Source organism: Fringilla coelebs (assembly GCF_963513975.1).
Source record: "Fringilla coelebs genome assembly, chromosome: 2".
Classification (NCBI taxonomy): Eukaryota; Metazoa; Chordata; class Aves; order Passeriformes; family Fringillidae; genus Fringilla; species Fringilla coelebs.
In genome coordinates, this window is record NC_140029.1 from 105,344,118 (window position 1) to 105,416,206 (window position 72,089).

Here is a 72,089-nt window from a genome sequence, read left to right on the forward strand (position 1 = left end):
CATGGAATTTTACCCTGATTAATTACTTGCCAGATTCACCCAGAGACAAGTTTAGGCAGCGTGGAGTCAAAAGAGAGAATGAGGAATGAAATATTTTGGCACAAAAACAAGTGCTTCTTAAAGGCAAAGTATCTTTTTTGTGATTACAACATTGAACTTAGATTTGGAACTTTTTTTTTTTTAATTGGCTACTTGAGCCTATGATATTTAGAAACCTTACACACTTCCATTTTTCTCAAGAAGTTATTCCTGTTTCTTAGACAATTTTAGTTGACTGCATGTGCAGTGACAAAACTCATTAAATGGAACATTTGCTTGACAGCATCTGAGTTTATTCTAGAATTAGCTGTGCTCCTCTCAAAAACAGAAGCAAAAATAATTTAATAACTTTTCAACATTATAACCACCAGTTTCACAATGGATTAGGTGGTTGCCCTCAGATCACAGTGTAACACATGCCCGTAGATTAATGTTTAAATTAATAACTATGTATTTAGAATAGTTAGAAACCAGCACCAGTATTTCTCAAGAGCACAGACAGATGTAGTTAAAGGCAGGCTTGAGTCTGCATATGCTCACTGCTACTGCCTAAATTCTGTGTGTCCTTCAGTGTGCTCTGATTTATGTGGACTGTGACAGGTAATGAGTTACCAAAAATGCCCAAGTACCAGCAGGATACCAGGCTCCAAAATTCACTCAGTAAATTCCAGTCCATTAGATCAGATTACAGTGATCTCATCTTTACATGGTTAAGTAAATTAATATTTTCATGATGAAATCAATGCCCAAAGTCTCCACAGTGCAGGAGGCAATAGGGACCCCATAACCAGACTGGTTTAAAGATCATACTCATCTTCCCTCTGGACTCCTGCATGGTAAATTGGGGAGCAGGAGGAATATGGAAGTGCACAGACAGGAATTACCACACCACCTGCGTTAACAAATTATGCTGAAGCACGTGTTAACTGTAACATTCAAGTATGTTTTATTAAGTGTTACAAAATATATACAATCTCAAAACACAGCACGTTTTGCACACAGTTTGTCAGCCCTCATGGGTATCACTACAGCATTCAATAGATGACACGCTTCCTTATGAAATCAGCAGACCAGAAAGCTAGGAAAACCCAAAACTACTCTATTTCAGATCACAATCTTTTTAACACCCCACTGGTTAAGGCTCTATTTCTGCTACCTGAGTTGATTTTGTTAAATTCACAATTTTTTGCATCTCCAGGAATGGGGTGGGGGAAGCAGAGAGGAGGGATGGTACACGGTTTTCAAAACACAAAAGTAGTAAGAAAAACGTCAGGAGTGGCTTTGTAAACTTTGCATTAAAAATATGAAAAAGAAAAAATTTGGTACTTACAAAACTGAATACAGCCTACTTAAAAATCTTGAATCTAAAGTGAGATCAAGTAAAAAAAAAAAACAGCACTTCATTTCATAATGTACTTCAGTTTCACCATACTGGAAAGTCATGCAAAAACTGATGCCTGTTTCTTCATGTTTATACCACTGTTATGTCACCAATCTTGTGTGCGATGTCATACTACAAAAAGAAAGAATATCATTAATCTATAGCAGCAAGAGGCCAGGTACTGTAACATACAGTAATCAAATGCACTATTCAGATCATCATGGTCATTCAGATTCAGGGTTTATACCAGTGTCTGATAGCAAAAAAGGTGAAGTGGTGCAGCAAATGAAAACTGCATTTATCAGTGGACTACAAATAACTGTATATTTAACTTGACAGGAAATTTTCAGTCAGTTTCTCATGGATTTTTGCCAGTGCATACCTATTGCATTGCACTTTTAAAGTACCTGCCAAAATCCACTAAATGCCTCTTTTCTAAGTTTCATGGCAGCAACTTGCATTGTCAAAGAATCACACAGTTCTGTTGCTTACTGCCATGAACACTCGGTTTTCTCAAAGTGCCTCATCCCTACCTGCACACCTGCTCATTTCACCATTTCTTTAGAAATCACTTCTAGTTCCTTGACTGTTGTAACTGACTTTTCTGGGGATAAAATTTGTACAAAGATGGTAAATAATTTTTTGTTGCAGTTACAGTTCTCTATCAGCTCTATATTCTTTGAGTTCATATTCTAGGACTGGTATTGTAAGAAAAATAACTCATCATTTTTGCCACATCTCCATGCTGCAAAATGCACTTTCTATACGCTGCCTTTACCTAAATGCTGCTGACAATCACCAATATTAAATCTGCAAACATGATAATACACCAGAAAACAACTCTTCCTAACTAATAATCCACAAATGTATATGGATTGTATTGTGTTTACTGGAAACAGCTCATTTTCTTACTGAATTTCAGCTTATTACAGGCCTTTGTATAATAACACCCATCCTCACAGATTTTTAGGACGTGCCTCAATGACACAATAATTTCTCCATAAAAGCAGTAATTAAAACAACTGACTCAGGCTATTTCTGCAACAGCCCACTTTCTTCCTTGCACACTGTCACACTGCAATTAGAATTACACATCAAATGGAATCTTCCAGTTGCATGTGACAGTAAAAGGAACCGAGTGCCTTCCCAACACTTTGCTTGGAAGAGTAACTCAAAGCAGCACCAAGTTCTGCTTGGCTGGAAATCACGACCTTTGGCGTCTTTCTATTTCAAGCTATCACCTGGCATGAGAACCTGCTGTTCTCTGAACTTCATTCTGCTATTGTTCACATAATTATTGTTGAAGGGACTATTAAAGAAACTCACTAATTGGGACTGAACACTGAGGCCAGAAACATCCTTTCTGTATTCCTGTCTTTGCACCATGGATTGCATAATGCTTCTATTTCCTACCTCTTTCATTTATAGTTCTCAAGTTAATAATTAGCAAACATATGCCTTCTAAATAAAGTTTAGCTGCTCCACACATAGTTCATCCTATCACATTCTACTGGAAGAGCCTGAAGAAACAGTGCTCTTACACTCCAAAACATGTATAAATCCAGCTTTTCTCAGGGGTGCAAGCAGGGATTCATGTAATGGTGTCTCTCCATCAAACTCCTCTTTGCTCCATTTTATGAACAAGGCAAGAGAAAATTAGCATACCCTGCTTATGGAGAAAATTCTGCTACGTGGCACACAGAGATGAGCTGGGACTGGGGAATAGTTCTTGATACCCCTGTTGTTTGGAAAAGCAAATGTTTTCTAAATCTGATGCTTAAATGAGCTAGAAAGGCAAACACAATCCGTTCTCCCTTGCTGCACTGCCCTGATACTTTCAGTCTTGATTTTCTTTTCCTTTCCTTCTCATCCAAGCAAATCTCTAGCAATAAAAAAAAAAAAAAATTAAAATAAAGAAAAATGCAGTCTGGCAAGTGAACCTTAGCATGCAGCTAGAGGCTGTTTGTGCAGCTGTGATAAAGAATAAATAAATAATAATAATAAAAAAAATTGAAAACATCCACCCCCCCAGTGTTGGAGCTTATAAACAAGATGTGCTAAGTCCTTTGGATCGTGCAAGAAAAACTATCAGTTAATAAGAAACTACTGTCTGCCCAGGTACTTGCAACCATAACCCCATTAAGTTTAAGCTGGAAAACCAGGGGCCAGTTTGAAATCCACTGTGTAAATGTAGTTTAAAGAGCCTAATGCCTAAAGCAGTGACAAGGAAAACTGGCTGGGAACAGAAAATATGACAGAAAGTGACAGTAAAAACAATGACCCTACACAAAAGCCTGATCAAAAGCAACATACCACATTCAGAAAAAAAGGAAAACCTGCCTAAAACTCTGTCCTGCTCCAGTAGTGAAATCCATACCACAGTCAGGAATAAAAAGGCAGCATGTGATAGAAAGAGGAAGGCCAGGCTGTAGGCAAAGTGTATGAAACACCAAACACCAGGGCCAGTGATGCTAAGGAGCTTTCCACCTCTCTTGTTGTACCTCAGCCTGTCACACACAGGGTTAGGCACCTCCAGTGTCAGTAATGGTGAAGGGAGTACTCAAAACAATAAATACATCTGTATTTCCATTATCTCACTTAGAGAATACCTTCCAAGATACCTGCAGAGAGCAGCAGGGAAAAGGTGCTGAGAGAGTATCAAATGGAGTGATGAAGACACTTCCCCATGCACTGGCAATGCTTTGGGGGATCTTTCACCCTCAGGAAGCCCCATAATGGGATCTGCTCAACTATTATTTTTCCTTCAACCTGAAATACTCAAGGAGCAGCAGAAGTACTGGAAGAGTGACTGCTGTCAGGTCAGAATTAAAAAACTGGAAGCAGCAGGGGACAGAGATGACCGCAGATGGTCTCATCAAGATAACAATCTTTAAATACATCTATTTCAAAATCTCCTAAGATTATGAAAGAAATGGAAAGAAAGTACTAGAGGGGCATCTGGTGAAGACTGAAAAGCATAGCAAAAAGACTTGCCAAGGACAGCTTTAAAAACAAATGACAGTGCAATGGGAAACCCTAGTTCCAAAAGTCACCAAGAGTCAACAGAATGCTCCATTCTAACAGCTGTTAGAGATTATGAACAAAGAGGATATGTCAATAGAAAATAAATAAATAAAGAAAGAAAAACACCTCTCAGCTAAGTCATGACAGAGCCAGGACATCAACCGCTAATTCTCCAGCTTGTTAATCAGTCCCCTGCCTTTGGACTCTTTGTTACTGTTTTTATTGCTAGTGAGTGAGCTTCTGTCAGCCATGCCAGGCATTAAGGATGTCCCCAGCCTCCTTGCATCTTCAGCAATTTCCCCTCCATGTACAAACCATAAAGCCAGCAGCAAATGCACTAGCTCATATGGCTGGCACAGACATGAGATGTTGACAGAATTAAATTCACGTGTAGAATGTAACGACCCAATTGTCACTGTCAGTTGAAATCCCAGCTTGCTCAGGTAACACCAGGGGCAGGGAAATTATGTTAATTTCTAATAGGCAACAAAAGGGACTGTTGAGCATAAAGGCTGCAACCCTTCTTCCAGCCCTTTAATCTAGGAATAAAGGATTTTAGTGGTTGGTTGAGATTCCTGCCTGCCCACCCAGTTCAGATGTGCAAAGATCATACTTAAAATAACGAACTTAAAATACTTCAAGTAGTAACACAACCTTGATTTTAAAACCATAAAATTGCTGTCTAGAACTTTGATGCCTTTCAAGTATGCAAATCTAGCAAGATCACAACTGTAGGTCATCTGCACAAGAATCACAATTTTCATTGTGTTGCTGCTAAATGAAAACCAACAGACACATTGATGGTCGAGCTGAGGACTTTTTTTCCCTAAATGAGCTGCAAATGAAGAACCATCATTGGTGACTTTAATTTCAGTCTGAAAAATATTGACATTTTAATGAGTAGCTCTAAGGTCTGCTTCATACTAGGCAATTGGGCAACAGTTGCACCTATTTTTTTGGTAAATAAAAGGGATGTAGAAGTATGTACTTCAATCCTAGCAACAGTGTGTGTACAGACGATATAAATACAGTGTTTCTCATCACAACTGTTAAAACCTATCAAAAATCACATTCATAACTCAACTGTACATTTCTAGAGCTTTTTGTTAGAACTTATTAAAAAAAAAGGTTTAAGTGATGGAGATTTCTCAATTATTTTCCTGAGTAAACAATAAGAAAATAACCATCTGGCACCTTAGAAGGTTCCTCAACTTTTTCAGTTGGAAAACACTCTTGGAAAGTCACTGCAGAGCACCAAACAATCACATTTAGGCACAGAGAGATGGGGACAGAGGATGCTAAAGCATCAGCTGTGGGGGGGACACTCATCATTCCCAAACACAACATTTATTACTCTGTTTCCATACAAAACACTTATAATCAGCTATATTTTTTTTTCCAAATGGGCTGGAGACAATATGGGAATCCACAGCAAATTTTTGTTTTTTGAAGTCCTGTGTTTTAAACACAGTGAGTTTTCTCATCTTAAACAGGAATACAAGATCATTAAATTTAAATAGGTTACCTAAAGAGGTCACCCAAACCACAGCTCAAGTCAGAAGCAAAAGGTATTGCAATGCCTAAGCAACTTCTTTTTGAATTACAGAGTACAAGGATGAAACCAGGGCAAGACCAAACAGTTCATTTCAAGCTGTGTCCTTTTAGTAATGCTGAATTTTTCTCATGTACCAACAAGAAAGAGGGAAGAATATGTGAAAATAAACTAATTGCAAGCTTTATTTTGTATTTTACAGATGAGATGAACGGTTTCTGGTCTTGACAGTTACAGGATTGGAAGTGACGTGGAAGGGCATTTTATTTATCTGGAGGAGAAGAAGTGCAGTGCTAGCAGCCACAACATAAGCTCTTTGACATGTTTCACAAACCACCAGCTGTGCCCCAGAATTGGCATCTCCTCTAGCAGGCAAAACAATTCAGTAGTGTTATGTATTCCCACCAGTTGCCTTTATTCCTAGTCTAAGGTATCGGCTTCCCTCCCACCTGAGCTATTGTACCGGGAAACAGAAATCCTGAATTAATTTTATCTTGATCTCCTACTGCTAAGTAAGGCATAGCATAAGTGTTTTGACTTCAGCAAATAGTTTCTTCGAAACACCACCCACTCAGCTGCCTGAGGAGTCATCTGTGAGTGGCTGGGACTGCAATCAGAGCCCTTAAACATTGGGAACAAATGCTCTGCTGCACAATTTAACTTCCTTGAAATCTGACTAATCCCAACTACTGTCTCACATAGAAAATATTACCTAGTGACACAAAATAGGGAGAGTCAGATCCCTGGATGGGATAAGAGTTTCAATTACAAATCACTGACCAGGACAAGTCACAAGTTGTAGAGAGGTGTTGTTTCACTTGTACAGCAGTAACTGGCCACAAGAAACAAAAGCTCAAGTTGCTTTCCTACTCACACAGAGCCTGACATAACTGGAAGCTATTTAGTAATGGCACTAAATTACTTTTATGGCTTTTCTCCATCTGATTCAGTACTCCTTCACAGCAAATTCTAACCCAAGTGACCACTGCACCCCTGGAGATGTTTGTGCCCAGAGCACCAAAAAGCTGAGCTGTCGCCATTTGCCCTGTTTGGAAGGTTCAGGAGAATCTTTCTTCTGCTTCCTTACAAAGTACTGTTGGTAATAATATAACCAGTCATCACCTGCAGAAATGATGGATGCTAGGCACTGCAATTTAAGCAGTGAAGGTATACTGGCTACAGAAACAACTCTGAATGCAAAAATGTTTTGTCTTAAGACCCCTTAAGCCAGATGTAGCTACAAACCAGAGTAGGGAAAGGTTTCAAGAAGTTAGAAAGTTCATGCACGCTTCCGGAATTCCCATTCCACAGAAACTGATCAGACTCACTCCTTTGCTCTCCCCAGTTTGCAATTAGGAAAAATTCTCTAGGAAGGAGAGTACAATACCCTTCAGGTACAGCACTCAGCTTCTGCCCTGCCTGCAGCTCCCCCGAGCCACAGCATCCAGCCCTGGAAGTGGGACAACTGTCAAGGCATCACGCAGCTCCCTGCGCTTCCCAGCGAACACACTGCCTCCAGAGGTTTTCCCCCTAAGAAAAAATTAGATTAACATCTGAAAGCACATCATTTTATCTTTGCTAATGTCTCTTCTAATATTGCCACTTTTTAAAACTGTTACATAATCAAGTTGTGTAATCAACAAGCTCAACTTCTTTACAAAGCTGCTCACCCTCCCTCCCTCTATCCATCTACCCTGGCGTCATAGAGGTTCCTGTATGAATTGCAGTGCTTTGCTTCCCAAATTATATGGTACAATTGCCCTTCATCTGTTTCTCTAGACAGCATTTCTCTAGACATTGACCAAAAGAAGCTTTACTAAAAATGACAACCCAAATAGTAACTGCTACCACTAAATACTACTGATTTTGCATATCCAAAGCAACCTGACCAATGCTTCGACAGCTGAAAGCTGAAGTCTTCAAAACACCAACTTAGGACAGTGACACTGACTTTGATTTCCAACGATCTAAAAATCAAAAGATACTTAAAGGCTCCCTGTTTCCAGAAACTTGACTTTGAATGGAAATCAGAAGCAGAGACAACAATCCTCCAGGCCAGTTTTCTGCCACAGTGGCTATTTTATAAAATTAAAGGTTCATACTCTTCTCCTGTAGCTGTGCCTGCACCATTCCATAAAAAGCCTAAAGCAAATCAGGAAGAGCAACAGAATCATCATAACTCAAGTACACACATTATTTTTATATTAAGATGCAAGTTTTCATGTCTTGAGAAATCACCTATGGTCATACACAAGCTAAAAGTAGTTTTAGAATAAGCTGACATTTGGAAAGGTATAAAACATTCACAGCTTTGTTTCATCCTATTCTTCTTCTACTTAATCAGCTATTTTCTTTACAAACTATTCTGCTTTATGAATTTTACAGAGAGGAAACAAGGCTAAGTTGCTTTTTAAAAGAGCCTAGCAATTAATTGCCTATCAGTATTATCATAGAGCTTTGAAACAACTCAACATCAGGGAAACAAGAGACAGTAAGCTCAAAAGACATACAAGATGTTCAGAGAAACAAACCAACAGCTTTATCCAAGGCATTGTCTAACACACACATAAAGGACCACAAAGGTTCTGTAGAGCTACCAGGTGCTGAGTGCCCTCTGTTCTATCAGGACACTCAGGAAATTTCTAGCTGTTTTGCTGGAATTCCACAGACATGCTGGAGGTAGTACTCAGCTTCTGGTTCATGGTCACCTATTCTCCACATAAAAGACCTGAGAAGCAGCTGAGGCATGCAAGAGCCATCTGTGACAAAACTGCCACCCTAAGTTCAACACTTCCATCCTTTCCCAAGTCTTGACACGAATGTTAAAAAGAGTGTAAGAAAGGTTTCTTAGAACTCTATAAATAGAGACAAATCTGAACTTCCATTTCTATTAGGTTTCTTTTGGTATTTAAGCATGATTCTTAATATGAAATTTAAAAAAAATCCTAGATGTTTATCCTCCAGTACTCCATTTAACTTCACATGCATGTGCACACATATATCGGGTTTTTCATATATATAAAGAAGATGTTCACTGGAACATCTGGCCTGGCCCAGAACACATTAATATATCAAGATAGGTATGCATTATAACATATGAACATGCATATATTATGAGCAAATGTAAGTTAATTATGCCTCCAATTATATGAGCTTAATACATAACATTATTGCAAACAGAGCCCATGCCAGACTTTGGATCTCCACCCAAGATGACACTGGAGAAATCACATCAATCTCAGGTAAAATAACAAGGACAATAATCAGTTGGCTTGCAAGGCCAAGCAGTGCAGCGTATCCCGAGTCAGCTTCATCGAAATTGAAAGAGATGCAAATTAACACATTAACAATAGAACCCCCGAGCATTTTATCAACATACTTTGAGTGCTGTCAGCCTGCTTGTTTGAACTTTAAAGGACAAAGATTAATCAGTTTCAGGAATTTTTGGTTCTACCTAAAATAAAGAGGGATGAAATCTAATCTAAAGTTCGTTTCCAGGCTTATGTTTCAGAATAACTATACCTACAATTAAAAACCCCACCTAAAAGTGCATATTTTAAAATACCTAAAGTTTTGTTTGCCTTGGAAGGGGGTGGGGGGGTGGGGGGGAAAGCAATAAATAAAATTATTCGTACCAGCATGGTATACACAGCCATATTTATTAGTTCACTTCCAATTACATAAAGAAAAAGCTGAAGACATATACAAGTGCTGCTTTAAAATAAAGACAGACTACTGTTTGCTCCAACAGTTTTATTTCAAAAAGTACACAAGTCTGTCATGGAATTATAGCATTTTAAAATTTTGGATTTTTTTTTTTTTTTACAAATTCACTCACAATACCTGTATTTTAAAATACCATTCCCCCAGAAGTGTGAATATAAAAACCTCATACTGAAATTCATATCAATGTTCAAAGTCCATGCTTTGTGCATGAGAAATGTAATGTAACATTGTAACATTTTGGATCCCAGGAAGTTGTTATTGCTCTGATTTCAGCTGAGCTATGCCTCAGTGCTAGGGGATTATTCATCAAAGGGCCCCAAAAAGCACCTATCAAGTGTATAAAACAAGGTTTAAGTGACACAAATAGCATAATATCTTTAGACTGAACAAAGACCTAGAGTGATCCAGAATATATACACCGCTCAGAACAAAACTAAAAGCTTGTCATGGAAACCAGCAATATACAATATTCAGCATTACGTAAAAACTTGCAATTCAGAAGTCTTACTTGCACTATTAAACAGGAAGCATACATCTAATATGAATGAGACTATTAAGAGCTGAGAAAGACGTATGCGTTGTACATTTCTTTCAAAAGTCATGTTTTACCCCTCCAACAAGGCATTTCTGTGCACCACACAGTTCTGGAAGAAGTATTTGCTCTTAGGGAAGGAAGTTTCACACAAGTATCTTTAAATACCCACTGCAGAAAGTTGATGAAAACTCTTGTAATGTATGGACAAGTGTTACGTAACCTCTACAGTATTACAAGTCTAACACTTTATTCACACCATGCTAAAATTGAGGGGTTTCTTTCTATATATAGTAGTCCTCAACAGGCAAGTTTACAGTCATGACATTTACTAGAGGTTTCTTGAGTTCACTTAGAGTATTTACACAATGGTACCACCCTCCCTCCCCTTTCCCCCCCTTTTTTCTATAACAAAATGAGACTTTAAAAATGCCACCTCCTAACTGGTATATCAGCTGCCATTTCTTCCTAAAACTGTTCTGTCAGCAGAGCTCTCTGGCACATCGGGCACATCATATGTTTAACCAGTTCATCTCCCACACAGCTAGAAATTGTTAAAGTATAGTAGCTGCTTTTGAGAATCATAATCCAGTGTAAGTGAACAACTTAGTGACAAAAGAAATAATTTATAGTAGCAGTATTATGTTTTCATAGTAGTGTTGCATCCACCCAAGAAGGCATGATGATAGCAACTTGAGGCAGAGTTTACCCCAAGTCAGAGGTTCTGTATTTCAGATAAGGACTGTGTCAGATTCCATTTCTTTCATTTTTCCATGCAATTACATAAATAGACAGACACTGTCAAGGCTGCTAAGCCTAACAGCCAAGCTCTGAGGGCACATCAGGCTGTCCTTCTGCCCATTTATCATTTTGCACAAGCTGACAGAGCATCAAGCATGTGTAAACTCTGCTCCGTGTGCTTTACTGAGACAGGTTTCTGAGTTCGAGTGTTCTAGGGCTTACCTGACTGTAAGTTACAGGGTCTCAGGCCAAACCAAAAACAAACAAAAAATTAATTTTAAAAAACCCTCATAAAACACATAGGTCCACAGACGGCTTAGAACCAAATTTAGTAGGTTTGCTGCCTGGTTCCTTAGGTTTATAGCTCTCTCTCAGTCTGTGATTCACTTTAGTCTTGCACTCAACTTGTATTTGTAGTAACTATACCCTTTTCATTAAGAAAGGCCTTAGTTTCAAGGTAAACAATCAGTGTATGATTAACATCTTGGAAGTCTCTTCTATCACAATAATTGGATGCAAAAACATGTCTCCTCATCTATAGTTCTTCAGAAACTATGTTTGGCACATTTACTAAGCCTATTATTTACCACATAAATGAAAGTCAATCATCTCCCTCATTGGTACAACAACTAAAGAGCTTACAGGAACACAAACACTTGAATCATAATTAGCAATTGAAGGAGTTAAGTGACATTTTGAAATACAGAACAATACAGAGAGAGAGACACTGAAGTTCACATCCAAAAATAGGCATGAAGAGGTATAAATAGTACATAAGAATCAAGAAATCAGATCACAGTGTCATGTTTTAAGAACTGTACCATCATCTAAGCACCTGTTCATACAGTATTTTTAGGCACCAGAAATTTAAGAAAAACTGAAGTTACAATCAGGCAAATTTTATTGACAAGGCACACATGAAAGATAAAAAATCTGATCTCTAACAGTATCAGTTTACAATCTAAAAAAGTCCCAAATGTGTAAAACTAACTCTATATTACTTAATAGCCATTCAAGTTTCTAAATTCAGTATGAAGGGTATGTTAAAATCATGAAATTGTTTGGGTTGTAAGGAGCTTAAAGATGACCTTGTACCAACCACTGCCATGGGCAGGGAAATTTCTTTACATTAATAGTGCCAGGCAAAAATTGTGCACCTATTTACAGATAAGACAAACATTTAGTAGTTAGCCAAAGAATTCATCACAGATGTATAGGAAGCTACAGATAAGCAGATACTAAACCTAGAAGTCTGGGCTAATTTTGTTTTCTCTCACTGTTGCTACACACAAATAATCCCAACATCTTTCAACAGACTATTCGGATATTTCCTTCATCAACATCAGTGAACATACTGTAATGAACTTAGTTTTCCAAAATACCTTGTAGCTCAACAACTCTAGCTAGAGTCAGTTAAAAGAACTCTCCCCCACCTGCTCCCCAGCACAAGACAAAGAAGGTAGAAAACAGGAAGAAAGGAAGAATTCACAGATTCAAACTGTACAGAATTTTTAAATGGAGCTTTTGCAGGTATATAACAACAGTCATTAGAAGCTACCAGAAGTCCTTAAATACATGTGAAAGTAAGAAAGGAATTGTGTTTCTCTTGTATTGCTTTAAGTTTGCAAAATTGGGAAGAAGCGTTTTCAATCTTGCAACATGAGATTTGTATCAAGAATTCTGGGTAATTGTTTTCTCTCAGTTACATGAAATGCTTGCTTCTCCACAGTCTGAACATTGGTTCAGAATATTTAGGGTTGTTAAAGAGGCAAGAAAAAATGAGCTTTGAACTCCTTGCAAATTCATACAGCCAGACATTAGCATCTTGAACAAGGACTGACTACTGCTTAGGGGCATATGAGAAAAGCTGTTTCCACAGTGGTTAGAGCAAGAGGACAGACGTCAAATACCAGTTACTTAAAACAGGTTTCATCAAATCCCCATAGAGCTTCTAGGAAATTGCTTTGGAAAAAAAACTAAGAGCACTGCCTTAGTATCTAACCAGGCATTGGAAAATGCAAGGTACAACTAACTTAAAGACCTGTGTAAAGATACATTAACTCATTCTTACTGCGACAGTAACAGTTGGTCTGTAGGTTTTAGAGCTTAGATACCTCTACCAACAATCTGATAGGATTTCTTGCATCAGATAACGCAAGTTGTAAGTCATCTGACAGGACCAAAACTAGTTATTGTAAAAAAATTTGTGTTTCAAAGAACTTGCAAGGTTTTCTGTCACACTTCCACTCATTGCCCTTTTAAACTCAGAAGAGATTAATTAAATTAATTGAACCAATCAAATGACTGTCTGCCCCTGACAAGTCAAATAAGAGCTCCAGCACTCCAAACAAATATCATCAGGTTAAAGAACCACATAAATACTCAATTTGAACAGACTTCTAAGTCATCCTTGGTATTTCAGCCCCCTGCAACTATACCAGACAGTGGCCAAGATAAAATATTTCTGTTATTCCACAACTGAGAATAAAGTCTCAGGAACTCTGAGAAACTTCATGGTCTACACATGAAATGCTTTTGTTACTTCTCACCTAAGTCTCACCGTAACACATTCAGAACTGTGCATTAGCTGACAGCGTCAGAACCTCCTCAGCAACCTACCAGAGGTCCAAATACCTTCAGTGTCCGATATTTATTTATGAACTTCAAAGTTTTTAGCAAATAGTTCAACTATCATATGCAAATAAGTTTAATTTTAAACAGGAGAATTGGTGGCTTTTCAAACTCACTTGTATATTTTCTTGAAGGAAAATTTCATGCCAGTGTTTAAATGAGGGATGAAACACAGTATTTTTCTCTAATACTTACAATGAACACTTTAAAAAAAACAGCTTTTAAATTAATAATATTTTATACTATCGACCCATCTTTGCTTTGTGCTGGAATCATCACAGGAACAGCTCCCATTCTACTTAAATTAGGTGCAGCTACCTTTGAAGGTGCAAAGGCTGGGGTTTGAGTAGGAGCACGTTCAAAGTCTTCACTTGGGACTTGGCTATATGGAGTTTTGGTATATCCTTCCATGTTGGAGGGAGACATTGAGCCCAGGGAAGAACGATTGCTGCCGATGTAGCTGCGAGCTGTAGAGCTGCGACTCTTTGGAGGTGGAACATCTTCTCTGAAATGAGCAAAACACACCAAAAAAAAAATCAGTTGCAGAACAAGGGTTCAGTCACCATTACTTTAAAACAAATATTCAGTTTGGTTTTTTTCTATTCTAATGTAGCCAAAAATATCCTTATATCTTCCTTTAAAGTAACAAAAGCCCCCCAAACCCTCAATATTCTTTGCCTCTAAAATGTTTGCTGAAATCAGACAAACCACAAAAAGTTCTCTGACAAGCCATTAGTGTTCTAATAAGATTTCCAGATTAAGACAGAAATCTCAACTGTTAAGTAACTTATTTGCAGAAATACACATTTAAAAGTTAATCTTCCAATAATACTGCTCAGGAACTAGAAACACATTGTTACCTGATATCATGATGTACTTCTTTCTCATATTTCTTCTCTCTGTGCTTCTTACAAAAACAGAAGATGATAGAACACAGTACAGAGAGACCCAGCAGAGTTCCTATAATAGCTCCAGCAATTATACCAGCTGTATTTACGGCTAGAATAGACAAATAACAATAATGTTTGTTAAATGTCAGAGTAATAAGACCTTTCTTTAAACATTAAGCCCAGTATGTTTCACATGAGGCAGGTCAATAATACTGAATCAGAGGGGGAGTGCTCAGTCACATGCATTTAAAACAGTAAGACTTGAAGTGGCACCCACAAGTTACATAAGAGCATTGGGGTTTTTAACCATTTAGGAGTTTAGAGAAAAAGACTGTTCAGCTTTAATACAAGAACACTGTGTGACTATTACACAGCAAACACTTACGAGGGGTGACATTCAGCTCAACAGAACATTCATCTGTGCCAACTCTGTTTGTGGCCACACAGCTGTATGTACCAGAATACTCTCGAGAGGCGTTTTTCAGAAGAAGTTCCCCTGTATTTTTATCTACAAACAACAGAAGGGAGAGGTTTACCATTTTCCTAAATATAATTCCATATTAAATATCACAGAATTATTAAACCAGCATATACATGAAATCTTAACTTTAAAATGCTATATGAAAAAAACAGATTAAAACAGTTCTATCATGCTGCAAAATGCTATCGTTTGTAAAAGTCTTACCCCATTAGAAATGTATTACACAGTATTTGACATGCTCTTTCTGCTGAACAAGTTAGATACGGTCTAGAATCTATAGAACACACTCAGTGTCCCCAAAACTACATTCACAAGCCCAAAATTAACAGGGGTTTTGTAAGTTACAAGTCACTCTTGCACAATGTCCCACTCATTCTTGTCCAGCACTGCTAGTGCCAATTTCTCTTTTTGTTACCACGAGACAAATTTGGGATGTGGGGAAAGAAGGGGCATAACCAACAGTAGCCTAAAGTCTTGAGTGGTACAGAGGACATTAATGATCAACAGATTCACTGTCAAAACAAGGACTAAGGGACATCACATAGGAGACCAGGAGTCAAGTCCAAAATGAAGAACAGCATTATGGTTCTTCCTTTGTAGATGATTTTCAGGGATCTGTGTTTTAAGATATTTACATACTTTAATAGAATGCAGAAGCTTACAAGAAATTGGATATTTTTTGCTTGTTTTAAATCATATTGAAGCCACATCTGAATTCCCTACTGTCCACTTAAGCACAAAAGCAAAACTATCAGCAAGCAGGAGAACTAACAACATCTGGGCACAGGTGAGCATGATACTGCTCTTAATGGTAGGAATCTCAACTTGAAGCTTGAAACATTTCCAAGCATAAATTAAAAACCAGAATCAACTCCAGCTTGTTTCAAAGTCAGTTTTGTTAGAGGGCAGAAGTGACATTTAATCTTGACTACTCTAGAGTAATGCTAACCCAAAGACGCCTACAAGTCAGGATAAGCCAAAAATAATATTGCAATCTTTTTAATTATTTCAGAGTAATAAATGAAATTTGACAGTACTCAGCACGGAAGTGGCAGGAAGATTCTGTGTGCCAGATACTCTCCTCCAGTCATAAGACAAAAGTGGGGATCCTTCTTGTGACACACATTTCAAGGTAACGTCTTTTCCAATCTCCTGTGATCCTTCAATGGAACATTTAGTCCGTGCTGGCTTTACTAATTAAAAAAAAAAAATCACTGAATTAATACCAGTCACAATCAAAATATTTCCTAGTTGTGTTCTAGCAGCCAGTCCATTCTGTGAAAGATAAAGTTTGTGCCACAAACCATTTCCATACACAGAAAGATTTTTCTACTAAATACGAGTCAGGTGGAGAACATCTAGAAATGCTTGTAATTCTAAACATCATTCCCTTTATTTCCCAGAACAGAATTATGCCCATGCCTCCCAAGGCCTCAGAAATTACCATAATCACCACAACACTGCCCAACTGAAGCTTTCATTTCAGACATTGAAAATAGGGTGGAATAAGCACATAAAAAACATCACTGAAAATTTAAGAAAATAAATTATCTTACCAAGTACAGTCAACTGTATTTTTTTGCTTTGAACTCCAGGAGCCTTCTTCACTTTGCACTGATACGTGCCCGTGTCTGATGCCTTCAAATTCAGGATATCCAGTGAACCATCACCAGATCTGGGATCAGTATTAGTAAACTGCATTCTCCCAGTCAAACCAGCATAATAATGATTATAAACCCTGTCTACAGCATACATAATTATCTATAAAAAAAAGAGAAATATTATTCAGAAATCCACTTAGTGTGCAAACATTTAAAATCATTACATCTCTTTGAATTCTCAAGTTTCTTTCTATAATTTTAACCCCAGTAATAAAACAGTGAGTCAAATATCTCCACCTTCAAAATACCACCACACACAGCATTATAGTGAATACTCCAACTAAACACCTGACCAAGTGCCAATATGTCAGCATCGACTCCTGACTGAAAGAAGACTGTTTAGGATTGCTCCAATTTAACTCTGCAGAACTTGCCTACTAATACAAATCATCTTACTGATAAGGTTTTCAATGACAGGAAAGAATTAATAACTAAGAGTTAATACATTTAAAATTAAGTCCTCATTAATCTATTTTCAGTAAGGAAGATAATGCAGGTACAAAAGCAAAGTTTGCTTTTCGGAACTGAAGTGTATTTAATCTGGAAGTTCTTCATTAGAAGGCAAGTTTATAGTGAAAAATGTCCTAACATTTCATCCTTAATCCAGTATTTCAAAACTTCCACTAGATTTCATGTGACTGGTGCTTCACAGCAATTTAAGATCACAAGCATCCCAACCTGAAAAGGTAGAACTTTAAAGAGTCAGTAAAAACCTCATACATTGACCTACTAAAACAACTGAATTAACACTGTACAAAGAGAAGTCTCTACTTACTATTTGTTCCTTCTTTTGGTTATCTGCTGGTATCAATACCCACTCAATATCTAGTGGTCCTTCATCTTCTGCCGAGAGTTCAAAAGTACATGGCAACGTAACTTTCTCTCCTTGCGCTTTTTCAAACATTGACTGGTCAACTGAAGTTATCGTTAGGCTTCTTGTCAGACCTATAAAAATATATTTTTATGTTTTGAAAACAAGTCACACGCAGTTGTTCATTGTAAGTGCTCTATGACATACTTTTCCTGTATAGAAATCATGCCATCAGTCAGACTTGTCACCACTGAAGAGAGCCTGTGCAGACCCTGTTACCCAAAACTGTGCAAAGTCCTGTGCTGCTTATTTGGAATTACATCCAACAGGCAGCTACATCTTTCAAGCCATACTTCTTGTTGTTTGGTTTTTTTGGGGTTTTTTTTTCATAATTCACATCCCACGCAATCCTAAGCTGAACATTTTCAGCAGCAGGTTTTCAAGTCACTATATAATCACCTTACAATTACTCCCTCGCTGTAAAATGAAAGTATGGAACAGCAATGAAGTCTGCCAGGATAGACAGAATTCTTGAGAAGAATGGGGTTGGAGTAAGTTACTTTGCCTTCAGTTATAAGGGCTCCTCCATCTACAGGGAGACAGAAGGCAAATTAATCTTTTCCAAAAATCTCAATGAGTTTTTTGCATTTGTTTGTCTGTTTTGCTTGTCTTACTCCTCTAAAAAGGCTGCACAATCCTTATCTGCATGCCTCTAGGCAAACATGCTTCCAAACAACAAATTTTCCTCAATTCAACCCTGAAAAAGAATTCATATAGTGACACAAAAAGAGCTACTCAAAAGGCCTAAAGCAAGATTCCCCGTTTCACCACAAACACAGGCTTCCCTTATATCAAGTGTACAGGCTTGCACATCACAGCCAGGATGTGGAAAGCATACCCTTTGCTCATGATGGAAATAGGTTTGGCACAGTTACATCCACTGTTTTGTCCATCTTGCTGGAAACCAAGCTCAAATTTTTGGTCAGTTTATGTGTGTAGACACACACACAGATGTGACCACAGCCACAGGAGCTACAAGGCCACCAGGAGAGTAGACAGCATGAGGAAGACAGATGGCTTTGGTGCCTTTACAGAGGTCACATAACAGCCTCAGAGGAAAAAGTCTTTAAAATAATTTCACACAGTGCTTTTATGTTCTAACTTGTACTTCTCCATATAGTAGAGGAGCTCCAGTGAAATAGAGGAGCTTCCTTCAGTAGGTCATTGAATATAGTGAGTTAGAAGGGACCCAATAGATATCCTTCTGCTTTATTAAAATTTTGTGCTCTATCAAGTCTTTGCATTCTCTTCGTGATGACAAAACAACAGGATCTTTAACAGCTATTTTAAAAAATCCTTCAGAAAGAGAAATCATCTGACAGACTACAGCCTGCAAGAAAAGCCTTTCACCGTACTTGATTATTAACAAACTAGGTAGGATTATTATGTTTCCTACCATTCCTGTTATTATTGTTCATGACATTACCCTCTGTCTGGTGGAAGGAAAAAAAAAAAAAATTGAAACACCAACCAAAAAAATCCACATCAACTTGAGGTAGCAAAGAGATTTACATGCAATGTCTCTTACCAACAATGTACACCTTTTCAAAGATAACTCTAATAGATTTGTACTGCCTATTTTTTGACCACAGTAAACAGATCTGAACAATTAATTCTCTACTAGGTTGAATTAATATTGTTCCCTAAATAACAGTGATCTCCATGAATACCAGTTGACTTGTCACAATCCTATCCCCTCCTAAAGGATCTTTTCAGATTTTCAAACTAGCCATTCTAAATCTCTGAATAAGCAAAGACAGCACTAGTACTACCTCTGTTTAGGGGTAGATTTAAAGTACATTTATGTTTCCATGACACACAGTAGCATTTACATTACTAATGTAAATTCTTGAACTGTTTTTGCAGCGACTTCCATACTCTTCTGTTTCCCTTTCCCTCATGGCCTCATTAGGGAACTGTAATACAATACTCTCAAGTTCATCTCCAAATTGCATCTTCAACATTACTATATTAAAGAAAAGGGATCTGAACTCAAGTGCAGTTTAAGTGACTGATAATGAAATGCATTATGATGTTTCTTACTTCCTTAAAAGCCTCAAATCTGTAACCTGGGAAATTAGCAGCTTTCATTCTGAAGTAAATCACTGAAGCAGAGCTGCTGCTCTGTTGCAGCATCTCCAGTCACAGTCACTTTGCCATCTGAAGCCCCACAACAAAGGATCACAGCACACACATTTGCTTTCCCCTCCCCACAAGAGAGCCTGCTGAGAATTTCCCAAATGGGACAATAATTCATGTAAAAGTAACACTCTGCCTTTTCACAGCAGATAGTGGGTAATAGAATTCATACTCTGAAGACAGTATGACACATCCCTACTACTAAGAAGTGTCAACCCCTCTGATTTTCAGTTACTACCTGCTGAAACACAACATGACAAAAAAAAAAAAGTGGACAGATGAATATCCATGTGCTGATTTTTTTGACTACTTTTCTAAACAAATGGGACTTGTGCGATCAATGTTTTATTTCTCTCCCTCTTCAGCTGTTACCTGTTCCTCTCTTTGACAATTTCAAAACAAATATAAAAGGAGAAATAACAGTACAACCAGAAGTCCCCCAAGTACTCATTTGTACTGACATAGCTAATAAGCATTAGATTCTTCAACTATCTCTTGCCTCTCCATTGCCATTATGTGAGTATAATTTCAAAGTGCACATTACAGTTTCATGGCAAAACACTGAGAAAGTGGCAACTAGGAAGAAAAATTATGCTAAATGCTGGAAGTACTACATTTCAGAGACACACTCCTAGGAAATTAGACTCCAATAGTCCCACCTATCACTGCCTGGCAGCTTGGTCCAAGCGCTTTAAAAGTCAGAAATCGCAAATCTTTCAGTTTCTAGTACAGCACTCATTTCTCTGATCCGAACATATAAATCAACATAGTAACCACATGCCAAATAAAAGCAGAACCAAACAGTCTGAAGAGCCTTGCCCGAAATGGAAGATTGTCATAAAAATATTTAAAGTTTAATTTTTTTATACTTTTGAAGGCCAAGTAGTATTTTCACACACACTGCATGCAAACATGTCAATGAAAGCTAAAGCACACAATCCTCAGCATAACGCCCAGCAATCATTCCTGCACAGGAAGCTTCCAGCACACGTGCTAAGAGAGGTACTCAAACATCAGTTTGAACCTTCTAATTATCAGAGCTTTTCCATAAATCTCAATTCCTTTCTAACTGCACATCTCCCAACGCCTTTTTGATTATACCAGCATTCCATGGTCTTTTCCTCACAGTAAGGCTGCAAACACAAACCTTTTTTCCACTTTTTTTTTTTTTTTTTTTTGGGTCAACATCAGCATGCAGAAGCAGCAAGCACCTCAATTAAGGTACATGTCAGAGCTAGCTGGGCTTGGACTGAGCATTAGCAACACAAGGGAGGGGCAGGTAATACTAGTTGGAGATTCCCTTCTGCAGGGAAGACACACAGCTGCTGCCAGATATGCTGGAAAAAGAGGCTTGGCCAATTTGACATGTCAAAGATTGTCAAGGGTCCTCCAACCTTTATTATCATCACCACTAGTGCCTTATTCTTTTCTTTTTTGTTCCTTTCCCACTTAATAATTATGTGCTATTAACAGAGACCTGGATGGGGCAAATCAAGTGTGGCTAGAAAACTCCAAGGGCAAAGGAGGACATGGGATCCCAGGTCCTCCTTGCTCTTTTCCTGTGGGGGGGGGGAAAAGACACAGAGAGACACATCCTTCAAGTTAAGAACTCACTACAGGAATGGCACTGCAAGGAGCACTTTAACTTTTATGGCCACAAGTGCCCCTGAGAAACAAGGGCTGCTAAGTTAGAGATGGGTAGATTAGCCCTGTAAATGAGAGATCTGCCAGGGAATGGTTATTGATCTTGGCAGTCGGGGGGGAATAGAGACTGAGCCATGGAAGTACCTGGGTCAGGTTGGTGGAAGGATGAGATAGCCTGGTGAGGATAAATCATGTTAAAAGAGAAGCCACCTAACAGCACCTGTACACAGAGCTGACACCAGAGTGAGGCATGTGGGACAGCTTGCATGGCTGGCACTTTGTCATCAGTGGACACAAGCTTTTAAACAAAGCCAGGAAGGGAAGAACAGCAGGTGACCTGCCCTCTACCTGTAGGAGTAGCTGGAACACAAAAAGCTGTTCTACAGGACAGACAACAGGCTGGCTAAGAGCTTGTGGGTCAGGGTTAAAGGAAACATCACAGTCAAAGGTTGTTACAAATCACATGGTCAGGATAAGAACCTGATGAAAACTATTTCAGCAGTTGCAGAAAGTTTCTAAAAATTACAGAGACTGGTTACTACTTCACCTCTGTGACATCTACTAGAAGGGCAACACTGCAGGAGACAAAATCTAAGACGTTTCTGAAATATTTCAGAGGAAAGCAGTTCTAAATGAGTCAATCACCATTTGATACTTTCTTGAGATTGCTTTCAAGGAAAAAACCCCAAGAACTTGCCAGGGATGGGATCAACAGCAGCCTTGGCCATGAAAGAGTGATGCTTAAAATCCTGAGAGGAGGAAGGGAAATCCAGCACAGACCCTGCACTTCATATGAGCAGACTGACTTACCCAGCAGCTGGAATTCTGCAGAATCCAGTTCTAAAAAGCAAAAGAGCTCAAAAAACTGGGGAGTATTAAAGGACAATTACTAACCACACACAAGGAGCACACCCCAAAACCCAGCAAAACAAACAGATAAATCAGCAGCTTGTCCTAAGGAGGAAGAAGCAAGAACAGCCTATCAAGGGAAGAATACACAAATATTGCCCAGGCATGCAGCACCCCTGCCAGGGAAGTCAAAACACAACTAAAGCTGAAAGCAGCATGGGACTCCAGTGCCACAAGAAAACCTTCTACTATTACATGAGCAGTAGAGAATCAGAGAGAAAAATTGGACAGGTGATAGCTGATACAGAGAAGACCAAAGTACTCGGAGTTGCTGCTGCTTGGAGCAGAAGGTTGGACGTGACTGAGGTCATGTCCAACATAAACAATTCTGCAACTGCATTAAAGATCTACATGAAGCAAGCACAGTGACAGGATGACATTTTCTCAATTTTTCCCAAGATTTACCCCTTCAGTTTCCACTCAAATCAGGGAGATTCTATTTACTTATATATGCTCCTCAAAACATAAGAGGATGCACTGCGGTATCCAACTGCTAGGACATGACAGGCAGACATTTCATCACAAGCTGAAGGAAGGTCTGTATCTGTTTTGATTAGCATGGTTTAATGGACAAAATTTCAGACAACTTTTCTGGTTTAGATGCAGATAAGTGACTCAAGTCATTCATCCTACTTACTCAAATATGTTTAGCATTAAAATATCTAACTTCTAACTGCAGCAAATAAATCATTGCAAAGTATAGATGCAGAAGCACACAACAAGCTCTCAAGAAACCCCCCAAAGTCAGCTTTGAAGTGCACCTGATCCAAATGACTGCATATTGTTTTCAAACTATTTTGCAAGGAGAACATGTGCTATATTCAGCTGTGGCAAACGAATGAATATTTGTGACTGGTTGAGAAGAGAAAAGCACCCTTCCCTTGATGAGGAATAATAAGTATTATCCCTTACAAAAATTCATATTAGAAGAAGAGGCCAATACACTATTTAGATTCTGAACATTCAGATTCATGTTTCTTAAGGTGGATTAAAATACTCTTTTTCTGGGGAACTGACCCTAAAGAGCATTGCAAGTTATATCTGTATGACTGAACAAGTTTTTCATATGATTTCTGAAGGGGTGCAAACCCATAGCAAGTCTTTAGAAAAACTCTTTCCTTCTGAAATCTGAACTTACTTTTAAGTATCACTCAAGTAGAACACAGTTTAGCAAACTACATTATTATTAAAAATTATCTAGGGAAAAATAAATGTTTTATGGAATCTGATAGAAGTTGCTTTCTAGTATAAAAGAATCTTCAAAACAGAAAGCAGACAAAAAAATTAAACTGGAGCAAAGCTTTCTTCATTCCAATGCAGACATAAGCAGAGCTGTGATATATACTAATAAATAAAGAAAAGCAAATTACTCTATGAACTACTTATGCATTTAGTATTTTCTTATTCAATCAGGGCACATTGAAATTCTGCATTGCTAGCTTACACAAATGTAAGTGTGCATCTAAATTTGGCATGAATGTTTGTGGCATCAGATAGGGCTGTGCCACATAAGGGTTATGTAACCTGGCTGACACAGTCCCTCCCTACATGGGGAACAGGACAGCCTCTACACAGAGTAAGAGTAAGAGCTGAGTTCAGAGGTGCTGTTCTACTTAGTGTGATCCACCTGCAACTGCATCTTCAGTTTACTACCAGGCTTTCCAAAACCAGTCTTGTTTGCCAATACCTGACTCCAAACAAGCAGAGGCTCTAAATACAAAAAAGCTTTTTCCCACAAAATGTGGCCTTAAGTAGCAAGTAATGATCACAACCAGAAATACACATTAGTGCTTTGAGAGCCATAAGCTATAAAATTCACTTCAAAAACTATAAAAGAGACTTCATCTTAGACTTTTATTTCAAATGCAGATTAGAGATGTACCTGTGATCAAATCTTTTCACCGGGCAGATTTCAGTCTCAAAATCTAACCCCCAACAACCCCACTTTACTTCTGAATATGCCTCTTCTCGACAGTTCATCTCCTGCTTTTCCCAGCTAGCTGTAATGACTTTACAGAACAAAGTTGCCCAACTCTCCCCTTTCCCACCTTCACTCAGACAGTTCTACAGCATCTTATTTCAAACCTGCACTTCTGAACTCAGGCCCTGTAGGAGTAAGTGAGTCAAGTTTACACCCTTAGCAAGCAGGGAGTGTGCAGGGAGGAAGGTACACACGGAGGAGTGCCTGGCTGAGGAGACTCCCCGGTGTATAGCGGCACAATCTAACACAAACTAAGTCTCCAAGGCCGAAATCCACACAAGCAGCCACCATCCCACAATTATCTCCTTCTTCCTCACAATACCAAACATCAGCATACTCAGCAGCCAAAGGGAATGCCTGCAAGACAGGCTCCTGCTGATCAAGTAACTGGATTAAAAGTTGCCTTCACAAAGGAATAAAGGGAAACAAATATTTGGCATTACTTATTTTAGTGGTTTTTGCAGGAGCTAAGTCACTTCAGCACAGATGAGATGGCCAAAAAGCTGCAGTTCTGCTGTTTTGCCAGAAGTGAGAAACAAAACCATATCCTAAATTTATCAGTGAGACCCCACCCCAAAAGGTAAAATGTTTAAAAAGAAAGGCCCAGCTTCAGATTTGGATTCTCAGTTTCTACATCTTACCTCCAAGAGCAAAAAGACCCAACACAGTTACAGCTTTCAGAAGCTTGGGCCCAAAACACTATGAAGCTTTGGTGAATCTAACTCTTCACATGCTATAAATTCTGCAACACTAAGTCCCTAAACAGTATCCTTTAGCTTAGTAAACATTAAAGGAACAATGTCAATAAAAAGGAAGTTTATAGAAGGATAAAAAAAAAAACAGTCTTCTCTTTAGAAAGCAAATTCAATAGACTTGGGGATTTTTGATATGTGATTGAAACTGAAAAATGTTACATGACAGATTCCAACAGACATATTAGTTCAATACACATTAATTTAGCCAAGTATCTAGGTATCAAAGAATATTCGGGCTTCACAGTAACCTCAATGGAGGCAAAACAAGCAAGAGATGAAGGACAGGAACAAGTAAGCAATTGGTCAGGAACTAACAAAAGCTAGGTAATAATGCAGCAGTAAATAAAACAAGAGAAGAAAAAGTCTCACAGCACTACTGCATCTGAATCCATGGGTGTAAAGAGGTTTGGTTTTAGTACATTCTATTTTAGAACTCCACAAAGAATTCGGTTTTTAGGATAATCCCATGCTGATAAAGGCAAACCACAAAGCTTTTCCTGACAAAGAAAGTACTGTCCTGCTAATATCAAGTGTTAAACAGTTACTGTTTAACATGCTCCACAGACCACATTTTTTCCATGCTTCACACCCTCAGCGTTGTTATCATACAATGCAGTGATACAAATTTCAGAGATAAGCACAGTTCACTGTAGTGATAAAAACACCCAAAAACACATTTTAGCAAAAGGAACAAAAGGAATAAGCCTACTTAAACCTAACATTTCTAGGGCTAGTGACATTACTCTACCAAGTATTCTTCTACTTAAACCTCAAAAAGGCCCAATGCAAAATGGTTAGAGAGAAGATAAAGACTTACCTTTCTATACTAGCCTAAGTCCATTAGGCAGAGTACTGGTTAATCCTCAAAGGCAAGAAAATTAAGACAAAAGGTGTTCACACCTGCATTTCAGACTTTCCAGGTCAGTGCTCTCTAAACTGGAGTTACAGATCTTAGTGAAACTCTCCTACGGTGCAGAAAAGTTACAGTTTACAGAACCAGAGAAAGTTTACAGCCCAGGAATAAAAGCACTCACCTAGGAGAGACTTGGCTCCACACACTCTCCTCCTTCCTACTTTAGCCCCAAACTAAATATAAAAGCAGTTCAGGAAACTACAACCACACAGCAATTTTTGTAGAAAAGAGCTAGAGTTTTACGCACTTATTGTTAGTAGGGGCAAGATTTTAAAACCCTCTCTTGCACATTTCATCTCAGCTACCTCACCAATAGCTCAAAGCGGCTGAATGACCAAACTCACAGTTTTCAGAACACTTTTTCCACCGATGGTGCAGATAAAAGACTTATTTGCACGTAATATGTTTTTCCCATAAGCTACAACAAGAAGGCTGATGAAACAGCAGGGTGCTTAAAATAAAAACCCAAGCAAACAGCAAAACAACAACAAACAAAAAAATAAAATACAACAACAACCAAAAAAAAAACCAAACAAAAAACAACACCACCACAAAAGCAAACACACCCCAAAAAAATCCCCCTACATATAAGAATAAGCCTGGGAAACTATCTACTATCCTGGATAGCCAACTCTGCTGTGCTGCTGGGTCTCAAAACAGTGGGCTTGTATTTCCAAATTTTACTTCATCTGAGCAGGGTGGGGGAGAAGCACCACTCTTCTGAGGCACATTTACTTGAATCCACAAATCCTCTGTCAAATCACACGAGCTAAAAAAAAAATCTAGACAGGAAACTGACTGTGCACACTTCTTCAAAGGCATTTTAAAAAAATCTCTATAATCCTGGATGGCTTCAGACAGCATTAAATTAATAAATAGCTCCAATTCGTGTAGTGTAGTATACCCCTGCCCCAGTTTAAAAGGTACTGCACAATTAAGCTAGAAGTTACACATCCTCCCAATCTAATAAAAAATTCTTAACTTAAAGGCTCATATAAACAAAACTACCAATAACTCCAACTCTACAAATACATAGCATGAGTTTGATTTCACTTCCCACCACAATTCACTGAGATCAGCTGAAACAGCTATGCAACAATTAAAACCTAAAAATCACAGACTAAAACTTGAATTATCTTTCTTTTTTTTCCCACAACTTTGCCTTCAGATTCTCTCCAACATCCCTTTCTTTTGCAACTGTCCTCCCGCTCTTTACTTGTTCAGCACATTCTTGAAGCTTTTGGGTTGCTAAACCCAAAGCCACCAGCCCGTATCCTAGCAACTGCTGGCTGATGACCTTCCTGAGAGGGACGTGCTTATCAAGTGGAGAGAGGGGGCATTCAGATCTCCTTACTGAAGGGAAGGATAAGCTTTCGGGAGGCAACCGAAAGGGGGAGGGGATAGTGTAACACAAACTGGGATTAAGATTAGTTTTAAGCAGAGGAGTAGTGTTTAGCCCAGTATCTCCAGAAGACCACAATGAGTTCCAAGTTTTCTGTGGTATCAGCTGGATGGACTTTGGCAGCAGATGCACGAGGCTGCTCTGGCACAAGGGAGGGGAGAAGGAATCCAATGCCACGGCTGGAAGGGGCAACAAGGACGGGAGACACGAAGCTACACACCAGATGTAACCACATCACATCTGTAACGGGGGCAGGTGTAATGTGACACTGTACCTTCAGACTACACTTCAGAGTCTTTAAGGATCCATCTAGAAACAGTACTGAGAAGTGGAAAATGAAATGAAGGCCAACCTTACAAAGACTTTTTTCAGTGAACACAAAAAATAAAAAGATCAGAACCAAAATTCTGACATTACTTACTCACACAAAATCCTGCCCCTACTCTCCCAAGTCTAGGCCAGCTGCACAGGTTGTTTTGCCTTTAGCTCTGCGAGTCATTTTCCCATTACAGAGGGATACTGGAGGCTTACACAGTCACTAAGCAATCAAGCCACATGATTCGATCTTTTTCCTGCCAATTTGATGGCATTTAAAAGGGAGCTGAATGAAGCAGCTCACTGGCAGTGTGAATGCATTGGGCACATCTGTCAGTCGATGCATCAGGGAGTTCACCACAATCCAACACTTAACTGAGCAGCCATATTATTTTCACTTGAGTAAAGAGGCTTTGGCTCTTCTGAGCTACTGAACACACAATGCTTTTTCCCAGTACATGCAAGTTTTGCATTAAGATTGACAACTACTTGATTCAGTAGCACAGAGTTGATTTTGGGCTCTTTTCTTGTTACTGTTTCATTTCTTTTAAATATAAAGGTGAGGCATCATAATTTCAGAGAAAAACGTCTTGTCTGCCCGCTCTTGTTTCCCTCCCTGCCTCACTCCCACCATGTAACAGGCTGAAAGGAATAAGCTCAAAGAATTAGCCAAGACATTAACTAATCATTTAAAAATTTAGGGAGACTAAAATATATTCTTTTTACATAGACACACACATACAGGTTAATTTTTACATGCCTTAAAACATCTGAGATTTAATATTCCTTGTAGTTTATACTGTTAATACATCTATAACGAAGAACTGAAGATGCAGGATAAGTGAATACAGGAAACTTCTTTATGCAAACTAATTCTGTACCAGTTCAAGCAGTTGAGAATGTATCAAATCCTCATCTTTCCCTTCAACACACCAAATATTTCTTGTTGACTAATCATTTTTTAGCGCACTAAGCATATAGGCTTTAGCTGTAGGGCATGAAAAACAAATCTGTTAAAAAAATGCAGCAGCAAGTGCAACTGCACAACTTGCAACCATCAAGTACCTCAGATGCATCCTGACAGCAGCTAAAGGACATCAGAGCACCAGTGAATGGTTCCAGTGTAAAACCAATAAACCTCCAAATCTTGCCTCTATCACGTTTTGAACACATGACCCAGTAAGCAGGAGACAGTTATAATAATTATTATATAAACAATAGCAATATTCCACCCATGTGCATTTGAGGATGCAGCTGACACCCCCTTGCTATAATTCAGACTTGATCTCATTGAGTTGGATCAGGAAAAGGGACAGGCAGAAAATTGACCTCACTAAAATTTATTCTTTTTATAACTTTAAAACTCCCCAAACTAGCTCATCATGGAGCCAAATGAATTCCAGGTACAACTTCAAATGGGGTGCAAAAACAACCTTTGAGGTGACATCTAGACATTTGATTGATTGCCTGATTAAGCCATGTAGCCTTACTCCTCAACTAAGCTCTCTCCAGGCCAAGGTTTTACAGATATTTCCCTGCTTTGGGAAAATACTGATCAAACATAACAAGTTTTCCTCCTAATGCTCTTTTGCCATCCATCCTGTCACTCATTCTTGCCCTGTACCAAGACAAATTGGTGGCAAAACACTTTCTACTTTCAAATCATGTGATCTAACCAGTTAAAAATTAAAGTTTTCAGCAACTGAGACCCATTTACAACTGCAGTAAAGGAAAGCACCAGCTAGGATGTAGGGGCTGCTTATATTGCAGCTGCTACTGAAACAGGTTTACACTGAACTCTGACTTCCTGCCACTTACTCCCATGGAAACTCCCATGAAGAAACTTTTCTCTGAGCCATCTCCTGAAAGGTGCAAAGGAGTAAAAGAGAATTCCCTAAAAAGGAAGGGGGGAAAAAGAAAGAAACAGAAAAAAAGAAAGTGTAACTAAATTGCTGTAGTAGAGGGGGTGGGGACACATACATTCTTCCATGCCGGTGAGCCACACAGTCATTAAAATTTCTCCATATTTATTATGTTTCACATAGTATCTAAAAGTTTCAAGCAATCAATCAGAAGTTGCAACAAGACCAAAAAGGATCCCTGTCATTAAAAGCTTATGAAGCACGCAAACAACAATTGATTAAATTATTGTGGAAGTATGTTGAAACAATAGTGGCCCCAAAAACAAGCTTCCTAGTCTGTACGAATTTCTGCAGGCACTGTGGCAAAGGAGGTTTAATATGCTCCAACACTGAGGCAGATTTAAAGATATTCAAGATTACTTTCTTGAAGTGTGAGTGGAATTATAGCAAAGCATACATGTGCTCGTATAAAAACATGAGCACAAATATTTTTCATAAAGCAGCAACAGAAGCTAAACCAGAAATTCAGGAGGGGTAGTTTCATCTGTTAAGTGGGCTTGGCTGTGGAAGAGGCAAGAACAGAAGACAGAGAGGCAGATGAAGTTTGATGCAACACAGGGGGGCACTCAGAAGAGAGACCAAAGTGATGAGATTTAATAATCTCTGCAGCAGCATTCACAACGTATAAAATATCTTCTGGGAAATACAGATTAGCCAAGGCAAAATCACTAATTCAGATGTCATGGTTGATGTCACAGCAGTTGACTAACAGTGGATCAAGTAATCTCTGGTTAAAGACTTTCATACTTCTTAAAACTCTAAGATCCAGGAAATGGGTCCCAAATTTCAGGTAACTTCTCACATCAATGGACACTTTAGAAGAACCTGAACTCTGCACCTTGTTCAATTACTGCCCAACAGATGAAGTGTCCCACGTTTAGCAATTAAAAGACTGGGAGTCTTCATTAAACTCCTGTGGTAGTCACACTTCTAATTTAAGGTTCTGCAAGATCCTATTGCATGCATAAAAACATGAACAGGCTTAAGTTCCTTATTATACTTATTTGGCAAGGTGTATCAACCACCAAATGCTGACTTACCATGCCTGCATTAGGTTCTACTCCTGCATGCATGATATTGGAATTACTTTTGCAAGTTTAACAGCAGGACAATAACTACAGATTTTTCCTAAGGTTTACCAGAACTTTTACCTTATTTAAAAGCTTACAATTCTATTAATAAAGCATCACGCATTGCAGAATTTCAAAAGAGTACAAAATTACCAACTATTACCACTGCAAACAAAAAAAAAACCAAAATGCACACAAAACCCACTACAAGAGCATCAAGGAAAGATTTCACTACAGACTAAAGAAGTTCCTACCCAATTATTTACCTTAACACTCTACTCAAACTCATCCACAGTTGGGGCATCCATAAGCACAGCCATTACTGTTTTGTAAAACCTTCCTCCAAAAGTTAAATGGGTCAGTATGCATGCAGTATCTATTTTTAGCATGTCTTCCTATAGGTATAATGTGACTATGTTAACATTTTCAATTATTGAAAATATATGTTCTGATGTTACAAATTTTCAGAATCTTAAAAGCTTCTGATTACTGTATTTGTGAAATTGGGACCACAAGTTCAGCACTTGTATTTATTCTCAGTCATTGAAAACCCACACAAATATGAATTTGCACCAAATGGAATGAGTTTACTTTCCCAACACTGTATACCCAGTGCCACACCACAAGATGTCATGATCACTGAACACAGCTGGGTGAAGAAGGAAGTGGGGATGTTCAGAGTGACAATGTTTCTCCCAACAAGCCACCCTTATGTGTGACAGAGCCCAGCTTTCCTGGGCACGGCTGAGCATCTCCCTGCCCACGGGAGGTGGTGAATTCATTCCTTCTTTTGCTTTGCTTGCATGCATGGATTTTGCTTTCCCCATTAAACTTTCTTCATCTCCACCCACAAGTTTTCTCGTTTTTACCCTTCCAATTCTCTCCCTCATCTCAACACAAGGGGAACAAGTGACCACGTAGGTGGTCCTTAGTTTCTTACTAGGGTTAAACACAACCACCACAAATTCAAGTAACTTCAGCACCTAGGCAATGCTTCACTGACAACAGCTCTCACTCAACTGCACAAAAAATAGCTTCCTCTTAGTTTTGTCCATATGGAGAACAGCAACTTACTGACATCTGTTCCTTCAGTGAAGGAAGCAATGTCTATCTGCAGCACAGACCCAGAAACTGTAACTCAACCTGATGGGAAAAAAAACAAGCTAGCTCAAAGGACATATCAACTGCTACGATACACAGATTATTCAATTATCTCCTTCAGAGGACTGTGAAATATACGTGTTTTAGAGTACAGTCACTCAAATAACTGTATCAAAGAGGTATGTGTGTTTTTATTAGGAATATTTCTTTATTTACAAAGTCATCCAATTTCACACTGACGTCTGAAGACACCTGTATCCTTCAGCAGAACTAAAGTGTAAAATTCTGTTATGGATTGCTATTTCCTCATACATTAAATATTCCTAATTTTTAGAACCATAGCCTTTGATAACCCAGCAGTGCAAATGTAGTACATATGATGATTCTACTCACAACAAGTTCTTTTCACAGGTTTTGTTACATGAAGTGTTTCAATATAAACCTTGCCAACTAAATACTACTAACTCACAGCTCTTACACAGCATCTACCTTGTTTCTAACTCTGCTTCAGGAAACACATTTAATGCAGAACTACCTATTTGCTTTCATTCAGGAGATCAGAGTTCACCATTCCATTACAGACACACAATTTTGATCCTATGAGTAATTTCCCAAAACAGCAGTGACATCAACACAGGCATTAACATTTCAATAGGAAATAAAACCTGACCTCCTGACACAACTGATACACATTTTACTGTGAAGCTGAACTTCCACTGGTACTTTGTCACCTTTTACAGTTTTACATAAGTTTGGGTCAACTTTAGTGAAAACTTACTTTTATTTTAGAGATATGTTTAGGAAACACTGGTATGGCAACCAAGTTCATTACAGGAACCTAAAAACATCTAGGATTTGAGATGAAAAACATCTGCCTACTTTTTAGCAGCCTAGGCACGTTTGATTTGGTATGTGTGGGTTCTGGGTATGGTTGATTGCTTTTTTTGTTTGAGACTATCTACTCCTTTGTTTTCTTTCATCACGAAAAACAAACGCGTTGAGGTCCATCCAATTCAACTCCTTTCCTCCCACCCTCAAATCCTCTCACGTTTCCCCCGCAGGGCTCCATCGTGTCCATCGCGTCTGGACAACCGGGTTCCGAGGGCTCTCCGGGAGTCCGGGAGCCACCCGGCCCCTTCCACCCTCTCATCAGCACAGCCAGCCTGGATGCTGGAGGTGCTACGCACGCAGGGCTGGGGTTTGAATTTTTCTTTTTTTTTTTTTTTTTTCTTTCTGCTCTTTCCACGTCGGTTTTCCCTGACGCCGCCGCCCGCCCGCCGCGGGAGCCGCTCCGGCCGGGAGACACCGGGCGGGCACGGCGGCACAGAGGAGCCGGCCGCACCGGAGGCTGCCCGGGAGGGCGGCGGGGGAAGGGGAGGGGGAGGCGACAGATAAAGCTCGGCAGCCGCGCTGAGGGCGAACAAAGCCCAGGTCGGCTCCACGGCGCGGCCCCACCGCCAGCGCCCGCACGGGCACCGCGCCCCGGGCTGAGGGCGGGCAGGGCAGAGGGGCTGGCGGGGACAGGGAATGGGGCTGGAGGGGACGGGGAACACACGAGCGATAGAGACCCGCACCCGGCCGAGACCCGCACACACCGTCTCACACACGCACCCAGGGCGGAGACCCCCCTCACGCCCACACACACGGCGGGGACCGCACACACGCAGGGGCGGAGGTGCGGCGCACCCCAGCCCCCGGGGCGGACACCGTGCGGGCAGCAGCCCCCTCAGCCCCGCCGCGCTTCCTCCCAGCCCCACAGATCCACCGCCTCCCGCCCTCCCCTCTCTCTCTCCCTCCTTCCCTTCCCTTTCCCTCCCCGTCGGTCCGGTCCCGTCCCGTCCCTTCCACCTGCGCCCACCTGCGGAGCAGAGCAGCACGAGGGACACGCCGAGCAGCGGCAGCGGCGGCTCCATGGCGCGGCGGGCACCCGGCGGCGGCGGCTCCGTGCCCGGGCTGCGCCCCGCGCACCGCCCAGCAGGTGAATCAGCCCGGCCCGGCCCCGTCACTTCCGGCCGCTCCCCGCCCCGCCGCGGCTCCGCAGCGCCCGCCCCGCCCGCGGCACCTGCGCCCGCCGCCGCCGGCCCGGGGCCGCCCGCAACGCGCCCCCGCCGCGGCCCGCCGGGGCTCCCCGCGCCCCGCCCGGCGCTGCCCCGCCTGCCCGCCCGGCCGGCAGCGCGGACGGGGCGGCGCGGGGACCGCCGCGCCCGAAACACGCGGTGCGAGCGGCGGGAGGCTGCCCGCGGTAGGCGGGGGGATGCCCGCGGTGCGGCGGGCAGCGCTCCGCTCCCGTCGGGAGCGCTTGTCCCTTGCGATTACTGCGAGCGCCGAGCGGACGTGTCTCGGTCCCCATAGCAACGCGGCTGTAGCGCCTTGTGCGCTCCTTGTGCAGCGCACACGTCTTGCCAGTGAAAGATCTGGAATTGTGGAAAGCTAGCTCAGGAGACAAAAGGGAGACGAGAGCGTGTGCGGAAGGGCACAAAGCAGACTTTGGTTCTGTAGCGTGGTGTCCAAAATAGCAGCCCTCGCCGGTTCCAGAAAGAGCCGGATCGTGCTTCACGTACAGCAAAACCATCAGATACGTTTATCAGAAGAGAAAGTGTACTTGATGAGGTTTATTTTCCATTAATTTATTCCTGTGTGCGTGTTACAGCATACTGCAATAGCAAAGCTGTTTGATATAAATGTGCGTCTGACACTTGTAAAGGGTTAAGTAGTTTTAGTACCCTTCGTTATGTCCACAGCTCTGTCTCGATTGGGAAAATGCCACCATAACCAAATATTTACATAAAGGTTGTGCAATCCGGATTTTCATTCCAAACAAATTTTGAAAGTGTTACCATTCATTATTTTTCTGTGATAAATAAATTTGAAATACATTTTATATGATTACATTCTGTATGTATGAGGTGAGAGTTTAAAAAATACATTTTTCTGCCCTTGTCAAAAGCTTTGGATTAAGTGGGTATCATATAGTGGGTTTGTTTCAGATGCACGTAGCTGAAAAGGAGGTGCTACACCTTTCATTCAATAAAGGGTTTCTAGTGCTAAAATTTGGCAGTGTCTCCATTTCTGCTGGAATTTTGATTATGTGAACATGCACTTATGTCTTTCAAAATGGTTGGTTACTCTGAGTAAAGCAGCAGCTTTTACCTGCCAGCTCAGAATTAGTTTTTTGATAAGTAGGGCAAATGCATTGTCATTTTCCATGAAGGTTCAGATAAGTAGTGCTTACATCTTGTAAGGACATGACAACTCACAGTGTCTGTTAGATCTCCTTTTAAAAACAAATCTACCCAATAAGATGCTGGATACTATACATAAAGCATAGAATTTCAATTTTGGAGGTTTCAGGCATTTTATTTAATGATAGAACAGAACTGTCTTCTCTTGCTGTGAGGGAAAGAAAATATTCATGTAATCTGAGCTAAAGGAACCATAACCTCAAAGTAGGGGTATTAAGATTTTGCACTCTTCTGGTTTTTTATATGTGCTGCAGACTTTAAAGGGTAATCTGAGTCGAGTCTCCCAGGCTGACTGGGTGAGTGAGGTTTTTTGCTGTACATCCACTTGTGTCAACACAGAAATTATATATCAAGGAAAGTATAATGAGGCAATCACAGTCATTACAGAAAGAGAAAATGATTCGTCATTAGAATGGAGATGCTCACCCTCCTGTGAAATAAATCCTAGCTAGTAATTAAAATTAATACTGTACTGCACCTAGAAAACATGAGCTCCCCATTTTGACTAGCCTAGACAGATCTATTCCTGGTCTTCTTTAAATCAAAACAACACTGATGCAGTCAAGTTCATGCTCCTGAAAATTTTTCACACTCCAGCAAATGAACAGGGTTTAATAATTTTTTTTAAAAAGAAACAAAAAAAAAACCAAACCTGCTTTCCCACTGCAAACATTGGTCCAGGTGAAAAGGCATAAAACTAGCAGTTTTATTAGAGGATGTGACATTCTGTAGATTTTTAGTGACCTATACTTCCTGGAACAGTGAACACAATGGGAGAAAGAGATAACTGTGAAAATGACCACTCACAAAAGAAAAGGCCAGGTTCAAAACTTTTTAAACAGATTTCTACTAGTGCCAGTATTTTGGATCAAGCCCAAAAAAGGCTTCAGGATGAAGGCAGAATCCAGTCAAAAAGGAAAATGTATCTGCCAGAGCAGAGGTCTGCAGTCCAGACCCACACACAATTTGCAAATGGAAAATTATTTCTCATCTCTCTTATGGAGAATGCTGTCCCATGCTCAATAATCTTATGTTTTATGTTAAATATAAAAAATCCATCTCATGTGTTTAATGGTAAAAAAACCCTTCAGTACTACCCCTACATCAGTCTCAGCCTGGATTTATAGATAACTTGAAAGAAAATGCAAAATCAATATAATCTTCTCTAAATTTTATATAATTACTTACCTGCCTGACTTTCCACGAAGTGAGGTTACTATGGGTTTAGTTTTTTGAGGGGATGGGTAAAGGAGCACCAAATGAAGTTTCTCACAGGCATGACATACAGAAGCAGTGAAATAGAAATCATCCATGCTTGTGTCACACAGGTCACACAGGACATGTCTGTGCCATAGAAGGAAAACAGGCTTGTTTTCTGTTTCAGTTTCTGTCCTGAACAGGAGGAGCTGCTGTCATCAGCCATTGCAATATCTGAGACAAAATTCCCCAAAGGACCACATAGTTCCTAAAGTGGATACCAGCATCTCTCAAGAAGTGCAAAAGGGAAAAAAAATAGGGAAGAGAAATAAAGAGGAGGAGAAAACAGTACCCTTGGGACTTTGGGTCTGTATTTCTAGTTATAAGATGGAGTCACATATGGGACACATATTCTTCTGGAAAAGGGATGGATCAGCAAACTCCATCACTTTGCTCTGTAATCCAGACCAGAGCAGGCATCAGGGAGTGTTTGGCCAGGATTGGGAAGTCGAGGTAGGAGGACAGGACCATTTCTGTTGCAGGCTGTTGTGTTCAGTGTGAACCCACTCAGACATTGCTCATTTAAACTGGAGGTGCTACAGTCCTGCTGCCCCCCAAGCCCCAAACTCCCATGCGTGCACTTGTGCTGGCCCTGGAGCTCAGGACACCAGCGGATAAGATAGTTTGGGAAGCTGGGCTGCCCAAAGATGAGAACCTTTTATTTTCAGCCAGCTGAGCTCCCCAAAGTGTTTTCCCAGTTATTTGCCTGCCTGCCAACTAGCATAAAAAAAGGGAGTGGCTGGGTGGCAGGAGGGGAAAGGGAAGAAGGACTGAGAGTCAGCTGGGTTCAGTTTCAAGTGGCACCATATCTAGAGCTGTGTGAACAGGAAGGTCTAACTTGTGCAGACATTTTTTCCAAAATAACTTTTGTCATTGCTTATACTGGCATCTGTGCCCGATGTGAGGAACGGGCACTTGTCCTGCAAAGCTTTTTGGCACTAACTGCCCTTATCAGCATTAGTTCAACCAGCCCGGGGCCAAGTCAGGCTGATATGCTGAAAATAGCTGCCAGAGTCGAGAGATTGTCTACACTAAGTTCTCATCAACTCGGGATGATTACAGCAAAGGATTTGGGAAGGCAAAGTTAGAGAGCGCTGAGTATTTGATCATAAAGCTTAGAGTGCAGCTCTCATGCTCAGTCCCAGCCAGCAGAGCCCGGAGCAGAGTCCTGAGAGCAGCTTTCCAACCTCCCTACTGGGATAGGTCCAGTGAGGGATCACCCTCCCTTCCTCAGCTTCCCCAGGGAGTGCTGCACCCTGTGACCAGGGTTTGCCTTTTCTTTAACAACCTTGGGCGGTTTCCAACAAAGCTTTCATGCACTTACAGCCTTTTTATAATGATAACTAAACACAATGCATTACTGGGGAAAATAAGGAGTAAAGGAAAAATTATCCATCAATAGCTGAGGTTTAATTGTCTTTAATTCGACTTAATGTTTTTGAGAGTCAGTCTAGTTTCTAATTCAAATAACAGCTTTCCCATTTAGCACCTCAGTCAAGTGACAGATGCACTCAGGGTAAAATTCGCACCTTGCTGTGCTCCTCTTTTTGGAGAGACAATTTTTAGAAAAGATGTTTTAAGGGGGCAGCAATTTACACCTTTGTCAGTATGTAATATTAAAGCTTAGAAAAATAATTTGCCTCGAATAATTTTCTCTCAGCGGTTACTTGGACGTTTGCATCATTTTGACACAGAGAAAGGAGAAAGGAGAAAGGAGAAAGGGGAAAGAAGGAAGGAGAAAGAAGGAAGGAGAAAGAAGAAAGAGCAGTCCACTACCAATGGTGGTTAGAGTTAACCCAGGCTTAAAGCTCGATATTTTTGCTGTGAAAAGGAAGCAAAATCCATGTAATACAAAATAGATTTGCTTTGTTTGAAGTCCAGAAGAGGAGTACATAATGTGATTCATCTTTATAGAAATATGAGTGTTATCTTTTCTTAGTTATATATTTGTATTCGAATTTATTTGTGTTCAAATTTTCATTGTCCATGCAGATGGCAGAAAAAGTGCAACGTCTGTTGGCTGGAACATTAATGCAATAGACAATACAGGCCCGTACTCTTGCAAACTATTTTTTTCTGAGCTTATTTTCACCACAGTGATGATTGAAGAACACTTTTCTTAAAAGGACAAAAAGATGTGATTTGCAGAAGTGATGAAGAAATTCAGCTTATCAGAAGAGAAATCTTATCTTAAATGCACCATTAGCAGCTGAGCTGAAGATTTTCTGGTTGAGCCCATTACTCTTTGTCCTATCTTTATATTTCCTGATGAAAAGTATCTCACTACCTTCTTTGTAGTCCCCTTCAGATACTGGAAGGAACTCTTTGGAGAGTACAATTGAAAGGGAGGTTAATCACAGGCATGCCAGAGGCAATGGGCTTTCATACTTAATCCCACTCAGGTCAGTTTTAATAGTGCAGAACTGGTAGCTGATGGTGGCTTGGTCTGCATGATGAACTTCCAGGTTATTTTATTTGTGCAAGGCATTCATAAAGGGTACTTTAGCGCTCACCACTCTCCTTGGTGTCTGTACCTACCACTTAAAACTCCCATGACATTTCCTGAACTGCTACTCAGCTGCCACTGTCCTGAGAGGCAGCCAAGTTTTTCCTGGTTGGCACTGCTGACATTGCCTGGTCACAAGCAAGCTACTCAAAGCCCTTTCCTAGGATGAAATCCCAGAACCCCTGAAGCAAGGTTCTCTGCACTCTGTGGAAACCACCCCTTCTTAGGAAGCATGAGGCCTGAAGCATGTGTGTGAGAGAGCTCAAGAACAGGCAGGAGGGTGCCATTTCAGGTCTGTCAGCTCTTCTGTGGAGTCAGTAGCTGAGATGCCTTCGCTCCTTGTCTCACACTTCACCTCTCACTCTTGTCCAGTGTGAGACACTCTGTGCTCAGCTGGCTGCTTTCGTTTCTGACATGTTTCTTGCGTAGGTGTCTGGCACTCCCCTTTCCTGGGAAAGCCTAGATGGATAGCTCAGGGCTGTGAAATCTGCTCATCCCAGGAGCTTAGGTGTTTTGGGGTAACTGCAGCAGTTCTTGCAGCCAAGCTCCTTAAAGGTAGCTCAGAGTTAACTGCTGTTTTTTCCAACAAAATTGTTAAATAAAACGGAGGATCTCTGTGTTGGGGCCCACAGTTACTGAAATTCTGACAGTACTTCCACTGAATTCCTGTTATCACTACTCATGAGGTTGTTGCAGAATGATAATTTTCTCCAATTTGATTGAAACTTTGCACTGCTCAGTCTTCGAAAGTATCAGCTTCTACTGTCATGAAAAACAGATATTTTATTAAAAATGAAAAAAATACCTGTTTGCAGCTGATAGACTGGGAAGAAGACCTGAAGAAATCCTAAAAATGACCCAAATAAAAATACTCTTAACTTCATTTGTTTCAATAAGATTTCTTTGTTTGTTTTAATCCAGCCTAAATATTTGGGGGTATGTGGAGAAGGATTTTTCTCATAAGTTTTTGGTTGGCTCTGTCACTACAGGACATAAAATAACACAACATGGACATGCTGCTCTTTCAAGGTAAAAAGGGAGTTTTTAATTTCTGGCTCTAACATTAATAGATTTCCAAAAGTCACAGTGGATTGGAGGGTGAAAGCCCTACCTCTACAATGACACTGGACAAACTAACAGTCCATCGATTTTCTCCTTCCATAAAAGAATACAAAACAATACGTTGTTTACATAAAATGTGTGAGAAAGTTCGTTACGAGAATGTAAACATCAGAAGGCTTAGAAAATCTTTAAAAAATCAGGCTGACAGGCAGCACTATATAATTTTCCTCGTTCTGAGGTGAATGCCACTTCCTCCTCCATTTCCTGTACCCTGGGTCCTGGTTATGTACCCTGGGAGCAGGTCCCCTTTACTGCTGCACTCCCTGACCGGGGTGACAGAAACCACCCTTTGCCCTTCATTGCTTCCTTTCCAGCAACCACACCCCGCTGGGTACGGCAGAGACCTTGGCACGGGGAACCCACACGGTTTTTTCAGGGTAATGTTTCTGGTTCTCTGAGCTGGATGTTCTGAAGAAGCCTTCCCTCATGGAGGTAAAGTAAAGGTGGAACAACTTTCAGTGCAGAACTGCACCAGTTTCTGGAAGGGAGTGCATGATGTGGCTGCTTGAGACAGCAGTGGGTGTTGCTCACTGACTCAAAGAGAAACCCTCCCCTCTCATACATGCAGCTGTCCTCTGTGGAGATTTTCCTTCCCTGTCCAGTGCATTTAAACAGTGTCCTGTGGTAAGGATGAGTTCTAGCTTGTGTTTCAGGTCTGCTTGGATGTGTTTTTGGTTGCTGGCTCTTTTAGCATCACATCATTGTGAAAATCTCACTTGGTTTTTGGGGTTTTTTTTGGTTGGCTGGTTGGTTTTTGTGGTTTGTTTAGGGTTTTTAGGTAGGGGTTATGTAATTTCCCTTCCTACTGTATAAACAGGTTGGGTTGGTTTCAATAGTGCTTTGTAATTACATTAGCCCAGGAAAAAAATGCTGACAGTGTAGGGAATACATATTTTTACAGCTAATGACCTTTGTGAAGTCTTGCGTAACTGTTTGCCATGAAACCTGTCTAGGATGGCTCTCCAGGGAGCCTGTGGAAAGTGTTTGCCCAGGGGAAGTAGCACCTAGCTGGAAGTCTGGCACTGTTAACCTCATGGCTAACTGGAACAATGTCACTGCTTATTGTGTGTGGCAAGCATTGCAGAATTCTGGTGTATCTGGGGACATTCTGTGAGTAGTCCCCTACCGAAAAAGAAAACTGCTTTTCAAATTATGTACTTTAGGGGTTTTTTTCTGAAAGCATTTTTCCCCTTTTTTCCATGCTTTCAGCTTATTGCCTCTTGTTAAGTCAGATTTCAGTGATGAATGTCATCCTGAATTATATTTTAATGTTTCATCAATTAGTGAAATGCTCCAGAAGGATGAGCAAAATGTATTCAGGAGTTCAAAGCTAAATGGCCTGACATGGAGAGGAGAGGGGAGAGGCAGGACAGCCAGAGTCTTACTTTTGCTGTTTGTTGAAATCTCTGGATTATTTGCTTCGTCTCTCTGTTCTCAATTTGCTTAATCTGAATAATTGCATGATTAAATATTTGTTTGTCTGAAAGGGACAATATGAAAAACTAAAATCAAAAGCTTCTAATTGTCAAAACACTTTATTTAACCCTCATCATACAGGAGACACTGAAGTGCAAGAAAGGTTATAGGAGCTTGTAAGGTCCTTTTTGTAGGACAATTTAATGCATTTTATGACCCCTCCCTGGAAGTTTAGAGATTTGTTTACAGTACATGCTAGCAAAGGCTGATGCTGTGTCTGCAGGGAATGAAAAGCTGCAGTCCTGGCCCTCTGCTTTCACTGCTCCCTGCTACTCTTTTGTTCTTCGTCAGTGTTCAGTGCCTTGCAGCCACTGGGGAGATGGGATTGGGCAAATCCCACAATTTAGCAAGAGAAAAAGAATCATCATGAGGGATGAGGGTTGGGACCTTCCACCCTCCTGCTCATGAGCAAACTTTTATATCAACAGTTTCCATGATGGCTCTTGATGTTTCACCTTAGCAATACTTCACCTAAGCACAGGCTGCAGAAGTCCTGGCACCTCTGGAATGAAGGGCTGAGCCCCACAGGGCTCAAATAGGTCAGAGGGTCCCCTTGCAAGGTTTAGCTTCCTGTCATCCCCCAAGCAGCAACTTGTAGTGGCTCAGGAAGCTGTGACACAACCCCAGAAAAGGTCAGTCAGGCAATGTGGTTGTGATTATTATGTCAGGTAAAGTGAAGGTCATCATTCCCCTGTGCTGGGCACTGGTGAGGCCACACCTCAAATCCTGTGTTAAGTTTTGGAACACAGGAAGGACATGGAGGTGCTGGAACGTGTCCAGGGAAGGCAGCTGGGGAAGGCTCTGGAGCACAAGTGTGATGAGGAGCAGCTGGGGTTTGGCCTGGAGAAAAGGAGGCCCAGGGGAGACCCCATCACTCTGTATAACTCTCTCACAGAAAGTGCACCAGTGGGGATCAGCCTCTTCTCCCAGGTAAAACAAGAGACAGGACAGGAGGAACTGGCCTCAAGTTGCCCCAGGGGAGTTTTAGATTGGACATTAGGAAAAATTTCTTCACAAAGCACTGGGACAGGCTTCCCAGGGAAGTGGTGAAGTCACCACCCCTGAAAGTATCCAAAAGATGTGGTTATGACCCTTGAGGACACTTGGCTCATGGTGGTGGTACTAGGCTGGCACCTGGACTTGATCTTAGAGGTCTTTTCCAACCTTATCAAGTCTATTATTTTAACTAAAGCTATTATTAAAAGACTGTGAGAATTATGAGTACTATTGCCTGCTTGTGCTGTCTGAAAGGTTCCAGTTATGAGTCACGGCTATGTTTCATCCAGTACATATTCATAACAAAATATTGATCTATGTCCTAAGTAGTGTTCTCCAAAGCAAGTGTTTCCTTTTAGCCCTCTAAAAGGTGTGCAATTAATCAGTCATTGTGAACCCAACTAGATAAAAGCAAACTATTTGAGATAAAGTGTCTTAGTGGAGATAGAGCATTTTCATTTTACCAGAAAGTAACATTACTCCAGGGATAATTGACCTGGCATTGCAACCTCATAGCAGGTCAAACACAATTCATTTTTAGTGTCACTTTATTACATAATAGGCCCTTCTTAGGGGTATAGCAGCCTGGTATGTTTTTTGTCTGTCATTTAAGATAGCACTGCTCTGAATGCCTTTCTTTTCTCTCTGTTGGAGGCTACTATCTCAATAGCAGAAAAAAAGCAAAACAGGAAGTGTGCCCACAGCTCAGCTTCTCTAGTTTACACCTTGAAATCTGCAATATCAAAGTGTGCTTATCTTATCAGCTTCAGGGTGAACAGAAATGACCAAAAAAGGGAAGGAAGGAGAGCAGCCCTTCTTTTTATTCCTGCTTTTTCTCTGTGTTGTAACTTTTGGTGGCTAAGGCTGGGGCAAGGGTATCTTAGTGAGATGGGCAGGGTGCTCTATAAACCATCCCTTTTATTTGTGGGCAAATTTTTATAATTTGCTTTAGCTGGCCTGAAGAATTTTATTTTATTTATTTATTTATCTATCCTGTAGCAGCACAGACAAATCAGAACTAAACCAAAACATTTATAAATCTTGACCAGATATATAGAGACCTCACTTCTCCCAGCAAGTACAGAATGTAATTTTTTGGGAAAAAAAAACAGCCAACAAAAACAAGCAAAGGTTGTCATTTAGACAATTCATTCAAAGAATTAAACAATGTAAGTAAGGGAAAATAATAAGTGCCTCCAAGGTGGGTATGAAGCAGATGGAAGGAGATGATTATGATACAAGTAATAACATATAACTGCCTACTTACTAGCAAACTGCCATATTTCCTGGGAAAGACAGCCTTTAAGCAAGGATGTAGAATAAATTAACTTAGTGTCCTTACCTTTTTTTTTTTTTGGGTGGTAATGGTAGGTGTCCTTTGATGCTACTTTGATAACCAAATAATGTCCTTTGATAATCAAAGGAGAGAGCAAAAAGGTGTTGTGTGCAATAAAAGATGATACCATCTGAAAAGGCAGTGACCAAGAAGGTGAATCAATTGAAAGGATGTAAGAAAATATAGATAAAGTCTTGACCAATGCAGAACTAAAACATGTAGTGTTAATGACAGGCTGGGAAAAGGAAGTAATGGAAAGACACAAAAGGAAATGTGCTGTAGTCAAATTGATGAAGCTGGAAGTAAGATGTTGAACTGGGGAAAAAATGATGGCAGCAGCTTATCCACAAGATTTTCCTGTAATACAGGAAGCAAACACTTCACAATTTAAAACCTTACCATGAAGCTCCACAACAATTATTTAAAATAAAATAAATAAATAAAATAATAAAATGAATCTAATTGAATCAGTTGCCTTTCTCTGTAGGTGTAAGTCTCTCAGAGCAGTTTAGAAATGGTTAGTGTCTCTTCAGACAGTCAAAGCAATCCTAGTATTTTGATGGACTTATGTTTTGCATCATGGATTTAAAGTGAAGACCACAAAGTCTTCCCCTCACCAATTCATGTTCAGGTATCCCTGTCCTGTTCTGCTGTCTCTGCTCTCATACAGATGGGGGCCTATTTTGGCTAAATGGATGGCCTATTTTGAATATTACAATATTTATGTATGTCCCAAGCACAGCAGTTCCTCTCACCAACCTTCAGTTCCTCCTCTGACACCAGTAACAGTCTGTCACTGCCACAGGGATTGTTGTTACCTTTATGAAAAAGAAAGATTTTTTTTCTCAGGATCTAGTTCAAGACTTATCCCAGAAATACTTCAAAACTGCCTGCACTGGCACAAATATAACCCTCTTATTTTTAAAATTTTTTCCCAATTGTTTCTTCAAGATCACAGGTGAGATACACATACACTAAAAAAACCTCACATGCTATTCTTTCTTGCCAGAGAGGGAAAAGATCCACCCAGATGCTGACTCTTATGTTTCCACTGCTTGTGTCTTATGTTTGCTATCTCTTAGGTTTGTTAATGGTTATAAAACTATCAAATAATAGATGCTGAGTAGAACACACCATAAAACTATCAAATACTTCAGTGCTGAGCAGAACACAGCATATGAACATCAAAGGCCGGTCAGGCTGGAAACACAGACTAGGAAATTATGACACTTGTTTTATGTGCTGTAGAAATGCACTATGACCCTGTGAAACTTCCTGGATGGAGAAAACTGCCTGTGTGGCTGCTCTGCCACCAGCTAAGAACAGCCCTGGGAAGAGGGCAGGCTCAAGAGCCAGAGCAAAGCTTGTCCTGGGATTTATGACATCCCCAGGGATGGTTTTCTCACCCATTCTCCCTCTCAGCCCATTGTGACTTCAGGCAGAGAACTCAGGAAGATATTTTAGAAGAGGCAGACTTTGCTGTCTGGAGGTCATTCTCTCTGGGTGTGACAGGGGAAGGTGCAGTGCAGCATGCTGAACAAACACCTGGGGACTCTGGAGTGTAGCTCCCTCTTCTTTAGCTCAGGGCTTCTCAGGGAATTCTGTTCCCACGCTACCTCTCAAAAACCTGCTGGCACCACCATGGGGACAGAGCTGGGCAGTGGGAGCAGCAATCAGATGGAGGGAGGGAAGGGGGCAGGTGGGACGAGGAGGTTCCTTGGGCTCAGCTGGGAAATGTCACCTGTCCTTCCATTCCCTGTGGAGGAATACGCTGCACTGGGCATGGGGGGAACTAGGGAGAGCAGGGCAGGCAACACAGCCTGGGAGAGGGGTTTGTCCCCTGAAACAGTGTCAGTAAGGTGTTGTAGCAGGTGTGGAGGTCTGTCGGAACCCAGGACATCCCTCTGGCTGCCCTGGAGGACTCGAGACCCTGGCAGGGGGCTCAGAGACCTTGGCATGGAGTCAAAGACACCTGTGCCTTTGATTTTAACCCATGGAAACAATGACCAACTTTGTGTGAGGAGTTACATGCCAAGAGTTACAAGGGTTTGAATAGAATGTTAGTGACTTTATCACAGGGTGAAAATGTAGAATTTTGGGGTTTTAGAATGGGGGTTCAAGAGGCAAGATGGAGGAATCTGGGTATGTCCTGTCCTTCTTCTTCTTCTTCTTGTCCTCCATCTTCTGCTGTGATGGTGGCACTTCTGGATTGGTTTAGGTAGAGACAGACTGTCTAACACAGGTGATAGGTACTGGAAAATTATTGTAAATGAAGTACAGGTAGTTCTTAGTATTAAAAGCTAACACCATCCCAAGGGCAGGCAGTGTGCCACAACCTGATCTGCTGGACAGATCTCAGCAGGTCAGAGAAAGAATGTTATAGATAAGAGAAAATAAACAACCTTGAAAAGCAGAACCAAGGAGTCTTGACTGAATCTTGACTTCTTTGGTTGTGGAGCTGGGGGAAAAAAAGACTTTTTAATACCTCCAGAGGTATTTCAACCACAGAAACCCGAGAGAGGTCAGGCACCCAGTTAGAATCCCGTGTATTTGGAAATGCTGAGGGCAGGCAGCACAAATGAGGGCTGTATTAATAGGAGCAAATAAAGCAGACAAATAATGTTTGACACTTCCCTGCATCCTCTGCTCAGCTCACTCGGTGCATTTCCTCGTTCAGAGCGCTTATTGTTAGGGATACACGGGGAACAATCACGGCACAAAATGCTCCAGGTAAAACACAGTGATAAAGGCAAACTGTTCGACAATTTGAGTGCATTTTTTAAGCACTAATAAATTCGTAAGCACTGGTGAAGACATAATCTTTTAACAAAGCTAGGCAAGTAAACAAATACAAGAGCTAGGTTTGTAGTTACCCTCCGGGAAGAAATGAGAAACAACCAAATGAATAAAATAACTCTTTAAGTTAAAGAGCCTGCAGGGACCATTTAAATTCAAGCCAACACAGATGCCAGCTTCAGTTTTGAAAGACCAGGAGGGATGCTTAGAAATGCAAACCTTTTTTCTTTTTTTTTTTAAATATGCATTATAATATTCAGAATAATTCATTTTAAAAGCTCTTTTTCTGAAGGTCTTCAGGTTCTTAATTGTCTCTAAAGCAAGTGAGGCTATTTAAGTAAAAATCAAGAGGCAGAAGCAGAGAAAAAGACCATAAAAATGCAGCCTTTAAAAATGTAAAAGAAGCCCATACCTCCAAGAAAAAAAAACATAACAAACCAACAAACAGCCAACACAAATGTTATGTTGCATGCAAAACAAAGAGATTCTCTGATATAAGAATCAAAATGTGGTTCTACTTATCTATAAATGTAACTTTCAAAACAGAAGGATGCCCTAATGTTTTGGGATTTTTTGTTGTTATTATCACTACTGACATGGACAGATTTTTTTTTATTAAAAATGTTTGGTTTTTTTACATTAAGAACTGGCTGTCTACAAAAAAGTCTCCTTCAGATTTTCAAATGTATGTCAGGAGTTCACAGCAAATACTGTTTCAAAGTCCTTTTTCTTCTAAGAATTAGAAGAAAACACTTTTGTCACTTCATAGTGACACCCTAATTATACTATCTTGGGCCCGCCTAACTGCATTCAGACAAAAAGCTACAGTGATGCAAATGCTGCTCCTCCCCCTCGAGTGCCTTCAAAAAAGACAATTATAGAAAGACTAAAGGCAGGGGAAAAGCAGCATTTAAAATAAAAGATATATGTAAAAATGCAGGCTTTAGCTATATGCTATAAAAGATTCATAAATAAATAATTACATGTAAAAATCCAGAGTGTTTTTATGATTCTCTAATGATTCAAACAGCGTTTCTAGCATGAGCTACTTCTGTCATTAACTACAGCAAAAAGTGAAAGGTGAAAGTTACAACTTTTTTATATATGCTGGGGAAAAAAAAAAAAAATGGGGGGTTGTGATTTTTCAGAGACATAGAGAGGAGCTTTTTCAGCTAAAACCAGAAGTCAGAAAGTAGAATCAAACCTGAAGTAAATCAAAGGTTAAAAAAAAAAGTAGGGCACCAACAGTAAAAGAAAATTAATATAATGGATGGAAACGTTGAATCAAGTATGCAAAAAAACCAAAAAAAACCCAAAAAACAAAAAAAAGCTGCAGTGATTTCATTTTTTTCCCCCCCTTTTGTTTCTCTTCCTTTCTGAATGGGATTAGTCTTTCGAAGTATTCCATCTATTTTACCAGGCAAAATCAAACACAAAGAGAGCGCAGGGTAGTCAGGAATGTAACACTTTCACACTGAAATCTGATACCACCAAGCTGGATGAAGGGTCCGTAAAGCACTTTTTGGTCAAAGGAGGGCTGATTAGCAAAATGAACTCTGAATCACATTTCATTGTGCAGGGTTCAGGGAAAAAAAAAAAAAAAGAAAAAAAGAAAAGGAAAACCCACCACAAGGGCTGGCTTGGTGGAGAAGAAGAACAGAATGAAGATAAAATATCCATGTATCCATGTTGACCATGTGAATTAATTAAGCAGGTTTCCATATTTTTCCACTACTTTTTTTTTTTTTCCACGCACACAAAACCTCGTTGCGAGCTCCATGCGCTGCACGGGTCTCAACATACAGAAAGAGCCGTCCAGACAAAAAAACTTCCCCAGCCTGCTAAAGCACTCTCATCCTCTAGGAAAACAAATGGAACAGCCTGAAACCAAAGGGCTGGAGGCAAATCCTTCCCCCAAGCGCCTTCCCCCGCCCCTGCACAGCCTCGGGCTGGCAATTCAGCCATTGAAAAGGTGCAATCCATGGAATAACAATGCCGCTATCTGCCGCTGGTGCCCATCGGGAGATGCGAGCCTTTCTGGGAATCCTGATCGGAGTAAACAGTGATATTTCCACCTCAGCGATTCATTCACCAGCTGGCTGACCTAAAAGAAGATGACCGTCTCTGCTGTGATTTTAGAAATCTACACGGGCTAAAAATAACCTGCTAAAAACGCAGGGAGTGGTTTCCCCGCCACGTGTCGCAGTAAAGCGGACCAGAATAAGGACATGGGAGTCACCCAGCACCTCGCTGCCATCCGCCAGCTCTCTGTCCCCCCTCCCCACCGAGGAAAAGGAGCTCCGCGGTGTCACTAAGGGGTCAAAGACGCAGCCTTGGTCCGCCACCCAGGGACACACGCGAGCGCCTGCCGCGCATGAATTTCCATCTATTAACGGGGACCGCCGTGCTTCCAGGCTGCCACTCAAGGTTTGTCTCCAGGATCACACCCTGGAGCCCCTCGCCGTCATTGGCGGCAGCTAGGCTGGCTTCCCCACTGCGGTACCCATCCCCGCGATCCAGCTAAAATAAGCATCCTCACAAGAGGGGCTGCTCCTATCAGCCTGCTCCACGCAGCTGGGCTGCTCGCAACAACAGGAACTCCAGGCATTTGCTCTTTACAGCATCATTAGCACCAGATAACAGGAGCAGAGGCAGGGATGGGTTGTTTTTGTGTCTTTTCCCGCCCCTCCCTTTTTTCCCCATTCTTTCTGGCGGTACTGCCCAGAATATCAGGAGAAGAGAGAATCAAATCGTGAAAATCAAATCAAGAGAGAATCAAATCGTGAAAAAGTAAAGAGAGGTCGGCGGTCAAAATGTGAAGGAAGAAAACAAAAGAAGAAAGAGACAGAGGAGGAGGTGTCATAAAGAATTAAAATAATAAAAAAAAAAAATCACTTCATTCCTGCTATATGGAGTGTTTCTCTAGAAAGATTTAGTATATTGTTTACATGCAGCCCTGTCTCCCAGTGGAAAACTGCTGCGTTGAAACATATTCAAAAAATACTTATGAAGTAGTCTTATTAGTTAGATTCATATTTCACAGTGCAATAAACAGATTTAATCCATTTAGGTTATGTATGATGTTGTAAATGCTGAAAGTAACCCAGGCTGGGTGTATGCCTTGATTTCATTTGCCTGCTTCATCACACGGTGCTGCTTATTCGCTGTCTTGGTCTGGGTGGAGTCCTGTGAGAACTGGTTCTTTCATTAACTTTTCAGTTTTGCTGCTTGTGAAATGTATGTAACTCATCATACATACACATTTACTTTCTAAATATACCTCTGTGCCCTTTGTTATTCATCCTTACCCGGCAAGAACTTCCTTGATTTGTCAGGCTGGCAATGTGATCTTTATGTCTAATGGCCATTTCTCATGTTTACCAACTTTCCCAGACAACTTTTATGAGTCAGAGCCGGGTACAAAACACAGCCCAGTGCAGTTCTGCTGAGCTACTGGAGCTAGCCCTGGCCAGCCAAAGGTTCGGGTCAGCACAAAGAAAACACAAAGCAGATCAAGAGCAATGTGGACTTTTTTTGGGTAGTGGGGTTATCTACTAAGAGACTGCTCCAGCAGTTGTGCAGAAATGCTTCTTATTAAGCGCAGAATCTTAAAGGCTTGTTTGCTTCTCGAGAAACAGTCTTTTCATGCTGGGGAAAAATGCTGGAGGAGAGATGGCTGCTGGTGGTGTTTCGCAGCTCTTTGTTTGTTGTGGTTTATAGGGTCACTAGATCAACAAGGAACCTTTCTGTCTATTGTCAAAGTAACGTCAATTACAAAAGGACTTGCTATGAGGAAATGAGAATTAATGTTTGGGTAGAGATTGCTGAAAGGAACACCTAAACCCATCTTTGCTCAACACCTCCTGTTTTTAAGAGTCCCAGGACCTGGTTAATTCCCACTCAGCAGAAGGATAAGAATTCAGCTTATATTAGGAAAATATACAAACTTACTGACTGACATTTAGACCTGCCCAGTGCAGCTTCTGCACGGTGTCAGAAAAGAGGGAATAAGGCACTTCAGGCGCAAAGAAGAGGAATGTGTCTCACTGAGCTGACAGTACAGCTTGTTTTGTTTATTCAGTATTTTCCTCAGTGGGTAGGAAAGGGATGGAGCACCTCTCCATTAGGAAAGGCTGAGGGAATTGGGACTGTTTAGCCTGGAAAAGAAAAGCCTTTGGGGTGAGCTAATTGTGGCCTTCCAGTACCTAAAGGGAGCCCACAAGAAGGACTATTTAAAAAAGGCCTGGAGTGACAGGGCAAGGAGCAATGGCTTCAAACTGACAGAGAGTAGGTTTAGCTTAGAGAGTAGGAAGAAATTCTTACTGTGAGGGTGATGGGGCTCTGAATAGAAAACCTCTCACTTGGAAAAACTGCTCCATGAAACGCAGCTACTTTGATAATGTCAGTTAAATGCTTTTATCATTCATCTATTGAAACACAGTTTTACTCCAGTCATCAAAACATCTGAGGAATTAATGAATATATTGTCATTGTTTCGGACTTCTTTTTGGATTTGACCGGTCTGATATTATTTTGTCATTAATTTGATCATTATTCTGACTAAGATTTCGTGGTTATCTGTGATCATCCATACTTCCTCCTCTCATGGTGTACAGAAGTGATACTGCAGTATATGTGCCCACACCCATGCTTTTGAGCAATTTCATTTCTTGCATCAGCTCCATGATGATTTTCCAACAGAGTTCAGCTGTAGGCCATAATTTCCTATAACAATAATAATAATTTATTTCAGGGTCAGAGAGTTAGATGAGTGTGTAGTACAGGACTCAATGTTTTAAGTGCTTGACACCAAAGTACAAAGCTGGGGGAGGAGACCTGTGATGGATCTGAAACCTGACATATTGTGAAAGAGCAGGAGTGCAAATGAACTTTTTCTATCAGCAGAGAGCACCCATTCCTGGATGTAGGTGTAGGTCTGGTGCCTGTGGACCTGAAGTCCTGACATTAATATATTCTGATTTTCATAGTTTCTTTTGTTTCCCAGGTATTAGAAAGGCTGATTTGGGAAGGCAGTTCTTTGCAACAGCTATGTCTCTGGTTAGAGCAGTAAATGTTGGTGTGGGCAGTTCAGGAGAGGGAACAGGTTAAATTAACCATGCAGTAAAATGTGTAACAGCGCAGAAGTCAATGCAGGCACTTTGCATGTACGGCTGTGCTGCTGACAGCACATCTCTCACCATTATTTATAAATGATGTGGAAGATTCCCCTCCAGCAGCTTATTGATTTAACAGCCTATAAACACACACAATATAATACATTCTGTTGTTCTCAGCCAACCATCAGAGCAAGTTCAAGGACATAAATCCCAGGTATTACCATTTAGGTTACACCAGTGAATTTGCACTATAGCCACTAGTAAATGAAATAAGTAGGGCAGGAGATCCTTCCCCTTTTTAATGCCTTTAATAAGAATCAGCTCGGGTGGGAAGAATCGAGGGGTTGCGCTCACGCTGCCGCTGCTCCCAGGAGTGGCATGGAGGAGGAGGAGGAGGAAGAGGAGGAAGAGGAGGAGGAAGAGGAAAAGTGCAGCCTTGTCTGCTAGTCTGCAGGCAGAGCTGGGGCTTCCATCCTCATGAGAGCACCAGGAGATTCCCAGTTTTTCTGTCTGACATTCAGGGTCCTCTTTCTGGCCGACGTCTTTAGGTTAGGGTGAAAGGTAAAAAGGGTCTCAGCGGGCACTGGATTCTGTTCCTCACGTCTAGACATCACTTTGATCTCTTAATTCCATGTTGTTTTTAGGGGTTTTTCCTGCTAGGTTTGGTGAGGGGTTTCCTCATTTGCATGCCAACCCCGTTGTCCCCTCCTCCTCACAGTCCTGGGTGCCATCCTCCAGGAAGCAGCAGGGTGATACTGGACAAAAAGGGCATTTCCAACCATCAACAACAGGGGATTACAACATGAAATTATTAACAACAAATAGTTAGAACTCCAACTTGGCAGCAATTAGTTTACCTTGTGAACTCTGCAACCCTTAAAAAAAAGGGACAACTTTTCTACTCATGACAGTAAACCTCAATTTTGTGCAAGATCAGAGAGTCACTTGGAGAAGTCCAGAGTCACGTAGAAAGTGCCATGGCAGGGCAACAGCCTGGGTACCCGACCACTGCCCGTAGCCACCAAACCACAGACAAGCAAAGTCAGACCAGTCTTTAATCCTGCTTGAGAGGCACTGGTTTCTAGGAAGTGCACTGGGACCAGGAAGAGCATCATGTGCACCTACAGGCCACCCAAGGAGCACCAGAACTAGGACAACTCGTATTCCTGCATGCTTGCCATCAGCATGACTGATGTGGGTGCTCTTCCTGCTGCTGGAGAGTCCTGCCCCTTGTCTCTCTTCTTTCCCAGCTAAACTCAAGTGTATTGTAAGGCCTGAGCTCACACAGAAGTCTCAGAAGTTCATTTTTAGAGTCTCTAGATGCTGTAATGACACTTAAACTACATGCTTTGTCTTGGAGATCTCTACATCTATCTCTGAAATTAAATGGGTTAGCATGTCCTGAGCTACTGAGGAGCAGGGGGACTCACAGATAGAGGGATACAGAAATTTAAAGTATAATAAAAAAAGGCTTGTGTCTGTGGAAGAACAGCTAAAATTGGGCAAGTTAGGTCAGTAAGTCCCTGAATTCACGTCTCTTTTTATGGTAAAAAGTTGCCAAAATCATCAAGCTGTCCCAATGTACATATTGGTGAGGTCAAATGGAGGGAAGGATGTTTCTGGCAATTTGAGAGTTTCCTATGACATTGAGACAACAGCAAATATATTTTCATTCTGAAATTACACTGGAATAATGTGCTCAAAACCAGACACATAAATTTGAAAAAGCACCACACAAATGCATGTGAAATACTATTATTTTACATTTTATGCACACACACCTTCAGATAGATGTGTAGACTAGGAATTTCATTCTCTTGTGATTAGTTTGGAGGAGTAAATTTATTTTTGCTTACAGAAGTAATTGAGATTAAAAGCAAGGGAAATGCAAAATCTTTTAGTATAATTCAGTTTAATAAAACTAACTTTTAGATTTACAAAATATTTTACTTCAAAACCGTTCTTATAGATAATTCCATCTCTTGATTAAGATAGTGTGTTTAATTTTTCACTTTTTTTTTTTTTTTACAATAATAGAATTTTAAAGGGTAAGGATAGTGTTAGCTCAGCTGTTAAAATTTTAGAGTCTGTATTTCTAAACATGTGTTTTAATGGAGGTCAGAAACAGGAACTGGCAAACTTGAACTATCAGTAGGTAGACTGAGTTTGAGAATCTACTTTATAAGCTCTTGGAATAGCCACAGTAGTAAATGAGATGGCAAATGCAGTCTCAATCCCAAATTCCTGAAAAAAATTCCCAGAAATGACCTTTGATTGCTTGTTCAGCAGCCATTGTTTCCTGCTGACTAGATCAAGGTCTGTTTTGCAAACAACTTCTCCCCACCCCATAGCATCCCCAGCCTACTGAGGGAGGAGAAGCAGGAATAAGGGATATCAACTGATCCTAGAAAGTCAGTCTCCCAAACCAGCTGCAGCAGTGCCAATGCTATATTTATTTTGTTATGTCACAGATCTCACAAGCTCCCACAAAATTACTCAGAACTGATTGTTTGATTGTTCAGTGAATCAAACTTTGCTAGTTGCAGCACAGAGGCAGAAAGGCCTGAGATTTCAGAAGGCAAATTTCATTTCTGCAAGTTAAAAAAAAAAAAACAAAACACCACAATGTGGATATAAAGCATAACTGCAGATGGCCATTAGGGAAGCATCTGGTGATGCTTCTAGTTTCTAAAGGCAGATGAGGCTTTGTGGTAGATTTGACATCAGGCTAAATTGTATCTTTTTCAAAGAATGAGGTGCTGTGGTTGCATAGAAATGGCATTTTTGTTCCTGAGGGTCCTCACCTCACCCAGGGTGGCACTGTTGACTAATAGCTGAATAAAATTCCTGAATAAAAGTTTTAGTCCTCAGGTTTCAGGTTTAAATGCCTGATGATGCTTCCTGAGGGTGTTTGTCACATATGTGACAGCTCTGTTTTAGCAGCTAGTATCTATGCACAGATACATTTTTTAAAATACAAAAATCTCAGTGTACACACATGAATGGCTGCCAAAATGAACTCGGCACAATTGTGCTGCTGTCAATTGCATTATCTGGATCTTTTCCCTTAGCCTGTACCCCTTGGCACACTCTGCACAAGCTTCTAACAGAAGACTATTAAATGTAATTAATAAGAGCCTGCTAGCAAATCTATTCAGCTGTAAAATACTGGAAAATAATTCAGTTTTCTTACAAAAGGGCATGATTGTAAGTTGAGAATTTGGAGTCAAATTCCCATCTGGGAATTTAAAAGCATATACTCCATTTATTTTTTTTTTATTTTGTTTTTTTACTCCTATTTTTTTGTTGTCCACAGTAAGAACTGGTCCATTGCTAAAGGCAGATAGCAGATGGTAAACCTCCTCTGCCATATGACTCTGCTATTATTCCATTCCTCTGCATACCTAATCTAATAAATTGAGTGTAATTGACTGTAAGTGTTCACCCTACATGTGAACACATCCCAGTATGTTACAGCTTTAACAGGAAGACTGAGCAGACTCCTGGAGCTCATGATGCTCTTCCCATGTTTATTTGTTTACACATCCAGAGTAGCCAGGTTAGTTTACATGTGAGATTCAATGAGGAAAGTAAGCTTCTCAGCACAGGGAAAACCCCACTTCCATCAGCTCTTCCAATCCCAAATTAAACAGTTTATCAGACATAGCCAGTTCTTGGGTTAAAAAACACAACAAACAAGAAAATTGTATCATTGAAAAGAAGCTTGGGATTAATTCATACAACTCATTTAATTTCATTGTGATGCAGCAGATCTCTGTGATATCACTTTGTTGGCTCTCAGAGAGGGGTAAGGTCTGTTCACAGAGAAAAAATTGGAATTGAGATCCACCTTCCAGCCTTTAATGCTGCTCTGCACAGAGAGGGTGCTAGGCCATAGTTCCCAAAGCTAGCATCCCTCTTTGGAGAGCTGGTAGCTGCACAATGACCTGTGCATTACTCAGCCTTCAGTTATATAACCAAGGCATTTCTGCATGTGCTCTGATGAGTGACTGGTCCATCATACAAAAGCAGTCTGACATCACCAGGTCCCTTCCCAGCCCTGTGATTTCTGCCATGCTAATCAGCACCAGGTTACCTTGGGGCAATTCTACTCCTTTCTCCCACACCTCCTGGCCCAGGGGTGATTCATCTTTGTTGACATTAGAGAGTTTCTGTCATTCTTGTGTTATCTCGCTGTGATTCTCTGCTCTGAGGCCCAGAATTTTCAACTTCAAACATAATGACCCAAAAACTTCCTTGGTTTTGAAGTTTTAATTTTATTTCATTCTTCAGCACTGCCTTGTTGGCTTTCAAAAGAGGTTAACTTGCATGGTTTGCAGCCTTTAAATCAGTGTCCCCCGTGCAGGAAAACATGTAGGCTTATGTTTAGTTTTAAGCTCAAACTTGAATTCAAGTGCTTTTAGTGAAATTCAAGTACATGCTGAAGTGCATTTATGAGTGAGGGCACTTTCCTCAACCAAAACTCATTTTTCTCAGGGTTAAAGTGTGCTGAGTTCCAGGCTGATCATCAGCTGTACCCAAAGCAGCACCGATTCTCTGTATTTAGAACTCATTGTTCTAAATCCAATTCATTTAGAACAATGAATTCTAAATACTGTATTGAGCAGTTCATTGTTTAATTCTCTTGCAGGCCTAGTTTAGATGATGGTGCTACTTTGTTAGGGTTTGTGTTAATGTAAAACCTATCCTTGGATTCTTACAGCTGCAGCACCATTATTAGAGTACTTCAAAACATTTCCCTTCAAACAAATTGATAAATACAGTGACAAACATATTGACAAATATATCTGTCCTGAGAACAGTATCAGCAGAAAATAAACTTTATTTTCTTTATGTAAGAACATAACAGATTTGTTGAAAATTCCTGGTTTTTTTCTTTGCCCAGATAGCTGAATACTCTCTTCATCTCTCCCACCTCTCAACCCACAGCTCTGCTGTGGGACCTGTGGGCCTGGAATTTTATTTAAAGGGTTTTGCCTTGGCACTGCTTTTCTCCTCCAGCAGTTTGCAGACATTTCTATTGCAGATTTGGCTGTCCCTGCTCCGGTGGTGGCACAAGCCCAACCTTGGAATATTCTGTATTTGCTTATTATTTGGGAGCCTGCCAGTGTGTTTCTCTGGCATGCAAGCTGCACAAGCAAAACCAGAATGCAGCTTTATGAAATTGAGTTAATTAAATCGTATGCATTTAATCCAAGTTTATTAGCAGTGAGGGGGCACTTTTCTAGCCCATGGGCTTTCTCTTTGTTAAATTGCAAAGAGCTGTTGTAACAATGGCAATAGAACTTCGTGGAATGGTTATGCATTGTTTTGAATTTATAGAGGTCACTACCAGCACACACTTGGCATAGGAAACAGAAGTCACCACAGTGACCTCTGTCATATTGAACACACTTACATTTTTTGGGTAAGTTATCACAAACAGATCGAGTATACTTTCTTTTCTTAGCAGTTCATTTTACAGAGGTATGTTAGGAAAGGTAGGTCCTGAGGAATGATCTCAATGGACATAAGAATCCTGCCAGGAAGGATTTTCTCTATGTATGAGCAGCCTGTGCTGGGTTAATTTATGTAATTGGTGAGGGCAGCCTCTCCAAAAGCGCTACAGGAGTTACCGTGTCAGCACTTGCTGGGGTTCCTGGGGATATATCCCATGGCTGTTTCACTCCATTAAGGTGAATTACACTGAGATCCCAATGAACTGTGGGAAGAGGTCTCCTTCTGAGAAGACTGTCTGCACTGAAGTTGTTTTGTGCTCTTCCAAATCCCAAAGGGGCGCCTTGTTCTGCTGATTGGGTTTTTTTTTTGCCTGGGCCTTGGGGCAGGTAAGTGAGCTGTGGCTCAGAGCAGCATCATTCAGGTGATGGAATACTGCCTGGGAAAAGTGTTCAGGGAAACCACCTGAGAAAGCCTCATGTAATTTCAGTGTAATTCATCCAGGTAATTCTTGCATTAGTGTTTCTACAAGGAAGCACCTTGAGACGCTTGAGTGCATCCAGAGGAGGCACCGAGGCTGGAGAGGGGCTGGGAACACAAACCCAGTGGGCAATGACTGAGGGAGCTGGGGGTGTTCAGCCTGGAGAAAAGGACACTCAGAGGTGACCGTATCGCTCCCTACAACTTCCTGAAGGGAGGTTGTAGACAGGTGGGGGTTGGTCTCTTCCACCGGGCAGCACTGACAGAACCAGAGGACACGGTCTCCAGCTGTGTCAGGGAAGGTACAGGCTGGATATTAGGAAAAAAATTTTCACCAAAAGAAGAATAAAGTACTGGAATGCTCTTCCCAGGGAGGTGATAGAATCACCATCTCCGGATGTGTTTAAAAAAAGACTGGACGTGGCACTTGGTGCTACAGTCTAGTTGAGTGTTAGGGCATGGGTTGGACTCGATGATCTTAGAGGTCTCTTCCAACCTCATTATTCTGTGATTCTGTGACATATCCTGGTAGGCCTTGCCTCTGGAGAATGAACAGGAATGAACATCCCCAACAGGAGCACAGAGGCTGTGGGGCATGGGATGGAAGGAAGCAGGCAAGGAAGGAGAACAAAGGGAGGGAAATACAGCTGTTGAAAATGCATGCCAGTATTGGGCAGTGTGATAGCTGACCCACCAAACCGTGCTCAGCAAAGTGTTTGGGTTAACTTCTCCTTGAAAATCAGGGAATCAGTGTTTCATTTGCACCAATGCATGCCTTTGATATCAGAAGAATGTATACATAAGCCCAGTTCTGACCTGAGTGTTAACAGACACTGCATTCCAAGGAGAAACCCAGGGCTAAGATCAGGCCTGGTGTTGCTTAGTAACCTCTAATCAAGAGCCCAGACACAAATCAAAAACCCTCCTGTTTGTCTTTTTGCCTTACATGATACTAAGTGAACAGACCTTTTTTTATAATAAAATGTAGCTATTCCTCATATTTTTTTATCTAGGATTTTGGAGTAATGCCACTCACAGCACTTTGCAAGGAAACCAGAACAATTGATCTAATTCATTAAAAATTCACTTATTACACATTCCTTGATTAGAGAGGGAGGGATAAAGGAATCTCATATCACCAGTTTCAAGAAAGCCAAAGACAAGGGAAATGATTCTGCCTCTCATTCCCATCTAGGGTTCTCCTCATCTGTTTCCCATACCTGTGCATGGCAGTTTACTCTATCTGTGCTGGGATGAGTGTCAGCTGGTCTGGTAGATTTCAACTAAACACTCAGTCTCACTGTTTTTATCCAAAATTAATGTTTTGGTTGTTTTTGGTTTTTTTTTTTTTCCCATTTAAGGGTTCTGACTTGTTTGCAAAGAGGATATGAAGAACACTCTTTGTGAATCTTATATAGTGTGAATTTCTAGAGCAGTAAAATAAGTGCAAGAATTTTGCAATAGAAAATTGCAAAATTAAATCTTGGTCACCTCAGGACCTAATTTCTTACTTGCCTAATTTCTTACTTGCAAGTAAGTGCAGGAATTGAAGGGAGAAGCAGAAGAGCCTCTCTTTTCATTACAGCAGTGCCAGGATCTTATGTCAGTGACAGACAAAGTTTTGAAGCATACAGATAAGGATTAATCTACCTAATCCCTGCCTAACCAACTTCCATACAGAAGAAGACAAGAAAAATGGTCAAAAAATGTGCAACTGTGACCCCAAACCTTTCCCCCCCATTTCTGTGGACAGAAATGAAGATTTGGGGTTTGTTCTTACCTTTCAGATTCAGATCTTTTAAAATGAATGTGTAAACACCTCAGCTGCACATCATGAGGAATTCCCACTAACACCCAGATGGATGAAGTATTCCACTAACTTGTCCAGGAGATAAATTGCCTGAATACTTGAGAAAGTTTAAACCTTAACAGACACTTATCTAAGCAAGAAAGAAAAGAAAACAAAACACAAAGCTTCATTGCTGTCTCAGTTTAGGGCAAATTTGGGAGAAAACTTCAAAAGGGTTTCCTCTAGAAAGCAGATTCAAGCGGTTCTTCCCCCAGCTGGTTTGGGAAAAGATTTTATTGGAGAAAAGTGGAAAACACCTGTTGATTTAACAGGCAAAGCATTCACCAGCACACACAAAAAGATCAATATTAAACAGTAAAACCTCTTGCCACTCAGAAGAGATGACAAACTCAGGAAGTCCCTTCATGGGCTGTAGCCCAGCTCACTCAGTCTCTTTTTCAGTCTCTTATCAGTCCCTCTGGTGCTGGAAATGCTGCAGCCCAGACCCAGGTGGGACACAGGGGAGAGCTGCTGGTGCTCTTCTGGGTGTTCAGTCCAGAGCAGGTTTAAACAGGACCAAAGAAAAATAAAACCCACAGTCCAGGGAACTTCTCTGCCTCAGCTAGCTAAAAACTAACTAAAAGCAAAGGAGAGCTCTGTCCCCCTGTCTGTCTGTCTGTCTGTCTGTCTGTCGACAACACAGTCCAGGAGCAGGATGTGGGGGAGTGAGTGCAGTTTCTGAAGACAGTGCATTTCTTCTTCCTCCTCTTTTGCTTTGGGGACCAGTCTTAAAGGTGCAGAGAACTTAGTATCCAGCATAAACAGAAGAGATGAGTGGGGATATAAGCACCATAAAGTCACCCCAGGACAATTGTTTAAAGCTATTTTTGCTGTCAATAAATCCTGAAGTATGGCACTCAGTGTTTATGGCCGATCAATGGATGATAAAAACAGGCAGGAAGGATTGTGAGAGGGTCTGTTGCCCTCTTGCTAGCCACAGCAGGATCAACTATGTCACAACCATTTGTTTAACTTGTTTTTTTCCAGGTTGAGCACATCCCAACACATCTCCCTGCTTTCCAAGGAAAACTTTTTCTAGTTCTCAACTTTTACTTGCAATTCAAGCCTGTTACTGAGTCCATGCAGAAGAAAACACTAAATTCCTCCTTTGCAGCAGTGTTTCTCCTCACACACCTCCTCTGTGGGCTCAACAGCCTGAATCTTCCAGCCTTTCTCTTCTTGGCCATGCTTCATCCAGCTGCTGTCATTCATTTCCCTCTCCTCTGGGCTCTCCATGTGCTTGTGAGAGTTTGTGTGTCTCCAGTGCAGCTGTCCCCAGCCAGGCAGCCAGACTCTGCTGGCAATTACCTTTACACATTTTAGTACCCTGCTGTGTACCTTGGAAGGGACAGCCTGCACTTGTAGTGTGTGCAGGGATCTTTTCTCCCTTTCCCTCAAAGCCCATGTGAAACTGAAAGTCCAGCTGTCCTGGCAGGCATGAGCACATGCAAATACTGACAGGCATTTAGCAAGCTGGATAAAACAGCAGCTGGGTTTTAACCACGTGATTTCTCCTCCTATTTAAAGGTCTGGGTTTCAGTGTTACAACACGGTCCTGCTTATGCCCTTTGTGAAATTGGTCTGGATTTTGGTGGAATCTTGGAGCACATAGTCTGAAAGGGGGCTGGTCTTCATTGCACTCTCACAGGATGAGAGGCATACAGTTCACCTGAAACAGCCACATCCACGAGCTGCCTGGCTCTGGAGATGTCTGCAACCTGCATTCCATCCCAAAGCTTCTGGAAAGTTTTGGTGATGTTCTAGATGGATACTGAGATGATCAGCTCTCACAATTAAGAGATAACAATTGTGTGAATATTAAGAGAAGCTTTAGTGATGTATAGTTATGTTATTGTAGTTTAGATGTCCTCTGTTCTCCCCACAGTTCCCTTTTCCCCCTGCATTGTTGCCATCAGACAGCCGGGGCTGTCTAGGACAGGTACAAAGAAGGCTGCACAGGTGTCCCTTGCGTGGGGCAGTGGGGATGGAAAAGCTCAGGGGGTGCTCAGGGGGTGAGGCATGGCAACACCTGGCCTCCAATCGAGTTACAAGAGAGCAGTTCCCACCGATAAATGGCAAAGAAGAGCTGACAGACAGACTTTGGGAGGGCTGGGCTGGCTGATGCAAACCCCAGGGGTATAAAAGACTGAGCATCCAGCTTGAGCACAAACCGGCCATGTGGTATCCATGAGGGCAGTTCCCAGCGCTGCAGCTTTTTCCTTATGCAGTCCTTTGCTGTATTTTTGTTAAGGTTTAATAAACCTCTCTAAATTTTCAAAGTGAGCAGTTCTTTCTCACAGTCAGATCCAGCAGCGCTTCTGTTGTGACAAGGCTGAATATCAAGGCTGAATATCAAGGATGAATATCAAGGCTGAACGAACAGCTCGTGCTGACATCCCTGAAACGCTGGGGAGGAAGGAAATGAAGTTTGTGGGGGCCAGCGCCGGGCGGGCAGAGCCGCAGGCACTCCGCAGCGATGGCTCGGTACCGCGGGGACCGGAGCGCCTGGCCGGGCAGACACTGACCTCCGACGGTGCCTTTCCCAACTACAGCCTGCATTGCCACACTCCTGCCCAGAGTTGCATCAACCGTTTCATCACGGCTGGGACTCCTAATTCTCCGCCGAAGTTTGACTTGAAATGCCGGGAGAACCCGGGATTCAACAGAGCAGTGATTGACGTGTCCTTATGTTTGCTGCAGCGCCTTTGCCTTGCTTTCACCTCAGCAGCCTTGGGAAAAAAATGCTAATCACAAACTATTACAAGCCCAAATGCAAGAACACCTTTGCCTTTAATAAAGAGCTCCTTTGCCTTTAATAATTACATTAATAGTAAAAAAAGCCCCACGATATTAATAATAAAAAAAAATCACGGCCACATCAAACAAGTGCTTGGACAATGATCTCACATATGTGGTGTCATTCCTGGGGCTGTCCTGTGCAGGGTGAGGAGCTGGACTCATGATCCTTGTGGGCTCCTTCCAGCTCAACATATTCTATAATTATATGATCTTATGCCTTACTCATTAGGCAGAAAGCATATTTGTATTTCATGAGAAACTTGCATTTCTTAATAGTTGCATATAAGAAATACATCTTTCTGCACTATGGTGATTCAGGTTGAGGAGTGTGATGCTTTACCCCTGAGGATTTCAGAGCACTGTGTGCACCTATAAAACCATTATGCAAAGCCCTTTTCTACCTTCCTCACAGCCTCACTCAAGTGAACCCCTTTATCAGCACCTGTGTTCAAGATGGGCAAATTAAGGTGCTTGTGCTTTCACCACTACCACTCACACAGGAGAAGCCACAGGCTGCCCAGACTGTGACTATTGTGCAATGGGAAGCCCTCAGGTACCAGCTTGTCCTATTACCCCCACATGAACTCCTGACCTGTGTGGGATTTACTGGCACATCACCAATGAAACAAGTCAAGTGATACTGCCCCTCCTCCTGTGCTCCCCTTGCCAGCATTTGGTGGTCAGAGCAAAGGAGAACTGAGCCATCTGATATTTTGGAAGCCAAAAAAGGGTTCCTACCAGAAGGCTCCTGTGGGCCACTGGAATCACTGTACTCTGTCCTCACGTTCTGATGTTCCTCAAGCAGAACAGCATTTTTTCTGCAGTGACTGTCATAGTAAAGCTGGCAATTGGAGCAAAAAAAGAAAAGGAAGTAGATCACCTGCATAAAAACCATAGCAACAAAACATCTATTAAGACTTCATTTACACAAGTGAGCACTGTCGATTCCTGTCATCCCCATACACTCCCATTCTCCTGAGATGCACTCGATTTTCTTTACAGGATTTAACTGTCTGCTCTTTGGTGCTTGATCAGGTATTCCCACATTTTTTGTTAAGTGCCCCACTGATTCTCTGTTAAGGGGGATCTGCGCAAGATAGTCCTGTGAGTAGCAAGACGTGGTGTTTTCTGGGGCCTCCCATGGCAGGAAGGAGTGAATCTGACTCCATGTTCTTAGAAGGCTAATTTATTATTTTATGATATTACATTATATTAAAGAATGCTATACTAAAGCTATACTAAAGAATAAAGGATATTTACAGAAGGCTTAACAAGATACTAACAAATAAATCATAACTCTCTCATCAGAGTCCGACACAGCTGGACTGTGATTGATCATTAAGTGAAAACAGTTCACATGAAACCAGTGAAACAACCACCTGTTGGATAAACAATCTCCAAACCACATTCCAAAGCAGCAAAACACAGGAGAAGCAAGAGATAATATAATTTTCCTTTTTCTCTGAAACTTCTCAGCTTCCCAGGAGAGAAATCCCAGGCAAGGGGATTTTTCCAGAAAATATGACAGTGACATTCCCTCTCCCACTTTCCCCCCGCCATGTTTTATGGATCTTCTATATTTTCTGTATTGGTTTCCTCTTCTTATCCCTTAAAGCCAATGCTGCAGTGTTCCCAGGTTCTCTTTTTTCCTCCTGCTAACCATCTCTATACTCCATTTTCTCCTGTGCTCTCCTAAGTCAACTAAGACACTTAGCTCCCTCCTGTATTGCCTGAGGCCTCCTGCTACACTCATCTCAGCTTTCATACCTCTTGTAATGTTCCTATTCTGAGTGTTTTACATGAAAGCTAGGCAAGATACCTGATATACTGTGTCTGATTCCAACTCCAGGCATGCTACTCACTCAGCAGCCCGGCATGTCTACCAGAAAGAGGAACAGCTTTGCGTTGCTGAGCAATAAAGCAATATCTGCTCACCAGTTTCCAAGAAACCTGTGGGACACAAGAATTTTATGATGTAACTCTATCTGTGGCATTTCTCTGTTAGGGCTTAAAGGGTTTGAAAGGGTGGTGATGACAGTGAGGCTGCACAAGCCTTGTCTCTGTGTGGGATCTGACTGGAAACCGAAGGCTGCTCTGCAGCAGCAGACAGCAGTGATAATGGGCACATCAAATCACAGCTGGTGTAAGGCAGGCTCTGTGGCTGTCATTGCTGCTGGCAGCTGCTGCTCCCTAGGTGTGGGTATTCTACTGCAGCAAAGCCTGAAGTTATGAGGCTACTGGGAAGTTCTACCTTGCAAACCCTGCTAATAACAAAGTGGGAATGTTATTAATAAAAACGTTGCTAGGAGTTGGTCCACCATGCCTGAAGTGCCTCAGGAAATCCAGTGTGACCCCTCCCACCATGGATAACCCACACATGACAGATCATTCCCCAGCTTGGAGAATGGGGTCTGCCTTCTCCCTAAGACCTGAATAAAGGGATTTTCCCTCTGCCCTGATGCCTTTCTCCTGAGAATCCACGTGATGTGAGAGCCTGAATTCTCAAAGGATAAGCATTGCTGACATACACTTAACCATGGGCTCAGAAAGACCAAAGTTGTGTTTTTAAAAAAGAAATTCCAGCTCATTTAAGAACTCTTGACAAAGTTATCTTTATGCCTAGCTCTGTCTTGCCTAAATGCAGCTAGTCTTGAAAAACAATTTGGTTGTGTTGAGAGCTTCTATTTTTTCTCCTGTATTTTAATATATTCTTTACAATAACATTTATTTATCAGCAAATTATTTAATCTTTAATATCTTTAATTGTACATGTGTAATTTTCTAAATCTTCCAAATTGCTATCACTTAGGACTCAAGAAGGAGGATTTTCTTTACAGATTTTCTTTATGCAGCTGTATATAATGCCTCCACACAGAAATGTGTAACCAGAGTCAATCTAGCTTTACTTCACAGCCACGGAGAGAACTAAGCATTTTTACCATAGGACCCACCTCAGTGAGAGACATTTTCAGTGACCAGCTCTCTGAGCTCTATCATTTTTCCAAACTCAGACAGAGCTGTCTTTGACAACTGGCAAGATATGATATATTTTCCTCTTGTTGCTTCCTGCTGTGTTTCTGAGCTAACCTCTCTCCTTCCTTTATGAGTTCGGGTTGTGTTTGGCAGTCAGATAGCACCTCCTGATCTGCAGGCGACCAGAAGTCATAGTGCTCTTGCTTCTGATGTGTTTCTTCACTCAAGTATTTGAGTTATGAGTTTCTGAGCTCTCTCATAGATGGGAAATAGGAAAACAACCAGATAATAATGATGAGAGCAGCAGGACCAATGCAGCCTGGATTAATGTTGCAAGGTGTGGGTTCTCTGCTGTGTAATAAGGCAGTAACAGGGATGCCAGCTGCAGGCTTTTCCTGAGCTGTAGACTACTGCAGCCTCTTTTCTTATTAGACTATCTCCATAAAACATGCTTAAAACAATTTACATTGATTCCTCTGACCAATTATCTGAATTGGACAGACCGGTGTTTAGATAGATAGATAGATAGATAGATAGATAGATAGATAGATAGATAGATATACATACACACATAAGCACACAGCCCTATCACTTAATCCTAATTTGCTTAGACAATCAAGCCAAAAGCTGCAAGGGCTGAGTTACACCAAAGGCACAAACCGTTTGGCTGTGATTATCAAAGTCAGTTGCATACACATAATTTTTTGTGATCTTGCCTACATGAGGAGTTTGCGTTCGCCTAGCTCAACAATCTAGTTTGAAAGCTGCAGATGCCAAGCTGAAATTATCCACTGAAGATGGAGTCGCTTTTAATTGAAATTGAGGCAGATATGAACTCTGAGACACTGCCCAAGGATGCAGTGGCTCTGTTCCCAAGGTGGGCAGGGCAGCTACAATCTCATCACCAATATCTGTCCTTACAGTACATGCTCTTTACCCCAGGAACCAGCTGGGCTAAGGTCTATCTCTCTGGGAAAAGCAGAAGCAAGTCTGTAGGCAGAGGTGTGTTCAGAGCAGTTAGTGGCCTCAAGAAAAGCCAAAACTCTCTGCAGCCAAATGCCTTTCCAGCTTGGAACGAAAAGCACCGAAGCCTCAGAGCTAAATTCAAGTTAGATCGAGCGTAACCAGAGCGCACCGGTGCGGCCAGCAGGAAGGGCAGTACCCGCGGAACGTGTGCGAGCGTGTCCTCGCAGCCCGGGCCGGCAGCGGGGCTGCTCCTGCCGACAGCGCCCGCAGCAGCAGCGAGGAACCGGGAGGAGGGGAGGAGCGGAGCCGCGGGCGCTGCCGCCGCCTCCCGGGCGAGCTCGCAGCGCTCCCCGGCGGCGGAAGGATGCAATGGAGCCTCGGTGCGGAGCGGCATGGCCGGGAAGGGGATGGAGCACCGGAGGGTGGCGTGGTTGGGGATGGAGGAGTGCCGGGCATGGCCGGGATGAGGATGGAGGAGCGCCGGGCATGGCGGGGATGGGGATGGAGGAGGGCCGGGCATGGCCGGGATGGGGATGGTGAGCCGGAGGATGGCGTGGGTGGGGCTGGCGTGGGTGGGGATGGAGTGCCGGAGGATGGTGCGTGCCGGCGGTCGGTGTGCGGGCAGGTGTCACGCTGTGGGGTGGAGCGGTGCCGGTGTGCGGAGGCGTGGTGGGGACAGGGTGCGGGGGATGATGTGCCGTGGGGCGGTGCGGTGCGGATGGAGGCGTGGCAGGGACAGGGTGCGGGGGATGATGTGCCGTGGGGCGGTGTGCGGAGGCGTGGCAGGGACGGGGCACGGGGGATGATGTGCCGTGGGGCGGTGCGGATGGAGGCGTGGCAGGGACAGGGCACGGGGGATGATGTGCCGTGGGGCGGTGCGGTGCGGATGGAGGCGGTGCCGCGGCGCGACCCGCAGGGGACAGGCGGAGGAGGCGCCGCGGGGTGCCGGGGATGATCCGCAGTGTTAGCGGGCTCTGTGCGCTGCTCGGCGCTGGATGCAGCGCCCGAAGAACCAGCCGGGAATGCGGAGGGACCGGTCCGGTCAGGCGGTTCGGGTCCGACGGGGCCGGGGCGAGAGGGGCGGCACTCACTGCCAGCGCATCCCCTCGGCTCCTTGTGGTAAGCGGCCGCTTATCCCTTGCGACATCCCACTCCTCTTCGGCATCCTTAAAAGGATATTTCACAGAATCATTTAGGTTGGGAAACACCTCTGGGATCACCGAATCCAAGCTTTGACTCCTTGTCAAACAGACCGTGGCACCGAGTGTCACGCCCAGTCATTTCTTGAGCACCTCCAGGGATGGTGGCTCCGCCGCCTCTCTGGGCAGTCCGTTCCCGTGTTTAACAACTTTCTGTGAAGAAATTCCTCATCTTGTCCTGTCACTAATTGCCCTACCTGGCTACAACCAAAAATGAAGATGAGGAATTACTGACTGGCGTTTAGACAATTCTTGGTTGTTGCTCCCTGTTCACACATTGCCCTCACCGATGTTAGACATTTTTATCAGTTTCTAAAGGAGCAAATTGTAACCCAGCACGCTTAAAGAACACAAAGTATTGCCCCCAAATTTGTTCTATGTTCATTTGTGCATAATTTCTGCGCCCAAAAAGCCCCAAGTGCAGAGAAAATACAAAAAGAGGGGAATTAATAGGGCTGAGGAAAGGTCATTAAAGTAAAACAAAAGCATAAAAGGACAGAAAAAATGCTTATTAAAAATCATACATCTGAAATCTATATTTTTTTAAAAATCAATTTCTTGAAATAGGCAGAAAAATAACCATTTCTGAACAAAAATGTCAGTTACACAAAAACCAATGGAATAATTTGATAAACAAAAATCTTTCATTTCCCTCTTCTCACACTAGATTATTTGAACTGGTGCTTAAAGATATTTAAATGAATGTGAATTAATTCAAGTAGAGCAATCTCCCCTTTTAACAGCTGAATTGAAGCTATTTTTGTTCCTGAAGCGACATATTTGAGGTTGTACCAGTCATACAAGTCTCTGCAGTGGCACATTCACCATTATACCATTGGGCTTCAACCTGAAAAAAATGTTCTGTGTGATTCAAAGGCAATAAGATCGATGGCAGGAAAGCCAAAACTAAGGCACAGCGCAGATTAGATTGATGAAATCAAAATCCAGCTCGACTCCATCAGTATTGAGCAGAACACGGACGGAAGGCAGGCAGGATGCTGCTCCAGCGGCAATCTATACAGCGTGCGGCATAACCTAATTATGCAAGAGTTTTTCATCAAAATCTAGTGGCACTTCCTCACAGATTTGCCCTGTAGTATATTTTGGTTTAATATTTTACAGTCCACTAGTCCATTATCTGTTGTTGTCTTTGGTTCAGTCGCTCCAAATCTCTGGACCAAAGCAGCCCCTCAGACCTTGGCTCTGCTGTCCCTACTTTGTTGACTTTTGGTGCCAGGCTTTCCTTTACTTCAGCTACTACTCTGACTCCTGAATTAGATTAAATGGCCCTGGGGACATTCTTCAATGTTCATATTGATGTTCTCTGCAGCTTTCCATGGTCCTAATCTATCATCAACTAATTACTAGAATTAACCTTTTGTATTCAGTACCTTCCACCTAACAAAATCCCTGACACTGCAGCAACATCCCCTGACTGCAGAAACCTGTCATGAATACTGATATTAATGAATGTGTGTCATGGCAAGGGCAGGGAACTCTCTGTGTTATTCAAGCTGTCCAGCATGTCCTGTTATATGAGTTTGCACCCAGACATTTGAGTTGAAAGGTTTTTATCTGGGGAAGTTCAGAGTGGCAGTGGAAAAAATTATTTTAAACAATAATATTTTTTTTGCCTAATATTTTCAGTTTTTCACACTAGTTGTGTTTTTCCTTTTCCTTGTCTGACATCTTGAAATCTAACCTGCAGAAACAAAGAGCACATAGCAGTAAAATAAAGTCGGAGAAAGCTGAATTTAGTGTTAGCTATAAGTCTTGGTATAATACTTAACATAATGTTAAAAACTCCACAAAATAAAGCCTTATGGACATCAAAATTGGGTGGAAACTCTCAGTGACTCAGCTGACCATCTGTAAAGTGGACATAAGCCCCCTCTGCCTGTCAGTTCGGAGAGGGCTTGTAAAAACAGAATTAAAATGATTGTGAACACTTATAGATGGAAGAGCTAGTGCATTGAAACTAGACCCTAGGTTAATTAATATATCAATTAAATTAATAAAAATGAACACTGCTTTGTGTTTCAGGAGAGGGTTTGAAAAGAGTGCATAATAAAGATCTCATCTTGAAACTTAGTAAGAAAACACAAAACATCACAGAGTAGTGAATTTGGCCAGTTCTGGGTAGCCTGTGAACTGAAAAAGGAAGGCCAAGTACTAAAACAAACAAACAAATCCCCAGGGACTGCACAAAAGGACATAACACAGCTTTCCTGGTATCAAAATCTTGTGGATAATTTTTCAGATGAAGTCTCCCATGTCATGTGAAAACACACCTTTTGTGTGTGCAGTGTTTTGGTATATTTTTCCTTCACATACACAGAATTTACCACTCTTCTTTTCTAACTCTCTAATACCTATAGACATAAACATCTACTGTTGGTGATAGTCCTCCACCACATTACATTTTACATTATTTCAGTGTTTTTTCTCCACACCTTTATTTTAAAGAGCTTTGTACCAAAGTGCTGACTAAATTGCAGGTAACTGGTTAAAGCAAGCAATGGCAAAGCAAATCTTATCCGTTATTAAAACAATAATAAGACTGAGTATGATTTTATAATTCTATATCAGTAAATGATCAAGTACAAACAAATTTATCACATTTAAAGAAAGTTCTAACTCACATCTAAAATCAGTACTATAGAAGTAAATAGAAGGAAAATAACAGATCAATGAAGGTGGTTTTTGGTGTAATTAAATTGAAACCTTTGTGGAAAAGAATAAAAACAAACTACATTTTTTATTTAACTTGTAATTTTGTTTCAGAAGCAAAGTTGTCTTTTTCAAAAACTTTTGAAATCCTTAGATTTGACACTTTTTAGAACCCAACTGTCTAGTCTTACTATAAGACCTTGTGATGGATTTTATCTACATCAGTGTTAAGAACCTTCCAGGATTCTGCTAAACTCTACATCTCAGTAACATCCCACCAACTAAGGCTTTAAGCTGTATTTTTTAACATAGTTTAATGCAAAAGCCTGGGTGTAGACAAATAAACTGTGCTGTTAACATGCACTAATTGAAGAAGGACTTTTGTATCTTTCCCTATGGAAATTAACCCATATGCATTCCTCTATTGGAATCCACTCATATGCATTAAATCAACTAATTAAAAATAATGACATTTCAGAATTGTACAGTCAAAGGATGATATTTTATGGATATTCTCAGTGTTCTGCTATCCAGTATCCATTACTCATTCTACAGATCTTCCTCTGAATGAGTCAATTAATATTTTGTGGATCCTCATTAGCTTGTGTCATTTTATTTTTGAACACATAAATACACATAGGAATGGGACTCTTTCTCTCCTGTGCTTTATAATTTATTTGCTCAGTTCATGTTACCAAAGTCCTTTGGTTACACTTGTGAAAACTCTGCAAAAACAAAAGTGGCAACGTTTCCTACATCTGCCTGCCAAAGAAACAATCAGTCCCATAGGAAATATTTGAGTCTTCTTTCAAAAAATTAGTTTCATTCTTCAGTTAAAGGAGAAATGGAGCTAGAGATTCAAATTTGCCTCCAGAAATTATTTTGCAATGGCATGTCTTCTGTGCACAGCCTTGTGACATTATTTAAAATTACTTTCAATACGGGGGTGCTGAGCAGTGGTATTGGCAGCAGCTGGGAAGAATTTATCTGAGCTGGTGGAAATACAGTGAAGTTGGTAAAATCTGGAGATTTGGTTTTTTTACTCACAATGACAGGATTTGTTCAAGAGTTCTGAGCCCAAGAATTTATTCCTCTGGTCAGAAAGTAGCTCAAGAAGCACACAGCAGTAATCACAGTTAAGAATAAGATTCAGAACTAGCTCATTCTGAGGAGCTTCTAACACAAGCTTTTGGCTTTTAGGCTCTTTCATTATTGAGATTGTACACATATTTTCCATTCAGTCCATGGTCAGTACTGCTGGAAAAGTTCTGCATTTCTGAAGTTTGGGATGGTTTCACAGTCTTTCCAGCCAAGGCAGATTTCAAGGCAGTAGAGGTTAGCATGTAGCCCCTCTGAGAGACTGTTCAGCGTCTCACCTTGGCTTCTTGTTTCTACTTTCTGCAGGGCAGAATTGAGTTCATGTCCTCTCACTCTTACTCAGACTCCTGCAAAACAAAGCTTTGTGCTCCTTTGTGGCCCCTCTGCTCCTGTCCTGCCTTTTCCTCAAGGTTCACCTTGTGTCAAGTGTACCTCCTGCTGCACTCCTCTCCCTCAAAGCATGGAGGCAATTATCAGACACAGGGCAAAATCTCATGCCAAAAGGGGCAGAAAGGACTGGGCTTTTCTGCTCTGGAAAGGTAAAAAGGGAATGAGTGAGAGAAATGAACACAAAGCAATGCCTGCAGTAGAAAGGGTGAGAGAGTGCCCATCTGTTTTGAGACATTCAAAGATGCAGTGAGACACTGACTAACTATCAGTTAATGAAAATAGAAGGCACAAGTGTAAAATTACGAAAGAAAGTAGTTTTCCCAGTATTGTTTGGCTGCTAAACATACAACAGAAGCCAATTCTGGAAGCCATTTAGAAGGATGTGAAAGGACTGACCATTTTCAGCAACAATAGAGATATCCAGAGTCATTTAATGCAGACAAATTATTTTAAGGGTTTAAAAAATCCTTTTACTATGCCCTGCCTATTAGAGAAAGCATGAAACGACCTCTGTCAACTGTGTGGTTTTTGCACCTTCTTCTGACATGTCTGGTACTATTTGCTATCGTAGACAGACTACCAGACCAGATGGATCACAAATCTGATCCAATATGGTAACTCCTTATGTTCTGAAGTGAAAATTTTACCAAAAGCATATCGGGAAAGCTTTTGGAAAATCT

The 72,089-nt window shown here is 41.4% G+C and overlaps 1 protein-coding gene across 2 annotated transcripts; it reads right to left on the reverse strand.

Annotated features, from left to right (window-relative positions):
* Positions 1–1,075: 1,075 nt before the first annotated feature.
* Positions 1,076–33,685, reverse strand: CXADR (CXADR cell adhesion molecule). Of its 2 annotated transcripts, XM_084226589.1 has the most exons (8): positions 33,539–33,685; positions 17,434–17,603; positions 16,554–16,758; positions 16,035–16,190; positions 14,902–15,024; positions 14,487–14,625; positions 13,945–14,131; positions 1,076–1,552 (listed from the first exon to the last, which is right to left on the reverse strand). In XM_084226589.1, the coding sequence occupies exons 1-8, from the start codon at positions 33,591–33,593 to the stop codon at positions 1,511–1,513; spliced, it is 1,077 nt and encodes a 358-aa protein (XP_084082715.1). In that variant the 5' UTR covers positions 33,594–33,685; the 3' UTR covers positions 1,076–1,510. The 2 variants fall into 2 exon arrangements, with proteins under 2 accessions (XP_084082715.1, XP_084082714.1); XM_084226588.1 differs by lacking the exon at positions 1,076–1,552 and having other exon boundaries at positions 9,637–14,131.
* Positions 33,686–72,089: the final 38,404 nt, after the last annotated feature.

Bases quoted from the DNA above. Each gene is read 5' to 3' on its own strand.
- CXADR (XM_084226588.1), bottom strand. From the start codon at position 33,593: ATGGAGCCGCCGCTGCCGCTGCTCGGCGTGTCCCTCGTGCTGCTCTGC. The intron at 15,025-16,034 runs GTACTGTCAAAT...TGTTGTTTGTAG, and splicing joins TCCTGCCACTTCCGTGCTGA to ATAAAAATACAGGGGAACTT. The intron at 14,626-14,901 runs GTAAGTGTTTGC...TGTCTATTCTAG, and splicing joins TGAGCTGAATGTCACCCCTC to CCGTAAATACAGCTGGTATA.